Raw genomic sequence first — 72,089 nt, 5'->3', positions numbered from 1 at the left:
TTTAAGGCACCAGACCTTGCCCATGGAGTTACCAAAGCTGAACCCTCTACAGCCTTTGAAGCTGAGGAAGATGAGGAGGTAGATGAGACTGGTGTTGAGCCCAAGGACATCGAATTAGTAATGACACAGGCTGGAGTGTCAAGGGCTAAAGCAGTGGCTGCTCTGAAGTCCACGGATGGAGATATTGTTAGTGCAATTATGGAACTAACAGCTTGAGGAGCATTGTATGCTTTTTGTGGACATTCTGAATTCCCTTTACCGGAAGTGCAACTTTTCTTTTTTACGAGTATTTAGAGTTCTCGAAGAACCGTGCGTGCTTCAAATTACCTACACGGGTTAAACTATGAATAACTGGTCTCCTTGCCCCTCGAAACAAAAATGTTCATGGAGTTTCTCATTCCATTGTTAGCAAAAGTCTTTGTCTACTTGTGAGGTTCTGCATACTAATGTTACATTCCTTGAGAATAAATTCTATTGGAAAGTAGCATGATTCCATGGTTGGTTTCCTTTTTGTGTTCTGAAAGCATAATCAAGTGGCATTTTGGTGAGGCTGTGATAAAACCAAGTTATTCTTGGAACTCTTGGTTGTATTAGCGTGTAGAAGATATGATATCTTGGAAAAATGTGTTGTTCATTCATTCTTTCACATAAGAAGAATGACACGATTTTGTACTGTTGTATGTTTTGAGTGAATGATGAAGTAAAATAATTAGGAATACATGCAACGGTTGAGATATGTGAATTTAAGGACTATAAAGATATAGAGAGAGTAGATTTGAGAAATGATGCAAACGCATATGGAAATGTGAGACAAATCCTCTTTGCATATTCAGGTATGATATTAGCTAGTAACCAGGGGATTTTTATCCACATGCTTGGGACGAGCAAAGTGTTGGTAATACGTATGATGAATGCATACTCAAGTGTGGCAACATGCTTACTAAAATCCCAAAGCTATATTAAACGAACCTTTAGGCTCCCTGTTTTTTCATCTGTCCATTAGTTGTCGATATTTATTCAAGTGTTTTTGACGCATGAGGCACATGATTCGATCGAACAGACTGAAGTTTGCTTTGTAAGTGGCCATTATGCATGTTCAAGGTATGACACGCTTTCGGCCTCACAACTTGCAAAAAAACATGCTCATTGTTCCCTAGCATCAGTGAAGAACACAAAAGTTATAACTCTAAATATTAGCATTGGTGAGGTCTGGACTCTAAAATGTGGAGTTATCCTTATGCTCATTGGCTTTCTGTGGAAACTAGAAGAAAGATTTGCCCAGGAAATAGTTGACACTAAGCACGCAAAGACAGATTCAACTTGCAGATAACTCAGGAAAATACACGTGCTCAGAACTGTAACTTTATTGCAGCACCGAAAGAGTGAACTTGTGAATGAGGATCAGAATCTCTGCTCCACGAGCCCCACGAGAGGCTTAGGTAGGCAGGATAGGCAGGAAACAAACTTAAGAGAAGCAGTGAGGAGGGACTACTGAGTGTGCAAGTGAACAAAGGGGGAGGGATCTATATAGGAGGCCTCGACTGGCCGACTTTTCCAGTCTGTCAGCTGACCAGCCTGGTTGGCTGGCCGACTGGAACAGACTAGGTCTGTGTGACCTGGCTGCTGGCATATAAAAGGCGCTACTGCTGGGCCTTTGCTGGGCTGGCTGGTATTGCTGCATTGGTTGGAGCTTCTGGAGGTGCTGTACTGACTGTGACTGGACAGTGGAGGTGGATCCACTGCTGGAGCAGATGGATCATGGAGCTTCTTCTGCTTCCAGTTTGATTTGCAAATGATGCCCCTTTATATAGGCATAGGGCTTCTATTGGGCCGCCTCAGTCTGTGGCCTGCAGTCTGCCACAGACTTACCCAACTCCACTGTCAGACTGCCAATTTGGCCCGTACCTGGCCACGATCTGGTGATGTGGCAGACTATCAACCTGATTACATGGCAGACTGCACCTGCTGTCCTGCTCTTGCCTGCTCTATGCTTATTGTGCTTGTCTGCAGGCTTCCCTATGGCCTGTACGGCTGCTGTATGGTGACTGTGCACTCCTATTCTGTTATCCTACTGTTGCTGTGGGGTGTAGTCATAGTGGGATGCAGAGCTGCTGCTAAGGCAGCCATGCAATGGGCTGTAGATGCCCACCCTTTTTGGAAGAGAGAGCAAAGCTGGAGATCCCTGTACATGGACTGTTTGTACCTGACACAGGTGGCTAGTGCCGGCTCATTGATATACCGGCTACCAGGTGGGTTAGTTTGGCCACCATCTAAAGCACCTGGGCCTTCTCATTCGAATCTTTAACTGAAATGGTGTGGTCCTAGTTCAGAGAGGCACAATGACACATAAACAGGAAAGTAACTAGGAAGATTTGGTCTTGCAATGAAATCTTGTAAAGCATTTTCATCCTAAGTCACACCATCAGATATCCATGTTTTGGACATTGGACAAGCTGCTACTCTTGCTGCCTTGGAACAACATTTCTTTTGGCCCACTTTGTGCATGATATTTATTGCTTTGTATAAGAATGCATGGTATATCAGACAGTGGAGTTTATATGGGATAAACCTGTCTACTTCAATCACATTTTGCCTCCCATCTGCTTCGTAGTAATCCGTCCCTATGGATTTTTATTTCAGGCAATTCTCAAACTTCATATGGTAATGCTCAGCTATGGGTCATTATGTATCAGTTCAGGAAACAAGGACGCTTCATATTCTGCAAAAAGACTTTTAAAGATCCTGACGCAGGTAGGCTCTTCTTCAAGTATATCTTCCTGAACAAATGGACAGACATAGATATTAAATTTAACACTTGAGATGCTGAAATCTTATGTTAGTGAATAAAAGTTTGTTTGGGAAATGTACTTGTTTTTATTGGAATTTGCTTACAATAATACTATGCATTCAACTATAAGGAAGGCTTCATGAGAGATTATGCACGGTAAGGTGTTGCCCACAGCCATATTTAAAATCAAAGTAAAGAAAGCCTAGAAGTACATCAACAAGTTTGGAAGGAGATCCTTGAAAAACTGGAGCAATACAAGAATGTGAACCACCATTGTTGAGTATTGGTTCCGGAAGAGATTTTGCTTCACTAGTATAAGACCAATTGGCACGAGAATACTGTGTGCCAATATCTATTGGAGCTCCATGGATATAGAGCTAATGATGCCAAGTGGGTCTCTGTAGACTTTTTCCAGGAATATCTTGACGTGTTGGGACTACCTATCAGAGGTAGTGGTGAAGGTTTTCAGGTAATTATTTATTCTTTAAGCTTTCCTTTCAAATATCTAGATGTTGGTCTAGGATGTTGACTTCTACCAAGACTGTCAACTAAGAAGATCAGGTTAACTTAGGATTCCGTCCAATGCCCAGTTACTCATTTAAGTTAGATATTATAATTTTCTGTGGCAGAGTCTGAATGACCTGCAGATACCAGTGGAGAATCACACCTCCACTTATGGGAGCACCTGAAACATAAGAGTCATTATAAATCTGGGATAGCACACCTCTAAGTATGGCCCTTTGTGGAGGTGAGTTTGTCCTTGAGAATCGAGGGACAAGCAACACAACTGTAAGGTGGCAAAAGGGAATAGGGTTGTAGGCCTATGCCGGATGCAAGTGAATTCCTCTTAAGGATGTCTTCACCTGTAGGCACTGCTTGATTGTGTACAATTGCTTGAATGCCTAGGTTGGCTTATAGGGTGATGGAGGAGTTAGGGTCTGGCCAACTCCAGTTTACTCTGTCACTAGATTCCTCTATGTAGTTCAGTTTTTATTCATTTTTCAATAATGTTTGATGTATGCAGTTCACTCCCAACTGACTGGGACATTAACAGATGAAGCCCTTCAGAATCTATCAGGTTATTCATCAGACTTCTGAAGGCCTATATCTAGCTGAAAATTGAGTTTTGGGTCAGCATTCTTATATAGGTAAGATAGATCAAAAGAAGCCTTGGGATCAGTTTGTCAAAAGCTGCAATATTGGCCAGCAATTCTCTTAAATTGCAGAGGTCTTGAATCCATACCAGTTTCGTACCAATGGAATAAGAAAAATACAGATTCATCCAAATTTCAGGTTATTTTTGAAATTGAACTTTCTTGGAGAAAACAGTGGAGCAGAAGGGGAAGCCAATTGAAGACCCATTCAAACTTTTCATGTGTTACGCCCTCAAATTCTGCATGACAGTAGGCAGCTCTTGGCCCCTTCTCTCTCACTGTACAGCCACATGTGCACTGATTATGTACTAGGACAGCCCAGGTGCAGCCACGTCCAGCCCTGCCAGATTGGGATGATGGGCCCATACCCTTCCCTAGGGGTGGGCAGTTGCAAGGGGGGGGGGGGAGCCCTCTATAAATGGGAAGGTTGTGGGCCCTTCATGAGAAGCTGATCTCACCTCTATTAGCCCCTCTCTCTCACATCTGCAGCCGCATTTATCCCCTCTCTGACTCCTGACACTCTCATCTACACATTGCTAAGCTTCCTAAGCAGCCTCAGCCCCTCCGAGGTGTTTCCAGCCTATCTGCTGAAGAACCTCCAAGTTTTGCTTCAGCCTGAAGGAGGAATCTGATTTCCAGCATGTACTTTCAGAAGCAACCTTTTTTCCCTCATGACGCTACCCTCTCTAGAAGATTGTGAGAGGTTGCTCCACGCATAGATACCAGGTTCTACTGAAGTAACATGGATTTTAACTCCATTTTCCTCATCTTCTCTCAGTTTCAGTTCAACTTTTCACATGGAGCTACTATACTTCTGTCTATTGATCAATCCAGCACTCTACTGGCTTTAATTCAGATGTATATGGGACTGTTTGAATTCAGCTCGTTTTCACAGTATCTTATATAAGGAAGCACATAAATGATAGCTGCTCTGTAATAGACGAAGTATTTACATCCTGGACGTGACAAAGCACATAGAAATTTCTGCTGTTCTGATTTGGAATCTCAAGGTTTTCTTTGCAAATAGAAGAAAGTTTAGGAGTTCAAAATATCTTATCAGAATGAAAAGGGAAGATTTTGAAGAAAGTTGCTTTAAAACAAGAAGGGGCCCTTAAGTTAATCGCTCAAATTTCTAAAGAATGGCTCAAATTTCTAAAGAAGATAAACTCTTGGAAAATTCCATAGGAATTTTGTCATATCTTATATGGACAAATGTTCCAATAACTTTGTTTTAATTTGCAAAAAGTTTTATTTAGAATGTCTTTTGAGAGGAGTGACTCATTTGCCAAAACTAACACCCCTTTAGTTTCCCAAAAGGATTTGGTCTCAAAACACCATAGTTTTTGCAAGTCTTCATGGTTTGTTTGCAATCCAAGAATGCCTTTTCTTTGTGTTGCTTGGAAGTTTCTCAAAACTCCAAAAAAGCCAAGATTTAATCCAGTTGCTTGTAAGACTACTTTGACAGATGTCTGTAAATGGCTAAGTTGTTGCTTCAAATCCATGTTGCCTAGTGTCCATGAACTTTAGAGGGACTTATCAAAGGAGGCAGATGTCCGCTTGTATTCAAGGAGTGATTCCTATTGTACGGTCTCATGATGTGCCCTACAAGTTCAACAAAAGGCTCTTGCGGTCCAAGAAATTCGGTCAATTGATTAGGCAGACCTGGAAACATGCCAGGGCAGAGATGGAGGATCCTTGTGCAGGTTGGGACAATGCAGTGAGAGCTGTGATTAGGACTTGTAAAAACTGGGAAAGACATGAGAAGACTGGCAAATGGAAGGTGAATGAGTTAATAAAGGTCCGACAAGGGTTGAGGACAGCAGCTCTCGAGGGGTGTCCGAATGATACTCAGCTATCCACTTTATTGGTAGAATTAGAACAAGAACTGAATGCCAGGGAACTGGAGGAGGCTGACAGAGCGAGAGTCTTTAGTAGACAGACCTGGTTGCAATTAGGGGACTGCCCTACTAAATTGTTCTTCCAAGCAGCAAAAAGAAAATATCAAAGGGAAAAGATTGACAGAGTAATGGGTCTGGATGGTAGAATTGTGTATGAATTCTGGCATATTGCAGAGGTGTTTCTGAGACATCTAAAAGGGCTATTGGGGCAACCAGTTAGGCAGGATGAAGAATGGCATAAAGCAATTGACTTCCTCCTGGAGGGTATCCAACCTGAAGTCTCTGAGGCACAAAGAGTTCTGATTGCCCGTCCCTTTTCACAGGAAGAGTTAAGGGATGCCTTATGGGTCATGAAACAGGACAAGTCCCGGTTCAGATGGACTAACGACCGAATTCTTTGTGGAGTTTTGGGATGTGCTAGGCAGAGATCTAACATTGATGGCGAACGATGCCATGAGGAAAGGTCACCTGTCACAAGATGTGAACACTGGGCTTATCAAATTATTCCCAAAGAAACTGAATCGCCTATGCGTTGGGGATTGGAGACCAATATCAATGCTGAATACATCATACAAGGTGATAGCTAAAGCCCTCTCTTTACGGATTAGGGATATCTGTTCGAAGGTGGTTGATAGAGAGCGGGATATTTTCGATAATATTCTAAATGTATGGACTATGCTGAGAAGTCAAAGCAGAAGTGCCTGTTGGTTGGCCTGGACCTTGACAAAGCATATGACAGAATTTGCTGGGATTACATCCTGAGGGTACTAGACAGGCTCGGGTTTGGGCCAGGATTCTGTGGACTGATTTCATCTCTGTTTGGGAATGCCTCTGCTGCACTCTGTGTGAATGGGGGGGTTGTGGGAGCATTCGAGTTGACTCGATCTATAAGGCAGGGTTGCCCAATTGCCCCACTATTGTTTGCAATTGGATCAGCCCCCCCAATCAGGATGATGAAGAAAAGATTGCTTGAGGGCTCCCTGCATGGGCTGTCACTACCAAATGGTGAAGAGCTTGTTGCTCAATTATTTGCAGATGATCTGATGGCCATATGTCGAAAGGAGATTGGCTCAGTCCAAGTTTTAAAGCAGTCCGTTTCAGCCTTCTGCCAAGCATCAGGCTCTGTGTGCAGTTGGACGAAATCCTTTGGAATGAGAATTGCAGGAGATGCTCCACCTGAGTGGCTAAGCATGATGCCGATCAAATGGATACAGACCGAGGAGGTCGTAAGATACCTGGGGGCGCCTATCGGGATGGGCATCTCGCTGAAACTGCGCTTCCTATGGTTCAAAGACAAAGTTAAGTCTAAATTAAACATTGGCATGGGCTTAGCCTAGGATGGAATGCGAGACTGCTGATTGTGAAACACATTTTATCTGCATCAATCACATACGTAGCTACAGTCTGGAATTTCAAGACAACCCACTGGAAGGAGGTAGAGAAACTTCTACGGGCCTTTCTATGGGCAGAAGTGGAAGGGAAGAGACGGATGTGCTACATAGCTTGGGAAGTCTTAAAGAACTAGAAAAAGGAGGGGGGATATGGGCTACCGGATATTGCCTGCAAGAACATGTCACTGGTGGGGAAATGGCTCCAGTGAATGTTCTCGGAGTCAGCCCCATGGGTGATTTTGGCCAGGTGGTTCATTGAGCAGGGGGTAGGAATGAAGGTGGGAGTATGGAGAGGGCTTCTATGGTATGAAAGATTGTTCTCAGACTTCCCCTTGAGAATAGTGGGGTTGGATATGGTACAAGGGTTAGTTGTGGCATGGAAGGCCTATGTGAATAAACTATCATGGAAGGGTTTGGGAGGCCTGAGGGGCGATGCCAGCCTAAATGACTCGATCTGGTGGAGCAATGTAGTGAAAATAGATGGCCAAGCAACTGCCAAACAGGATCTCCAAAAGACTCGGAGCATATGCAGAAAAGGGTTGAGATACTAGTCACAAATTTGGATCCCATCTAAGGGGGGTTGGATGCCTCTAGGAGAGATCAGCTGCTCCTTCTCTCTTTCTGTCCAAGAGACTGCCCTGATGCACAGGATTCTCAAGGAGATTCCAGAATGCTGGCCATAAAATTGCAGAGCAGAAAAGTCGGAGGCCTTCCCAGTGGTATATGGGTAAAACTTGTGTAAAAAAGCTTGCAGCAAGAGTAATCTACAGAAATCTGCAAACCCAACAACCACTATACCTAGAGTTAAACAGAAAATGGCACCTCCGCCGTACAGCCGGTTGGTGGAAAAAAAGACTCAAAGAGATCTGGAAGGGGTGCAGGCTTGGTAAACTCAGTTTTATGGCATGGAAAGTTCTACACCAATGGGTTCCTGTGCGCGCTACATTGGCCAAAAGGTTTGAAGTTAATTTTGCATGCCCACTATGCAATAGAGCAATAGAATCAGTAGTCCATCTGATGTGGAGATGTACTCTAGTTCGCCGTGTCTGGATACGAATAGAAGCAGCCGTGAGAAAGAGTGGCCTGATGGGGAGGTTTCATTTGGGTCAAAATTGGAGAACGGGTCTTTTGGGTGACCTGACAGGAGTCACATCCACTGTTAGTGTGTGCTGGCCATACATTCAGGCCTCAGTCCTGTTGGGGGTATGGAATTTTCGCAACCAGATTGTCTTTGGGAGGAAAGGGATGGTAGGGTTTAGGGATGATGCCCTGGGGGGATGGGTGAAACAGTTTGTAACAGACACAGCCAAAGTGCTAGAGCTATCAGATCCAGTTGTGAGCCAGGCACTAACAGCTGTGGCGAACAGTTTCTAGGTTCTACCACTGAGTAGGTTCCCATCTGCTTCTTAGCATGGGCCTAGGGCTCCGGCCCAACTAGAGGTTAAGTTTTGTACTACTAGGGTCTGGTTTATTTTCTAGGGATTGATCCTCCCTGCAAAACAAAACACATTTAATATTTATATAAAATAAAAAAACTCTTCCGCTCACTTTACAAAAAAAAAAAAAGGGTGTGATTCCTTTTTTTGAAAAAAAATTAATCCTCTCGAAGCATTTTTTAAAAAAAAGTTTCCTATTCTCCTTCAAACCTATGATTTTACTACGCTTTATATTATATTGAGTTGAAGATATGAAGTATATAATGGTTGAAGTTTTGAAGCTGAGATTTGACAAAGATTGATCCAAAGTGCTAAAAGTTGAGAAAACAACTTTATGTTTTGACTTTGTGGCTAAATAATAAAGATCATGACATTGATTCTAAGAAGAGAAGATACAAAAAGGTCAACTTTATGTTTTGACTTTGTGGCTAAATAATAAAGATCATGACATTGATTCTAAGCTGAGAAGATACAAAAAGGTCTTAAATGTTGAAGGTTTTTACTCTGGGATAGATTTTCATTTGGATAATCTTTAAATCACAATAGGTGATTATTTGTTTCAACAAATTATAGGGATCCCTATGGGCACTAATTGTGTTGTCTTTTTAGCAAACTTTAATCTTTTCACTTACGAATTTGAGTTTATGGAAAATCTTCACTTATGAATTTGAGTTTATGGAACATCTTATTTTTTTCAATACCTATCCTATAATTTTACATAAGCTTGGCCAAGCTAGGGTTTTTATAGATGGTTTATTTGTACCAGATGTTCATGTAGAAGGACGCTTGTGCTTTTGGAAGAAGGAATCCATCCTCGTAATTCTTGTGAACTGAATTGCACTTCAAGAGGGGATTCTTGTGTTTTTTTAAATCTTAGACTTTCTCAATCTACCGCCATAGGATTAGAGGTTGATATATATGAAAAAGGTGAACAACCTGAACATAGTGGTTTACACATTATAAAAATGCTTTACATTGACTCGAACATTTCTAGTTTGGCAAGCTATGGAGTCAAGTGTAAGAGGTTCATAATGTTTTAAATAATTCATTCATTTTGTAAATTCTTTCTTTCATTTTTATATGAGAGAGAGAGAGATAGAGAGAGAGAGAGAGAGAGAGAGAGAGATTCTTGTTTTTTGGTCGATTTGTTTGTTTATTTCTACTTAGTCACCTTCTTTCTTCTTTATTTGATGTTATCTTTCTCTTTTGTTTATTTGATGTATATTAGTAAGCATTGGGTTTGCCCAAGAGACTCCGCGGGTCTTAGAAACCCAGTAGCTACTTATGCGGCATTGATGAAGACATACGTGTTGCTTTGCTTGCTAAGTATAACTACCTTTTTTTTTCTTATTTAGAATAACCAAAAATCTAAATTTGTACGATTGGATATATTCTAGTCTTACAAAGGTGTATATATATATTTTTATATCAAGTTACAAGGAAAGGGTTTTCTCAGATAGATTGAAGGAGGAGCTTTTGGAGCTACAACCTTGGGGATCGGGTATTTGCTGTGTATATGGAGCACGCTCGTCCTTGTTGAGCCAAAATTATGTTTTATTTTGCTAGCTTATGGAGCATGCAAAAGAGAGTTCATCACTCTTTTTATCTCTCTCAGCTATCTATCTATCTATCTATATTATATGGGATCTCATGTGAAGAAGTTATCTTCTATGTATATGGAGCATGCTTACCCTTGTGTTGAGCTAAAGTTATGTTTTATTTGCTTTCATTGCATTGTATTTACCTGTCCATTCAGTGTCGGACTCTCTTTGGAGTAATATTTGGTTTTGCAAAATTCAAATGGTCGGTGTGTTCTCGAGCTTGTTATTTTTGATTGATGCATGGGCTTTTGCTCCTGCTACCTTGTCAAATAGTTTTATCCATGCAACCGGCTATTTTTTTAATGTGCTTGACCCTTTGAAGACCCCATCCACTCCATTTACTATCCCATCCTCGATATCAATATTACCGGAGCAAATTTCAACAATCATGCCCGGTTTTAGCTTCAATTCTTTGTGCAGGCCTTCTGTTTTCCTTGGGTCTTGGGGCATACTGATGCTCTTGTTGCATGTCCTATGCTTATGGGCAACTGCTGTTAGAACGTGTGGTCCTCCTTTGGACGTTTGGAAGATGATGTCATTATGCTTGTCCTTTGCAGCATTTGTGTAAAAAAGATGTGGTGTTCCGTGCTTGTTTGGCGGAGGCCAAACGTAGGCATCGTTGAACGTGTCTAGTTCTTGCTTTGTTTGCATGCCTATGTGTATTTTGTTTAACATTTTCAAAAAGAGAATGTTGTTTTGCTGCATTGGTTGGTGAAGCTCGTAGTATCTGACTGTCGTTGCCCAACAGGATCCTAGTAGCACTGTTGTTGCCGACTGTTGCGAGAACACCCATGAGTCTTTAATGGGGCTTGCCTGGAAAAAGTCTCCATAGAAAAGGAGGTCCACACCGCCGAAAGGCTCGCTGTGTCTCTGCCTTATTTCGTGCATGCGCATGTCTACTGCTACCATGAACGTGTTTGCGTTGACCATTGAAATTTCATCGATGACCACTAGCTCAACATTTTTGTAAAGTGCAGACCGTGTTTGTAGCTTCTCTGTTGATAGAGTTGTGTAGTTGCTTGCTAGAAGTGGTAGGTGCACGGCTGCGTGTATTGTGCTTCCTCTTATACCTCTTGCTGCTTTAATTGTGTAAGCTAGTAGGAGATCTTTGGGCAGGTCCGCGTCTGTTGTTTCATTGTGTGAGTATAGTCGTAGCAGTGCTTGCACAAGCAACATTGCCACAAATGTTTTCCCTGATTGTGCATTCCCAGAAATAAATATTTGGAAACTTTCTTCTAGTCTTAGTCTTTTTTAAAGCAATATGTCATCCACAATGCCACGTTGCTCTATGTTTGTTTGTCGGTACATCTAATAGTACATCATGTTTGTGAGGAGGTTGACAGGAAGGTGTTGCACTGCTTTGGGAGTGGTCATGGTGCCCACGTTTTGCATTTCTTGTCGTAGATCAAACTTGTTGGGTTCGAGTGCGATGCTGGATGCCTCTAACGAGCTTGTTGTAGTATTAGACTTGGATGATACACATATGTCCTTAAAAGTGTCTTGCTTATTGAACCTTCTCTCGTTTTCCATGATTATGTCTTTGCACTCCGAGTGCATGTCATGCCAAGTCAGGTGTATGGGATCCAACGAGTGCTCCACGACTAAATGGAAGGTAGAGGAGGCATTTCTCTCTATAGTGGTCCTCCGGTTTTGTATGCTTATTGTAGTTGTTGAACCGTATTATCTTGTTGCATCTTCTTTTTCGCAAGTGTCGTCCCGTGCTATCATATTCACTTGCAAAAGCCGCCAACCACAAGCTTTGCATTGTGTTTGGCCGCTTCTTGTACTTGTTGATTATGTCATCAAAAAACACTTATGTGCTGTACGGGTCCAGAGTCTCCAATTGCGACCGTCTTTTCAGCAAGAGAGTATGTTCATATGCTGTGCTTGTGTTTATGTAAACAAATTCTCTTGTTGCACTTGTAAGTGGTAATGAAAGGCACATGTAAACAGCTTGTTGAGCGCTGATATGTTGCATGTTGAGTATGGCATTTTCAAATTTTCGTATGCTGCATTTGTTGGAAGATTGTTTTCAATGCTGTGCCTGATTGACTCTTTGACTGCGCTCGTGGTCTCTTTGTCAACCTTTGTTATATAGGATGTACAGTATGAGGCTGCCCCGTGGGGGTTCATCACAAACTGCACGTCTGTGTTAGCCTCCCATAGTGTCGAGATTGTGGGGTTGAAGTTATTTGCGTATATATCTTTTGGTTGCCTTTGTAGAAGTAAGGTGGGTTTTGAAATTGTACTTCATCGTGCCATGATGTATTCACTCTCCGTCATGCTAAAGTTATTTGCGTATATATCTTTTGGTTGCCTTTGTAGAAGTAAGGTGGGTTTTGAAATTGTACTTCATCGTGCCATGATGTATTCACTCTCCGTCATGCTAATTCTTGCCAAAAAACCATTGAAGGTGAGTGCCTATGCCTCTGGGTCTTCAAGTGCCGAAAAAATCTCCTTTGCTTTTCTCCTGTGCTTTTTTTGGCGATTCGCCATTTATGTGGGTATGAGGTTTCGTGTTTCCCTTAGTGGTGGACGGGGAAACCCAAACTAGCACTTTCTTTTATTTTTAGTGCATGTTTTCCTATGCCTATGCATTTGAATATCTTGCAAATGCTGCGGAAGCTGTGCGAAGTCTGTGCAAATGTGATCATCCATGAATTTCTCCACCTCGCTCATGTTTTGGCCATCGTATGTGGGTGCCCCTGCTCCTCATATCAGACTGTGGTCATGTTGGCTACCTCTGTTTTGGAATTCAGTGACGAAAAAAAAATCGGGTATGGGCCCTAATATGTTGATGTCTTGCCTCAGCAAAGTATTTAATACTCAAAATTTATGGGCGTAGTACTGCACTGTAGCAACAGGGTTGACCTCACAATGGTTTGGAGACTACTGACGGTCTCCGTGTTTTCTTTGTTGCTCAAGTTGCCTGCGAGCATGCGCAGGCAAGCGACTCGTGGCTCCCAGTGCTTCTCTGCGGCTGAGAATGTCATAAAGAATGTTGGTGGACCTACTTGCCTGAGCATAGCGAACACGTTTTGTTTTAACCTCCGCTTGTAATTCGCTGAAGTTCACAGGCAAACAAAGTCGCGGAACCCAATTTTTTATTGCAATAGCTATTCTATATTTGTATCTACAAGTGCATCCTGCGCTTTAATCGATATCCCTTGGAGTTGTCCCTTTTGCATTCTAACCCAGCTGGAGGATACAATTTGTTGGACAAGGACTTTCATTGTCTTGAAGAACAAGTTCTCTATGCATAGAGCAAACCTCTGGTCCTTGTGTTTGAGCTCCCACTTGACTATGTCTTCGTATGTTATCGTTCTTGTTGGCTTGTAATTTCTCTTTTGCCCATATAAAAGGCACGAGAATGCCAACTCCTTGCAATGCTTGTCATACAATAGTGCCATCAGGGAAAAGCCCTCGGATGGGGAAATAGTGAGGACTTTGTCTTCGAAGTCAACTACTTGTTGCGCTGTGTAGATGCCATGAACCAAGGTGTCGGCCCCCTCATCCTCATTTGCTTCATCAATGGCATTGTCTGCATTTGTTGGGTCTGGACTGGTTGCATTTTGTTGCACGTTTTGGACTCGTTTTGGATATGGTCTCTCCACAGTTTGTTGACCTGGAAGTTGTTCTCCTTCTACAAGGTTATGAGTTCTAGTAGAGCACACATGGTAATGTGGTGTAGCAACCCGTAGGCATAGTTGTGCTTGTATTGGGGGCAATGTTTAATGGCCACAATGTATGTAGCACTGTCATCGATGAATTGTGGCAAGATTGTATGCACCCTGTTGACATATGTGAAGACATTGATGACACTCCCATGCAGGCCGAGCTGATCCTCGTATGCTAGCTGTCTGATTTGCGCAAAAGGTATCCTCACAGAGACTAGTTGTACCTCGACCTTGTTTAGAGTGGCTACATAGCTTGTTTTGGTTGCGAGCCTTGTATTGAGACAACTAAATTTTAGCATTGTGCCAGTGTTCAAGTGGTTGTAGCAGAGGGAGCATAGGTGTGCCGCCTCCTCTATTGTTTCCATTTGCTCCCAGAGGCTGTGTTGATTCATAAATTCTTTGTGCCTCTCTTGCGCAAGCCTTAGTTTATCTTTGAATGGGAGGCAACCACATCTAGCACACTCGAAGCTCGGTGTGTCTTTGACTTTGGCAAAGTAATTGCTTTGCTTTTTTTAAGATATTGTTTTGCTAACGTTGCATTTCCTCTTGTTACTAGGCCTTCTGTGTTGTGTGTTTCCACGTGTGTTTCCACACTGAAACTCCACTAGCAGGCCATTGAGGCCTATGACGTGCAGGACACCAGCCACCTACCAAATTCAATGAAATATTGTTAGGAATGCTCTACAGTGATGCTTTTTCTCAAGAAAGGTTTGTTCTTACCTTTTTACCGTACCCCAGTTTTGCAATACTTAGCTCATGAAAGTGTCTTGAAATGCCACATGTAAACTTCTTCTAGTACTGCTGCCAAGATAGTGAAGTCAAACACGACCTGAGCATGCCTAGCGCACATGAAGGAAATATTCTTGGCAATGGACATGACGACACCTTCGTCTATGAATTCCTCGACAAGCCATGCTAACATGTGCCTTCTCTCCGCTATAAAAGTTAGCTGCAAGGAACGATGGTGCTTCTCAAGAAATCTTTTTCCACCAAAATGGCGGTGGCCTATGAGCTAATAAGAATAGTACTTATGGTTGCACGGTCTTCAACGTTTGGGCCATCCACAACGATGATTTGGTGATCTGATGGAGGCCCGTCCAAGTCCACCTTCACAATGACGAAAGCTATGGTCGCCATCAACAAAACAAAAGATGTCTTGCTTGATTCGACTTGGTTTGCGGCCCATGGTGCGTACACTCGTATAGGCTTCTCTAGAACAAAGGAAATGTTTCCTTCGAAGGGCTCAGCTTTGATTATTGTTGTTGCATCATCCACACGCAAGGACAAGAATGACATCCCTCCTTCGCCAAAGGCTCTCTTGGCAATCGCAGGGCCCTCTACATGGAAGAAGTCGTCGACCTGGAGAACATCTTTTAATTGTGAAACATACGCATGTGGGATGTGCAAAGTTATGGTCTCGCAGCAATCCACATCTATCATGTCCACACACATGAAAATAGGATACGAAACATCCCGTGCCTTGAAAGTCGCATACTTTGATAAAACCTTGCCCTTAAATGTGAAGCGATATGGCACATACTCTAACAAGGAGTCAATGAGCAAAGTTGGCAAAGGCCTAGCACTAGGCAAAGCTAGCTCCGATGGCACAATTGGTCCTACTTGGTATGCCTCAATAGGTACGGTGAACAACGATCCTGCTTGGTGTGCAGGATTGTTTTTGCAAATCTTTGGGGAAATCCAGCTGCTCGTTGCCAAGGCAAATGATGGCTTTTTATGAGATAATATGAAATGGTGTGATTGTAGTGCATATCTTGCAAAAGTGCCGAAGGTTTAACAAAAATGTAGCGAGTTGCTCGGTCCCGATGAAAGCAAATGTGGGTGTCAAATCTTCACGAATGTTTGCACAATTACGAGTGAACGATAATTAACAACTGTATAAATGCGCACGGGCGTTTTAATGTAAAGATGCACCAGGGTTGAAAATGTCTCAAAACAGTGACTGCAGTTCAAATCTATTTGTTTAATTATTCCAAGGGTGGTGGTTTGGTGAGGTGGAGTGAAAGATTAAGCCTTTTGTTACCTCCAACATTTGTTTAAAAGAGAAGGTAAATGGCAAGGTTCTTTTGTTGTGGGATGCGTGTTTTTTCCCCTACTACCCCAAAGAAATTGCTAGCTAGGGATTAATAGTGGAGCTGGTGTGGCTCGCTATGTCATCTGAATTATTTTTTATTTCTTCAAAGGGTGGCTCGATGTCAAGCTCTATGCTGTAGTGCATCTTCAGTAGGCATCCCTGCTTGCGTACCTCTTTTTTTACTAAGCAATTTAAAACTCCAAGGCTTAGGTTGCCAACCATGTATTTGGTACTCGAAAAATGCTTATGGAAGGTGAGTGGTTACCTTCGGTGTAAGCTTGTTCTGCAGCCACATGGAAGGCCATCTTGAGTGTCTTCTTGTTGACTTTCTTGATGTTGGAATGCTTTAAAAGTGATTGGTCTTTAATAAACTCTTTCGCATCAGTAAACATGATCGGAACATCGATGGTGGGAGATGGCCCTGGTGTTGTTGTTTTAAGTCCACCAAAAATTGAAAGAAAGCCTTGGCTGGCCAAAGCACGTACTTTTTCGTTGGCAACCACTGAAAAACGAACGTAATAGAAAGGTTGAGTCACTAGCAACAATGAAGGCCCAAGAGCACAAGATCGAGGGTACCTATACTCTAGTGTGTAGTATTGAATTTTTACGTAGCTAAGAATTGCAAGTTGAGTGCTGGCATTCAAAGTTCAAACTTGAACGATGCAAATTGTAAAATGTAAAGTTCCAAATTGTATTTAGAGATTAGGAATTTGAGCGCGGATTATAAAGGCATGTCATAAACTTTGCTAAATCGAATGATTGTTGCCACTAGAATGGCCGCTTTTATCAAATTAACTAAAAGTTAATGGAGTTTCTGTGAAAATTTGTACGTAATATGCCCCCGTGAACGACGGCTGTCCATGTCATGGCAGAGATAACGCTGTGATATGATCGATTACTTTTAGCAATGGCAAGGGCTCGCAGGAAAAGTTGAGGGATCGAACCGCGCGATCGGCAACAATGGTGTTGAAAAAACACAAACGAGCGGACAAAGAACGAAGCGTGGAGAGAAACGATGAGGTTCGAAGAGGCGGCTCATAAGCTTAGTGAAACAAGACAAGAAGAGCGAAACACAGGTGTGCAGCAGAAGGGAGCGACAGTGAGCGTGGGCAGAACGGAGCTAGAATGTTGACAGGACCTTCGTGCTTTGGGGCTTCCAGCGCCGTCAACAAATGATCGTGCGTGATCTCTTTTTTTCCATGGGATCCACTTTTCGCCTCTGCTTTGTTCTATAATTTTTTGCCTGTATTAGCAGAACAACACCCGCGAATTTTGAAAGAGTTATCAACGATGGATTTAGAAACAGCGTTGGACCGTGTGTGGGATGGTCAGAGCATCGAGAAGAGGGTGTTTGATTTCGTCGGACGGATCAATTGGAGAGGCATTTCTGGGAAGAAACACCCACCGTACCATCGAAACACGAACACTGTGGAGAATTGCGAACTTGTATTTGGACCTTGGCGCTGCGGGAAGTTGCTTCGTCGAGGCATCCAGGGCGGGGCTCTGCAATGCTCATCATCCCTGCCAGAAAACATCAAGAGTTTATGCAGAGGCACCTTTCTCAAATTCACCGCTGCTGGTGTCCATGGAGTTATCGGATCCAGCCTGCACATCATCGAAGGTAGCCATGGGAAAGAACGAACAAAGTTCGAAATACAGAAACCTACGAGGATAATCTAGCCCGTTCCCAAGAGGAAAATAGAGATGCTGCTCTGGGCGTTGCACGAGTACATGCCCGTACTAAAATTTTGGACGAGTGGAATGGTTGATTGCCAGCGCAACATGAACACGAGGGCAACGATGATCATAATTGAGAGCTTATCGAAGCTCTGCACTACTAACTAATCTAAAGCGACTTTGCAAGCTACGAAAGGTCCAAAAACGCAACAAAACCAGACGAGGGTAAGCAGGCCGAAGAGCGTGGTAAAATTCACGGAGCAGTGGACATCTTCTATCACTACTATGGACTTACTTGTCGTTCTCAGAAGCAGTTTGCGAAGCTCCCCATTGCAACAAACTCGTGTTAGCTTGAGATCGTATACCTCATATCGCAGAAGATTGCTTCGATTTCTGTCGGCTTTATATGACAAGGGCCATAGGCGAAATTAGCCACACGTTCTCTGGAGTTTAATTTTAGAGGCAACGTTGTATGTGAACTCGATGCTAGAGCTTAATTCGAAACTCTCCAGAGGAGACGGAGGCTATGTAGCTGTTGCGCTGGTGGTTCGAGTATGAAACGCAGTATGATTCGAAACAGAAAGCTTCAAAACCCAGTACAGCACGGCAATATTACAAACCTTTGCTGGTTACGATACAGGGAAAGCAAACTTAGCAATAGAGTACAATGTATCTGAGTGGCATTTAGAACGAATAAGCCTCATAGCGGATATAACAATCTTGGAGTTGCACGCGAGCACCAAATTTCGGGGGAATCATCGTCCCCGAGTGTATCTGTTAAGCAGATGGTAAGTCGTCCTTCTTTTGACATCGTTGAATCTCTGCCTCATCTTACCAGAAAGACTATTTGGTTTCAAGAAGGGCTTACGACCTGTTTTAGTTCGTGCTATGTTATACGCCCTTGCATTTTGTAGCTTGTAAAATGTTCGATAGCAAGCAGAATAAAAAGCAGTGCATGGAACGGGTTTCGAAATTATAAAGATGGAAAGACATGAAACCACAGTTGCGACGGCTAGCGTGCAATATTGTTTTGCCTGTGTCAAGAATATACTACCGGTACTGAAATTAGTGAACACATGAACGGCGGGAAAAGACATTATTAAAAATGACGTAAGTGAACTTGAAGCTCGAGGGCCTCCAAAGGCATCGTTTCGATTCAGCCATGTTATGATAATGATATGTGTAGCGTCCTGCTTATCGTGACCGGAGTGCATGCCTTTCAAATGTTTAAGCAGTGGCAGCATTCGATTAAACATGTAGCAATAGAAGGAGACTGATTGAGACAGGGAGGTAGGTGAAGGGAATGAGCTCGTTGGGAACTCGTTGGGAAGTGACTGTAACTTCATCTACATTGTGTTGTTTCTAAAATTTTTGCGAAGTTTGGATCTTCATCCTCGTCGTCTTCAAATGCACAAGCTTCTAGCTTTTCTCTTACTGCATTTACGAAAGGAGTGGTTACTCCAAACATTGTCAATCCGGAGCAATAAGGGATGTTCCTCCACTGCCCCCAAATCCAATGGTGCGAACCAATTGGTACGCTGATGGTGGATACGTCGGATGCTCCCTGTTGGTAAAAGTTTGCGGAAACATCGACGATGAAAACATGTACCTAACGAGCAAAGATTGCATTCAGAATTGAGAACTTAGAGGGTAAATCACGAACTATTTTCTCTGGTTTGTGCAGGGGCCATAATTTCAGCTTTCCGCGCAGGATCCAGCGCTACAGTGTCGAAGGTGGAAGGATGCCGGAAAAGCACCGATTCCCATAGCTGCACGTAGGAGTCGTTCCTGGCGTTACTATACAGAAGCCGCTCCCAATTCTCGAAACGAATCTACTTCACTTACTTGAGAATGTAATGGACGTAAAGGCCTAGAATTCGTGCCTTGTCTTTCTTGTGGATTATGAGCGTATACGTGCGTTTTTCATCAGGCATTGACGTCGGCCAGAAATTGTTGTGCTGCTGCCCATACAAGTCAGAGGCATGATGCTCCTACCATACCTGGACGCCGTCGTAGGTCAAAAGAACGCGCTCCATATTGGGTGCGCTGTAGGTGAAATCGTTCAAGCCAAAACGACGACAGATCTGCACACGCTTAGCTGAGTTGAAGATGGTCGAGCGGGGGTGCAGTTTGATGGCATCATAGAGCTCATTGAGGGAAGAGTCCGGGTACGCAGGGATGTCGATGAAGTCGTAGAGGCAGACAGATTTGTTGAGGCGACAAAAAAGCTGAGGGAGAAGCTCTTGGATGAGGGCAAGGAGAAGGCTGTGAAGCAAGGTTTGGGCGAGGACGAAGAGGCCAAGGAGAGATCCAAGCCAGTTTGCATGGATCGGTGGATATTGCATGTCTACAACACCAGTGGTGGCGGGGACACGTGTTGTCGAACTGGGGCGCAAGGAGAATCAACCAATCGACGTCCGCAAGAACCAGGATTGAGGGCATTTATATAGATTACATTTTTAAAACCCCTACATTTAATTTTCTCTTTGGAACCCCTGCCCTTCACTAACACTAAAACCTCCACAGGCAGGCAAAAAACAAGAGTCTTTACTATACCTTCCCCCGCCCAAAAATGGTTGTAGTAAGGGCTTACATTCAGCAAGGGCACTCATTCCCTCCCTCGGCACGTTCATCAAAGATTCTGTACTATTATCATATGCATATTTGTACTCCTCATCTCCACACTCCCGGGCCATTTTCATTTCTTAACATTACAAGAATACATGTTAGTTTCACCGATTCACATGTTCCATTCCAACATTACATACAAAAAGAGTGAAACAATCTGTACTTACAAAATAGGCGTAAAATCGGGCCTTCTTGCTCGAGCCCAAGTGGGATGGCCCTCTTTACTCTTCCTTTAAGTTACCGCCTTTTATTAATTGTAATTCTACGGATCCTTTAATTCCTTTTCCACAATCTTCCAATCTTCTGGGTGGATTCGTCAGCCTTTGCCATCCTATGGATTTGGTCTTTCTGTGACTTGAGCGATTGTCAAACTCAAGCTCCTCTAGGAACTACTCCTTCAATGTTTGAATGATATAATACTTTTCCTTTTGTGGCTGCTTCTAGAAATCCAGAAAGCCCGTGCATTCAGTTCATAACCCAGGAACCTCTAGAATCCATGTCTATTTCAAACTTCCTATTAACCTCATAAGGGAGAGTGGTGGAAGTTTGGGAGCCAGCTTGACTCTCCCAAGTGGCATTGGATATACCAGATTCAGAGCATCTATGTCGATGCGCACTCTGTCTCTCCCTAGCTCCAGTGGTAGCTTGGGAGATTTCTACGGAGGCCCACCAACCCGAAACTTGCTATATCTCCTCCTCAAACTTGCGCATCAGTCTAGCTCTATTGTTGGTAGATAGCAACGAGAGTAGTTTGCAAGCTGTCTCCATACTATTACCCGAGGTACTAGTATCGGAGGGTCTCTTATGACCCCCTCCACTCGGTCCTCTGCTAGCCATCCTTCATGAAATCAAATGGTACATTACATTTAAATTTTAGAATACATTCTAAATGAAAAAGGAAATACCCTCTGCTTGCCATGAAGGGAAAAAGTACCGTAGAGGTTAAAATATATGGTGAGAAGGGAACTTGAGCGTGCTATTGTTTTTGACAGGATAAAGATTCCAAGGAGCACAAGGGTGAAGTCCCCGGCTACTTTAGCATTGTGTTCCCTGAAAGTTTTTCCCCAGAAAAAATGATCACAAGTTTCCTTCTCATTGTGCTCTAGAGGTCAATGCCTACAATGAGAAGAAATATCGTGCGCGATGTTTTCAGAAGGTTCCAAGGAGCACAATGGTGAATGCTCCATCGCTTCAGCATTGTGTTCACTGGAACATTTCCACCGCCCCAAAAAAAAAATTTACACAAGTTTCCTTCTCATCGTAAACATTGACCTCTAGAGCATATGCATATGCTTCATGCCTATATCCAAAAAATATATGCATAGATCTTTAAAATTTTATGTATATGCATATAATTTTAAAGCTTTGAGCATATTGATAGAGCATGTGCTTATTGGTTTAAAGCTTTAAATATTTATGCATGAAGCTTCATGTACAAGGAAGAAATAATGCATACAACCTACCCCATCTCATTTTAAAATGCTTAAGGCATTGCAAATGGAAGGGGGAAAAGAAAGGGAGGAGAAGGAGAAGAGAACAACTAAAGAGAAGAAATTGGAGAAAAATAGAGAGAAAGGGGAAAGGAGAAAAGAGAAGGGAGAAGGGAAAAGGGAGAAAACAGAAGAGAAAGAGAAGGGAAAGGGAAAGGAACGAAAAGGAAAGAGAAGGGAAAGGGCAGGAAAGGGGAAGGTCTGGAGGTGCTCTGGAGTTATAGAGAAGTTCTTGCAAACTCCGGAGGTGGTTGAAGGTTGCGAAGGGTTGGGAGAGATGAATGAAAGTGATGTGCTTCAAGACTATGGCTTTAGCTCCCACAACATCGATATTAGCATCCAAAAGAGTATCGACATTAGCATCGAAAATCAGATACAATAAAATTTTCAAGTTTTTTTATTTGGGCTCAAAGTTTTAATGCTTATCTCTGTTCTAGTTCTTGATAGAGGTTTTAAAAAAGATGATAACATAAAATGGATTGTGAAGGTTTGAAACCTAGGATCATTGTTTTAGGGTTTGTATCCCGTTTTAATTGCACCGAAACCATGTGAGTCCATGATGTCGATTTTCAATGGCGATGTTCGGCATCCATGGATGAAAAGGGATGAAATATGGTAGGCCTATAATTCATAATGGTACAAATATTATTGCTATGAATTAGTGCATTTGGTGTAGGAAAAAAACAAAATTTCAAGGGTCCGTATCACTTTTTCACCATGCATCACGTACGTGTAGGAAAAAATGCCCTGATGGTCTTCTAGGCATGAAAATTGGACCCAATGGCCATGATACTTTGAAAATGGCTTAAAATCACCTAATTTAAGGAACTTGAAAAGTATCATGCCTATTTGGTACCATCTTTATGGTCAAGAAGGCATATTTCTATCTTTTTGCCCCCATGCATCATGCATGTGTGGGGAAAAAATGCCTCGGTGGTCTTCTAGGCATGCAAATAGAGCTTGATGGCCATGATACTTTGCAAGGGCCTTAAAAGCACCTAAGTTAAGGCCCATCATGCATGGGCATACAAAAACATGACCCGGTGGTCTTCTAGGCATGCAAATGGGACCCAATAGACATGATACTGTGTATGGGCCTTAAAATAACGTATTTTAAGGCCTTTTCAAAGCATCATTCCCATCGGGTACCATTACGATGGTCAAGAAGTCATATTTCCATGTTTTTGCCCATGCATCACTCATGGGAGTTTAAAAAAATGCCTCCGTGGTCTTCTAGGGATGCAAATGGTACCTGATGGCCAGGATGTTTTTTAAAAGCCTTAAAATCACCTAATTTCAGGCCCATACAAAGTATCATGCCCTTTAGGTACCATTTGCATTGTCAAAAAGACATACATCCATGTTTTTAACCATGCATCACGCACTAAGTTGCATTAATTCGTCCGATTTTTTTTCTAATTTGAAAAATCGGATAAAATTGCATTTTTCTCAATTTGAAATGAAGTAGACATTTTATGCTAATTTATTCGTATGAATACTTTTATTCGTATGAATAAACTAGTATTCGTATGAATAATTTTACTAGAAAAATTTGAAGATTTGTCTGTTGTGACTAAAGCCACCTCACTAGCATTAGATGCTTGATCGATTGGTTGAAGGATACTCATGATTAATTAGACATGTGAAAGGTCTGGTATGTGATTAATTCAGCATGAATTTGGTAGAACATCTTAACTAAAAAAGAGCAATTAATGGCAACTCATTATTATTTGAATGAATGCATGAAAGTGTAATTGAAGTTTAATTCCATCAATTGTAATGGTTTACATGGAATCACTTATCACCAAAGTGTTTTTGTGAGTGAATGATGTGACTGGGACATCTATGGCTTTGTCAATATGTCATGGCCCTTAATGGGGATCCCTCACAAACCATATTGACTTTGATTGATTGAAGATCACCCATGATTACTTGGACATTGCTGTACATATATAAAGATGACCATCAGAGGGATTGGTGCAATCACATGTGTGTCAAGTCAAAGACCAGCAAAGCCACATGTGTACCATCATGTCAAAAACTTGTCAAGGTGGAAAATCTTATATTTCTTAAATGATTGGTTCATGAGTGCAACATCCAAATGCACAACATGAAATACCATTGATGACACTTTAGGGTAGATCTAGTAGAATCATGCAAATGGACAAACGATAAGTTAAAAATAATCGATCAAATATTTCATAAATAATTAATTTTTCTAGAGGAGATACTAAAGAACAATTTTGAATTTGCCACAAACCAAAAAATTGGAAAAACATTAATAATGTGCATTGATGTTGATGGAAACAAAAAAAAATTATCAGACCCCATTGGAATTATTACATAAGAAAATTATCTTTATGGCTAAATCCTAACCAGGAACCTTTGTGAACCACTAAGTCTAATTGGACCAAAGTGTTGGTGTCTTGTTTTCTAAACCTCTAAAAAATTTTGTGGATTCTATAAATATCTTCCATCTTATACATTCATATTGGGTCGAGCACGTCATGCTCCATAAACATAAGCTAAACACTATATTAGAGAATTTGGGAAAATCCCAATTCCCACGAAATAAAATATAGTCACTTCAAAAGTAAAATTTGATGTTTTTTATTGAAACATTAGCTCCATTGAGGACCCAAGATTCAATTATGTTGGGGGAGACTAGACCATGCACAATACTTTTCCAATTCCTAGAACCCAAGCAACAAGCTTCCGTATGTTGCTATGGCAAAAGGCCTTAATAGATGTGAACATGGCCCCATGGCCAAAACATTTGTTGATTTGCTAGTGAAAGAAAGATGTTTTTTGTTTCATATGCATCAAAACCACAAACAAAAGCCAATTTATAAATGTTGCGTTAGGAAGATTCATTGGAGTAAATTAAATTACAGTATTGATATATGCAATAGGATTGTTATAGAGCTTTGACATCCATCATATAAATGTGGTGTTCAAAAACAAAATTAAACTTGCAACAACTGTCAATTTTTATTTGGTATATTAAGAAAGGAGAGAACAAGGTGAGCCTACCACTTGATCCCCCATGAAGATGAATTCAATTCTTTCTCATAGTTTTACTTTTTATGCTTAATTTAAAAGGTTTGTTTAGCTGTGCCTTTTAAAGTTTTGGTTTTTTAATAGTTTTAGATTTTTAGGTTTGCTTTTAAAGTAATAGTATGATTTTAAAGTGTAATAACGTGAATCATGAAAAGCATGTACGATTTTTTTGAAAGTAGGATCTCTAGATTTGAATTTCAAAACTTGAAACTTGAAATTTGAATTTTTTATTTTAAAATTTGAAATTTGAATTTTGAACTTTAAAATTTAAAACTTAAATTTAAAATTTTGGATTTTCAATTTTTAAATTTAACGTTTGAAGATTTGACCATGTGGCCAAATCTTCCTAGTGATTTGAAAGAAGCTAGCATCATTTGGCAGCATGGCAAAATCTTCCCAAACCCTGATGCTTTGAAAGATTTGGCCACACGGCCAAATCTCCCAGAACTTGGTGATTTGAAAGAAGCATTCAAGATTTGGTTGCATGGCCAAAACTCTCGATACCCTAGTGCTTTAAAAGAAGCCTACAAGATTTGGCCACACGACCAAATCTCTCCAAGTTTGAAAGAACGCCACAACCAAATCTTCTCAATGCTTTGAAAGAAGTCACCAAGGTCTCGAAAGGATTTGGCTGTGCATCCAAATCTTGCTAGCTTCTTTGAAAGCACCAAGGTCCGAGTAGATTTGGCTGTGTGGCCAAATCTTATTGCTTCTTTCAAAGCACTAGTGTCTTAGGAGATTTGGCCATGTGGCCAAATCTTGTTGGCTCCTTTCAAAGCTCTAGGGTCTGGGAAGATTTAACCATGTGACCAAATCTTGTGGGCTTCTTTCAAAGTACATCACATGATGACATGTGCCAAGGTGTGCCCTTGGGAAAAAACAATGTATCGGTGGCGATCGATATTTTTATGGATGAAAGTGCACTTCTTCCATTTCCTACAATGGATGCATTCTGAGTCTATGAGGCTTTGGGTAGTGTTGTTCATGGGAAAGCATGATCAATGAGTTGTGTGGACAATGTCAATGGAGCTATTGTACCAATGAATGATATAACATCACATACCATTGATGTTGAACCTCTATGTGAATATGATGAGTTTTCCATTCCCGAATCATGGAAGGACAAGAAAGTTTTAATATGGGATGAGCAGAAAACCAAGAGCATTGCTGAGGGTGTTGTTTTGTATGTCTACCCATTTGAACCTATAAATTTTGAGATGCTTGGTGAAGGTAATTTGGGTGTGGGAATTGAAAAGTATCATAGTGATGTATCAGGCATCGATACCATCCACTTAATAAAATGGCCCATTGCACAAATAACCTTTTTAGATGGAACTTCATTAAGAATCGATGACACCATGATTTTTCCAAGTGGTTCTGGGCAAAAGCACATGGAAGATGAGGACCCAAATGAAAACTCCACAAAAAAGAGGTGTTACTACATGATAAAAGGAAAGCTAAAAAACATGGCATGCCATTTGCATCATTTAGACTCACAAGGGATGCAGTCACAAAAGTATTTATGATTGATTGTTGTAAACAAAATTGTTGTCAATTTGTTGATCGTCAAATGATATCCAAATTACTCAGAGAGAATTGGGGCCAAATTTTGGAGGCTCGCACCAATTATGTATATGACACTCTTAGGGTTGCTTGTCGAAACGATGACAATGGGCAATTCAAATATGTCGGTAATTGCAACCCCTCAAAAAATACCATGCATTTGTCGAAACCTCAACATTTGACATTTTATTTATGTTGATGCAAACCATGCACATTTGCAAGATTTGGATCGACTACCAAATCTATGGGAAAAATCAATGAAAAACATTGAATGTTACATAATTACAACCCCTCAAAAATTCCCAAATTATCATGAAATTCCCAAATTCTCTAATATGGTGTTAGCTTCCTAACCATTTATTCACATACTATTTAAACATACAAATTACAAAACGTTCATTCACATAATATTGAAAGAATATAAAATATTCATTCAAAAGAAAGTGTAAGAATGTAGAAATCAAAGAGGAACAGATAGTTCCAGTTCCAGAAACCACACTCAAAAACAACAGTCAGATATAGCGAAAGGACAAGCAGGAATAGGAAGATCCCACACTCTTCTTTCAAGAGCCTTTGGAGTCCGAAGTGCAAATAACATTGGATCAACTTATGAATCTTGTTCTATCCTTTAAGCATCAAATATATCAAAATTTGTAGTTTATAGACAATCCTATGCCCATGAATCAACCACAAAGTGATGATGAAGAGGACCTTGAAATTGATGTAATCAAAATTATTGATCAGTACACATGCTCAAATCAACAAACAGAACCATCTGACCTATATTCAACCATGGTAGAACCGAACACAGATGGAAAATAGTCGGAACCAAATCCTATCAGCACCAACATCCAAAGTGACAATCAGGCCTAGCCAGATGACCCATTACATGAGGATACTTAGAAATCAGCTGCATAGGCCATCCTAGAGGCTGAAGTTCACTTTGAAGAACATATGCAAAAGAGTGCTAGAGTCTGACAAGATGACTTAAAGGAGATGAACCTTGGAGACCCCGACAACCCTAAGACAGTTTTGGTAAGTACAAGTCTTCCCCCACCTTTCAAAATGGCTTTAAAATACTTATTGACAGAGTATAAGGATATCTTTGCTTGGCATTATATTGATATGAAAGGAGTAGACCCCAAGTTCTGTCAGCATAGAATCAACTTAAAGCAAGATGTTGTGCCAGTGATACAGGGAAGATACAAAATGAATCCCAACTATGCCAAACAAGTTAGAGAGGAAATTGATAAGCTATTGAGAGTTGGTTTTATATATCCTCTCACACATGTTACATGGCTTTCACCTATTGTTATTATGCCTAAAAAGAATGAAAAAATCAAAATATGTGTGGACTACATAATGCTCAATGCTACCACCATTACGGATCCTTTCCCTCTACCATTTTGTGATTCTTTACTAGATGTTGTAGCAAGTCATGAAATCTATAGTTTTCTTGATGGTTTCAATGGGTACAACCAGATAAGAATGGCACTTGAAGATAAAGATAAGATAGTATTTGTCACTGGATGGGGAGTATTTGCTTCAAATGTTATGACATTTGGTCTTAAGAATGCTCCTCCAACATTTCAAAAATACATTCAGGAGGTATTTGCGAAATATCTTACAGCTTTTGTGAAAGTTTTCCTTGATGATTTTTCAGTATTTGGGAAAAAAGAGGAGCATCTACAACACTTGATCTTATGCTTTACCAAGTGTAGAAAGGCTGGTCTAAGCTTAAACCCATCCAAATGTGCATTTGCTATAAGTAGAGGAATTCTAATAGGGCACATCATCTCCCAAGATGGAATGGAAATAGATCCAAACAAAGTTTCAACCATTCAACATGCTAAACCACCCAAAAATATCAAGCAGCTTCAAAGATTTATAGGGCAAATTAAATGGCACTACAGATTTCTCAGATACCTTGCTAACATATGCTATCCTCTGACCAAACTAACATGGGAAATAGAGTCATATATTTGGGGTGATGCATAGCAATATGCTTTTAATGTGATGATGATACCTCCTATTCTACAACCACCTGACTGGACTCTTCCTTTAGAAGTTTTTGTTGATGCTTCTGATGCAATAGTAGGTGCAGTACTTATACAGCAAAGAATACCAAAGTGGTTCAAACCAATTTACTATGCCAGTAGAATCTTAACAAAGCATGAGAGAAACTATGCATTCATAGAAAGAGAAGCACTTGGAATGATCTATGCATTGCACAAATTCAAACATTATTTATTGGGCAACAAGGTACATTTTCATGTGGATCATCAAGCTCTCATTTATTTAGTGAACAAACTACAATTAACAGGAAGATTGGCTAGATTGATTATTTTGTTGTAGAAATTTGACTATAGCATTGTGCATAGGCCTAGAAAACAACATGCCATTGTTGCTAATTACTTGAGTGGGTTGTCATTAGGAGAAACTCCAACTGGCATACCAGATGAACTTCCTAATGCAGGCATTTTTATGGTAAGAATCGAAGAGCCACCTAATTGGTATGATAAAATGCTATTCTTTCTCACTGATGGTTTAATCCTTGAAACATTATCTAGGGATCAGAGAAAGAAATTTGTTTTACAGAGTAAACCTTTCCTAGTCATTGCTGGTGTTTTGTACAGAAGAGGAATTGACCAAGTAATCAGAAGATGTGTCCAAGATCATGAGTAGAAAGTTGTCCTAGCTGAAGCCCACGGAGGACCAACAGGAGGACACTTTTATGGAGACATTAGGTAAGAAGATTTTGCAAGTTGGTTTATGTGGCCTACAGTTTTGAAAGATGCTCATAATTGGACCAAAGCATGTTTGCCATGTTAGAGCGATGATAGACTACTTGATAGTGATAGGATGCCCCATCGACCAATCCTCCCCTTGGGACCTTTTTAGAAATGGGGACTAGATTTCATTGGACCCATCAAGCCTCCATCAAAATTTTCAAGAAATCAATATATTTTGGGTGCCACTAACTATTGTACAAAATGGGTTGAAGCTGTAGCACTCAAAACATGCAAAGCTAGAACTGTAGCACATTTCCTTTACCACAATATTATGACCATGGTGTTCCTATTGAAATAGTGTCAGAAAGAGGAACACATTTCCTCAACAAAACTATAAGGAAGATGACTAAAATGCACATGGTGTTGCATAAAAAGTCTACAGCCTATTATCCACAAGCCAATGGGCAAGCTAAGAGCTCCAATAAATTGATGAAAAAGGTCTGCAAAAGAACAGTTGTTGATCATCCTAAGGATTGGGATCATACTTGGATTCAATGCTATGGGCACTTAGAATAGCACACAAGGTTGTGACTAGGTTAACACCTTTTAAGTTGGTATATGGCTGTGAAGCAGTAGTACCTATGGAATTTCTAGCAGGTAGCCTGAGAGTGGCAATAGATAATAAATTATCTCCAGAAGATTCAATCAATGCATTAGAGAAACTTCTGCAATTGGATGAAGATAGGATCACAAGTTCTCATATTGCTGATATAATTCAAAAAAGGAGTGCAACATGGATAAACAGAAACATCAAGTTCAAATTGTTCAAAAAAGGTGATTTAGTGTTAATGTTTAACACAAAGTTGGGGAAATTTCTGGAAAGTTCAAGCTCAGATATGATGGTCCCTTCAAGGTACTTGAGGTTTTTGAGCAAGGTACCTTCAAAATGGCTGACCTACATGGGAATGTATTTGACAAACCAGTCAATGGTTTCAGGCTCAAACCTTATATTGGACCTAACCCCACTCAAGGAAAAATCAACACAATCTCTCTGCAACTTTGCAAAGACCTCCATCACAATCCTATATATGTTTTCAGCTATTCAGATTGACAAATCTATCTTTAAGAGGCTCTGACTGCAGTCCTGACTGCAGTCCGATGGGCACACATGAAACAAGTTGTGTCATCGATAGAGAAATTCTAACAGCCCTCCGACCATGCTCCACCAACAAGGAAATATGTCTCATGCATACCCAATCCTCTATACTAATAGGATAGCCAACAAACGTACACGGGATGAATCGAAAGATTATCGAGACAAGCTGCTTCACTTGCATGAGGGTCACACCTCCACATTAGCTATTTTTCACCCACCTCTCCCCGACGAAATTCATCATCACAAATACATCCCACAATGCTAAATGCCAACTAATGAGCAGTCACTCACACATGCTGAAACTCACTGGCAGTTCATCGCATGTGCCACTGATGAACCGTCCCTTGAAACATAAGATCTATAGAAGCTTTTCCCATGCACCCCTCTACATATGGCACCCAAACGTGGCCATCGCCTCACATTTCCTAGCACATTGAAAGAGCTTGAGCCCAACCTTCACCTCTTGAGCACAATAGCACACTTGGATGCAGGCATGGCCCCGTAATGCGTGCTCGCAAAAGTTCGCACCAACTCCCAGCTACAGAGAAGATTGTCAACATACTGATCCGAAGGAGAATGAATCCAATGACGAGATGCCTCTCCCACCCTAGAAAAAACCAATGCTCATAGCAAGCTTTGCCAAATTTAAGGTGTCCCTGGACTTGTCAAAGCATCAAAAGTGGCTGAAAAAGATTGGATTATTACAATGTGCAAGTCTTCCCTATGCATCCTGGAAAGCTTCCCCACAGTCTGTCACAAAGTACAAAATTTTCCAATGGAGTGGAGGTATGCTCGCTGGCAATCTCATGCTTTCCCCGAAGATTATTGCATAGGTTTTCAGCTCCCAATTATAAATGAGGTGGTCTACAAAAAAGACATGGACTCTGACATGTAGAAGGAGTTTGCCCCCCTAGAAATGTAGAAAAACTACTTCTTCATCAACGTCCAAGATTTGAGGAGACGCCAACAATTTGTGTGGTATCTTGAGTGGATGCAGCTACTTGTCAAGACCAACATGATGAGCAAAGACTCCTACGCCACCCTTAGTGAGCTGGGAAGGGAACCGAAATTTCATGGGCTCATCTCCTACACTTTGGACTGATGAGTGAAATCGCCAAGAAAGACTTAAGTACCTCAAATGCACATTCAAAGATTAGGCCTTTCATTGCAACCCTATTCGAATTTGCTAGTCAAATAGATGCAAAGGGCTCGAAGATAGTTCAACAATCCAGTGCAGAGTACACCAAAGCAAAGCAAGCTCAAACACCCCAAGAGGACAAGGGAAAGAAAGACATGATGAAAGCCCTACAAGATGCCCAATACTCATCAGAGGAAGCATCTATGGTGGTCTATGGCCAATCCCTGGCAGAGCGACTGTGGCATACACCCCTTGTAGGGGAAGAGTTTCTAGCCTCACCATCTGAGCAGAAATCTTCAAAGAAAATCAAGCTAAATCTTCAATCTAAGTCTGTACTTCCAAAGCTCGAGAGCTGGAGCAAACCGAAGGACAACATTGCTAGCATTCTACTAACAACACCTCCCAAGAGCTGTTTCAAACAATTCTCCCCTATTCATAGCATGGCCGACCTACCGACATCACCAACACAAAAGCAGAAGGTTTCGCCTACAAAAGGAGTATAGGACAGCAGAGACCCAGAACATGCACTAAAAGTTTTACAGCACTATGTTCATGAATAGAGGACAATTCAACGTGGCAGCTGAGACAATGAGTACAAGATTTAATTGAAGACAAGAGGGTTGGCCATGAGCACATGCTCAAGCAGGCCGACCTACAAAAGAAGTTACATGCTACACAGTTAGAGCTCAAGGAGGTCAAGAGAGAATATGCATAGTATAGAACCCCTATAAAACCATGCAGGAGAAAAATGTCTCCAAGCTCACTGCACAGGTGTGAGTCCAGAAAGAATGCTTACCTACTGTCACAAATTGGTTGGAGGGTTGGCCATGAGCACATGCTCAAGCAGGCCGACCTACAAAAGAAGTTACATGCTACACAGCTAGAGCTCAAGGAGGTCAAGAGAGAATATGCATAGTATAGAACCCCTATAGAACCATGCAGGAGAAAAATGTCTCCAAGCTCACTACACAGGTGTGAGTCCAGAAAGAATGCTTACCTATTGTCACGAATTGGTTGGAGGAAATGAACGTAGAGTTTTTCCTACAGTTGGATCGAATGGGTGCTACCCACTCTGATTTAAACATTGAAAATCTGTTACTCAAATAACGGATTCATGCTTTAGAAGGAGTTGACCAGAAACTCAAGGAAATGGCAGAGGAGGTCGATGATATATTCTTAAGTTCCTCTGATCTCATAGAAATGAAGACGTAGCTAGTCAAAGCATCTCAGGACCTATGGGCGAATCTGAAGAACCACTTGTTTGTTATTGCATAGCGACCATATGAGGCATTTGCCTCTGTTGCTTATGCCTAAAAGATTATGGCACATGAGTTGGAATCCCTTAAAGATGCAACTCAGAATGCTAAACAAAATCAGATGCCATTGGATGGTGATACAAAAATTTTAGAGCTACCAACAGAGCCTAGGAAATGAGATGAAACAGAGCAAGGCCACTCTACACAATTCTCTGCTGAACATGCTCCTTTGAAAGATGACAAATATCAGGATACATCTTTTTTTGCTCTACCCAACCAAGCCTTAGCCCCTACTACAAATTTTGAAGAGGCATAGACCAAAATGCAAGAGGAACGAGAGCTACATGACACCTACAAGGAAGACACAGAGGAAGTAGATCCCATTGCTGCCAAGGCAGCAGTCATTGATCTAAGGTCAACACATAATATCAAGGTCCATGTGATGGACTATTTCCAGTAAGGGTTCGTGTCTTCCACTTTTTGGCAAAAGTTTTACCACCAGGAGTGCCAGGTGTTGAGGGTGACCTCTCCACCCATGTGAGCTTCATCCAAGGATGGTTAGTACACCCCTAGTAAAGGGAAGTTAATTAGGGAGTAGTGGATGATTTTGTAAATGTAGGGACAGTTATAACTGTCCCTTATGGCTAGTAGTAGTAGCCTTATCCCCACCACATCATGTTTTGAACTATTTTCTATTTCCGACTGTTACCCAACTGAACTCAGATGATGTTATAAGCTCATCTTCACCTCTTGTATGAGGGTTGTTGTTGTGATTTGCTAGAATACAAACTACTAGTAACATTTCTACTGTATACACAGCAATCTCAGCTCTTTTGATGTTTTGAGTTATCTTTGTATCTTTCAGACGTAAGTGTGACCCTAGCACTACCATTCCCAGGTGTAGATATGTGTAGGTGTTTTCCAGCTTTTTGGAGACACCATTAACAAGGGATCATGAGAGACGAGGGAGGCATCACGACAGTTAGGGGAGGGCTCATAAGAGTTTGGGGAGGGCTCATGAGAGTTGGAGGATGGCTCACGAGAGATTGATGAGGTGCCACCATACCTAGATAGGTTCGTGTGTGCAGAGGCCATGGAGGTGGTGGAGCTAGAGGAGGAAGAGTGGAGGTGGCATCTTGTGGGTCTAGTAGTATTATTCACTCGTGCCATTGAATAATGAGAGTTAGGGTTTTTAAAAACGTTTTATATGGGCCCATCATCTTTTAACACCCTTTTTAATTATGTTTAGGGTTTCATTGTGTCCCTCGCCCGCACCCTAACCCCTCCCACCCCCCCAACCTTGTCCCCCTCCCCCTTATTGCCCTCCCCCCTACTTGCCCCCCCCACACCCATCGCCCTCCCCCATACCCCCCATCTTGCCCCTCCCCCCACCCTTGCTACCACTCCACCCCCCCTTGTCCCGCCCCGCACCCCTCCCTCCTCTTCCCCCTTCTTCATCCTATCCCCACCTCCCCCAACCTTGTTACCTCACATAGACCTTGGATTCCAAGAGTGAGTACACCGTATTGTGGTCAAAATAAGCAATATATTCAAGAGTGAGTACACAAATTGTGGTCAAAATAAGCAAGATATTCATTACATGTCTATATGCAATTACATCATAGCTTCTGTTGGCTGGTTTGACCCATCTGCTCCCTTCTCTCACTCTAGCTTGCAACCAATATGCGACTCCTCAACTCCCTATGGATGCTTTCCAAGCACTATGCCTTCTTTTCTTTGATACAATTTGAACTGCTTTTGCAAATTCTGATGCCTTTGCCTTTTCAGACTTCAAAGTCCTTCCTAGCAGACATTTAAAAAACCAGTCAAACATCTCATGCAATGTATTGCTACGAGTGACACCACCACCATGCCTTGAGTTCTTGAAGTAGGCTGCCTTAGCTCTATAGTGCAACTTCTCCATGCCTTGTGTGTTCGAAATGGACAAAGGGTCCCAATTTTGTACAAACCATGGTCCGTGTGCATAGAGAATATGCTGCAAACATGATGAGAATCATTTCAGCAACAACAAAAACTTTTTATAAAGCAAGTGCTAAATATTACGATGGTGCCAAGATTACCATGTAATGCATAATGTGTGACTCCCCCCATGCTTTCACCATTAATTGCATAAACGCTTTCATAGCCATCTTGAACCTTTCATAATACATCTCATCGATTTAAACCTCGCAAAGCAATTTTATCAATGCATCTACCTTTGTCCATACTTTAGCTCTCAAAGTTTCTACTTGAGGATGAGAAGCCTTATTGGTCATTCACACAATGGTTTCTAGTATTCCCAACCCAAACTGCTTTGAGACAATGTATGTTTGTCTTTGTTGAGATTGTGGTTCGATAGGAATCTCCTTGCCTTCCCTCCACCCATGGATACTTTTGTAGGAAGATTTTGTGTTTCCCCAGACATTTTCTTATACTCCTTAAGTTTGACATGTCCTCCATGGAATCCCATCTTTGACAACAACTTCTCAACTTCTACAATGCACCATGCAGATACTTCTTGCGGAACTAAAGTCCAAGCATAAATGAGATGCAAATACAACAACTTATCAAAAGTCCGTGCAATTCTACGTGTAAAGTACATATGTGTACTCTCTCAAGTGGGATGGGCAAGATGGGATCCCACTTTGGATCCTTCTTGTCGCGATTGGGAGCTTGTGTTTGGCTGCAAGATAGAATGCCATTCTCCCATTGTAAGCCATCCTTTTGCTTACGTTGAGAACACATGCAATAAAGGCATGTGTTCATTGCTTTTCCTCCTATATCACAACCATGCAAGCACTTGAGGGTTTTCAAATCACCAGCAAGATGCCATTCAACTCAAAATGTTCCATGGCCGTTGACTGTCAGTGTTTTCCCTTCCTCTTGTCTTCGGATCATCAATGGGATTCCTGTTCTATCTAGAACCCACTTCAATGTCTCATGGCACTCTTTTGGAGTCTCAAATGCTACAAGCCACCATAAGTAATACGCTTGCAACATTCAAAACAATCATGTCCTAGCTTCCAGCAATAATTATAGCGTTTGCAATTTTTCTTCATTACATCATATAGGGCAATAGTAGAGATGAGTGTCCAATAGTAGATGAGCCTCCAGAAAGCTTTAGTTTGCTATAATTTTACCCGCTCTTTCCCTTATTTTGATGATTACTAACAAAAGCCTGATTCACTGTTTGAGAGGCAACATGATTTGTGTGACTTTGCTCCTCCTATAGGAGAAGGGAAACAAGCTAGTCAAAAGTATAAGTGTTGGGATCGCCCATGGTAGCCAACCTCAATGTAATAGGAAACCCCTGGTGGTAGGACTCACAAAGTCGATTGAGTGTCATGGACACTACTTGAGCATCTAGAATAATAGTGAGGAGAAGGTTAAGAGATGTGCATACTCTAAGCTACAATGTACACCCTATTAAAAAATGTAATGAAAACACACTTGCTCCCATGTGAGTCCCTCTGGCCAAACCAATGATCACCACCAAGATTTGTTTTTCAGAAGGGCACTAACATTGTGCTACCAAAAAGGAAAAGAGGGGGGGGGGAGGAAAAGGAAAAAGAGGAGGCCAGAGAGGGTTGAGGCCCTCACAAAACCCCCCAAAAGCTAGCTGTAAATAAATAGCAGGAAAAGAGAGCTCTCATCAAAGAAAAGAAGGCTCAGCCTTTAGAGACTGCTGCCAAGAGCAAAAAACATCTTACAACCAGGCGAGAAAGAAAGCTATTTTTGGGGCTACTCCCAGCTACAAGTACAATACAAGGAACAACTCAAAAAAGACCTTCAAAGACTATTGCCAAGAGGACAAAACATCCTACAACCAGCCAAGAAAGAAAGCTATCTTTGGGGCTACTCCTAGTTGCAAGTACAATACAAGGAACAACTCAAAAAAGACTGCCAGAGACACCTTAGGACTCCCCCAAAGAAAGTGACCTAAGGCGAAAGCACAGCCACCAATAGCTATTCCCACACCCAAAAATAGCTCAAAAACTGGGCCAGAGACCAACCACTTGTCAATCAAGGAACTACAAGTAGCAAGGGATGCTGCCAAAGACTAAGGTAGCAACTCCAAATTCCTCCAATACAGTTCTCACGTTTGCACTCAAACCTCCAAGGAACACTAAAAACTCATTTTTTAATTGACAAATCTTCTAATGTAAAGCTTGATAGCTTGATCATCATAGTAGACACTCTTTTTTATCATCCCGATATGGAATTATTTCAAGGTGACAAGTACGCAAATCCAAAATCAACATGTATAAGGGATTTAGTGGCAATACCTCTTAAAACATCCACCATGGGATTCCTATTATCTCCCCTTCAACCTGGACTAATTGATAGTATACCCCCAGGAAGTTATAGCTTTTTTCAAAAAAGGATACTCCTAGCAATATACGAATCCTTCAAAGTAAATAATAGTCATTATTAAGATGCCATAGAAAGCAAAGCTTGTATCCAATACCACTTGTAGTTTGTCTCTTATTCTCTCGAACACCTACTTATGGCCTTTAGAGTTTCCTACTTCCAAAATATGTTGGGTTTCTCCCTTGCTTTACTTTTTCTCTTGGAAAATACCTTTATCACCAAAAACTTTAGAGTATAGAGCTTTGCTTAGGAGGAGCTAGCACAAAGTCACAACTATTGCATTTTCGTAGTGTTAGCTCTTCCTTGCTTTCTTTTTTTGTGAAATGCCCCCCCCCCTCTTCCCCCTGGCATGCCCTTTGTTTTGTCGTTTGTTATGCTTTGGCAAACTTTGTCTCTCCCTCCTGCTCTTGCATGGTTTTAAACTCTCTATGTTGTGATCTTCTATCTATCTGTTGCATGCATAAAAGGCTTCTTTCTTTTGCAAGAACGTGAGCCTTTCATGCTACAGATCGATGAATCCTTGCTCTGATACCACTGCAATGGGAAACGCTTGTAGAACCTACAAATCCTTAGCAAACACAATAAATACTATACAAAAATGTGCAGAAACTTTCAAAACTCACAAACAAAAGAGACAAACCAAGCATGATGGGTTCAATCTCATCAGGAGTACCATGAATAGAAAGAGATCACAATACTTGGTAAATTTTAAAGTATCTTACTCAGGAATAGAAAGAGATCACAATACTTGGTAAATTTTAAAGTATCTTACTGAAGATGGTCAATGATTTGATGAAGAGAACTTGAAGGATTACCCTGCACTTGTTAAAGACTATTTCAAGGGAACACAGATGAACTCATCTGCTTCCTAATCTAGAAGGCATCAATGATGACATGATTTTTGTATTAGATAATAGTGGATCATTCGAGGGAATCTATTGATTACCCTAGGTCATTCTAGGAATCTAGAAATTACCCATGATTTTAATATTGTAATTGGCCAATCTGATATAATAATATGTGCACATATGCATTAGGTCCTAGGATGGGTAGGAAAGAGTAGTACTAGCATAGGTGTTGCATTAATCAATGTAGGCATAAAAGAGTCATAGGCTTAGGGGGCATGACAGGTTGTACCTTCTCACATCATTCATGATATGTTGTGTGAGCATTTGCATGCATATGTTTTGTGACTTGGAATGAGCAAGTAGGAAGAGTCTATCAAAAACATTACACTCATGTGGGCACTCCTTCTACCCCATTTTGGAGGGCCAATCCATCTAAATTTTTGCATCATATTTTGCACATGAGCATCTCGCATCTATGGTTGTGATAAATGTACACCATCTTCTTGATCCCTAACGAACATGTGCAATGCTAAAGAATGTGGCTTCATGTCCATAAGGACTATTCACACTCCAGATTTGTCCTAATTGTTTTCATGTTGTGACTGGTTTCTACGGGTATGCTCACTAGAATAGCATCCAACATTTTTTACTACTCTATTATGGAGCCAATATACCTTGTTTGACTTAAAAACATACCATATTACCTTGTTAAATCCCAACGTACACGACGTAATGCAAGAATCCCAAGCCATGCATCCTAAATTCTTTTGCATAGATTGACCTCACACTCCTTAACCATCTTGTTGTTGATGCTTACAATAATGAGTCAAACCATAGAGAGTGAGAACATAGTCACTGGTTTCCACCAATCAAGGGATGGGATTTATGTGAAGGATGTTGGAGTTCATGAAGAGTAGCATCAAGAAACATAGAATCAAGCCACATGAGCAAGAAACATACAATCAAGCCACATGAGTAAGAAAACCTTTGGAACACAATGACATTCCATGAGAGATACACCATTGATGGGAGTTAGCAAATACTTTCACTTTTAAAAAGGATCTAGAGAAGATATTTTGGTCTACTTTGAAGTGGTTCTTGAATCACTAGAAAAATTCAAGAATTCAAAATGATGGTTGAAGCTTAGTTTCATTGTAGATCAAATGTCTTCAATTTGATAATTGAGGAGAATATCCCTCAAGAGCGTCCATTGAGTTACATGAGCGGTCAAGACTTTTGTAAGAAGTTTCTTTGCCAAAGCATCAGCATCAAATTTAGTAATGCAACATAGTTGAGAGTGATATAGACTAGGTAAAAACAGGGCTTCGGGTTAGTTCAAACTCAAGGGCATTTAGCTGCCTATCGCTCCATAACCTACCACCCCCTCGGCATCATCATTTTGTTCAATAGGGTGCTACAAGCTCTCCAAGACTCACTTGAGTCCTTGGTGAGAAATTTTGAAACAATTCATGTAGCATACCACGAAGATGTCACCAAGAAGGAGGGGTAGGAAGCCATCTCCGTATTTAATGCCACCGCTCCCTCGCACATATTCCTCACCCAGATCCCACACACCCTACATATCCCACCCACCCCCCTCAGCAACCCACCAATCCCGTTCCGCCTCCTCTTCTCCACACAAACCTACCCGAATACGCCTTTAACAACTCCAGCACTAGACCACGAACACAGGACCTCCCAATCCATATCCTCCAATACTCATGTTGACCTCGCAGATGAAGCACTCAATACATTGCTATGGTCGACAATTCTAGTCCACAAGCAGATCGACCTTTCGCTCACAGAGAATGCAGAGGTGGACCCCATGCCAAATGTGGATGATGATATTCCTCCAACGGCCCCCTCCTCATTACCAGAAGATGTCCAATGGTGGCCCGACCTTCAATCCTTCTAGGACTTACCCGACAATGCCCTAATGCATCATTGGAAGACACAACTCAAAGGCTCCTGCCTTCATTTGTACGAAATAATGAAGGTTTGCCCCCTCACTACATCTATGATGGCCATCCATCCACTATCTGCCATGCTAGTAGCAGCCACTACTAGTCCATGTCGGACGTGATCCTCAGTCAACATGTTCCATGTGTGAACCCCACCTCCATCCTCAAAATCATAACCAGTAGGTAAGTCCAAAAGAATGAAATTAATGGACCACCATTCCTTCTTACCCATCTACATGTAGGCTCTCTTAGTGCTTGCACAACTAACCAAAAAAAATCATGGATCTGTGAGTACTAGTCATTCCTCTTCGCCATAGCAAAATCAACCCCCCATAGAGGTGTAATCTCTCACTAGGCATCCATACAATGGTAAGGATACTATTGTGTCATCTTCGACATGACTTACGTGTCATGGGGATCTTGGAGGAACGATGGAGGAATGCATTTTTATGTAAAGAAGCCACCACAAGGTTTGTATTATTTCAAGCAAGGCCCACAAGCTTGGTAGAGCAAAATTAGGAGTTGTTTTAGGCTGTAAAGTACCAAGGGATTACAAGGAGTGAACCAAACCATTGAGTATATGTAAAGATAGCTAGCTGTACATGCTCTCACAATCTGCTTTTCAAGCAACTACATGTGCCATAAGTTAGGATAATTATATAATATCAAGCAAATGATATGCTGACCTAGAGGTGCTATTCAATATTATGTCATTCCTCATGTGATTCTCAATATCCCATTCCTCATGTCATGCTTATCAAACAAGTCCTTGTTCCTATCATCAAAGCGTAATCTAATCTACTAATTGGCACTCTTACTCATCAGAGCTCTCATTACTAAACCACATACAAACAACACATCAAATATTGATTGGTCTACCCATTATGCACTTGTCAAGATGTCATTGCTTTTCTTGATTAGTGGTGGATGGTCATCACATAGATGGACATCTAATGTACAATTACTAGAGTAACAATTTTGAACCATCTAGACATGCCTCTGATCAAGATGTCACATAGATGGACATCTAATGTACAATTACTAGAGTAACAATTTTGAACCATCTAGACATGCCTCTAATCAAGATGTTGTGTGAGACCATTGCACTCTACACATTGCCTCGTATCTAATCTTTCATTCTTAGACTTTTGTTAATTTTAGTCTAGCGTAAGGGTTGTGCCCTTTGATGGTTGCCTGGACCCTTGCTAATTGCTTAAGTCGACTGCCATTTCGTGCTTTTGTTTGCAGATTGAAGGCTATTCTAAGCACGGTGTAAATCAACAATACAATTGTTTGAAAAAGAAAGTATTCAGTCAAAGGGAGATGAAACACTATTATGTGTAGATCTCATGCATTTCAGCTACGTAGCATGCTTCTAGTTGTATTTTGTTGTTTTAAAAGCAAACAATAAAAGAAAGAAAGCAATGAGGTTATGGAAAGCAATTACGTTCTTGGGCTCTTACCACTTTTGCCACCTTTAGATGAGTAGCATCGTTACTACTATGGTTTCTTCAAACCACCATTGAGGTTGGCCACCTACTTTTGGTGTCACAAGCCTTATTCCAAGCTAACTCTTGTAAACTTGGCCAATATACTTACACAAGCCCTTGAGTGTATGTGATTTCTAGGAACTTGTATTGCTCGAGTGCTCAACTCACACAAAGTCAACAAAGTTGTAATATACATGCATACTACATAGCTATGTCTTATGTGCATACATCCCCCCCCTTCTCCCCCTCTCACCTTCTAAAACAACATTGTGTCACTAATCTATGTTTTCCTCGCTTTGATCAGCTATAGGCACCCAGAGTCAATTGATGTAAGAAATGAAGGGAAATTTTGTTGGAGGGTAGGCATGCACTTGTAGGTACACAAATGGAATAAGATCACTCCAAGTCTAGTCCTCCCATAAAGCCCATAATTTGCTGATAAATAACTGCATCAATCTTTAAGGACTGCATTCACTGAATGTGTTTGAAGTTTTTGTTGCTCTATCAAAATAACAGTACACTAGTATAGGATCCACTGTAACCCAGGAACACATTAAAAGCTACAAAGCTGTTCAATCCCCATATGATACCATTTCTGTTCACCATGGAGTAACCAAATCAATTATATAGCTGATAAGACAGCCAGCTTAAAAACTTTGGGACATCTTCAAATTCATCTACTATTTTGGTGCATGCCTCATTTGATGATACAAATTTACAAAATATGGTATGATAAACAAGATCTTTACGAGTCGAGAATACCATAAATCTTTAGTCTTACAATTCGGTCCATGCAATTCAGTTTACAGATTCTCTATATGCCTGATTGGACACATAACTCGAAGTATGAAGGAAGCCCCATACCTGAAAACAGCATAGATCAAATTACAATCATCTTTAAGGAGAAAAAACGCTTTTCCAGTTGAATATCATATAGATACTTTACCTCTACATTTGCAACAGAAAATTCCATGGAGCTTGCCAAGCACTGATTCCCAAATGTATCACAAGATCCACTTGACCCATTCAACCTGTATCACACAGACAGAGTCAACTCTCTCTAGTTTTGTATGAATGTAAGAGCAACAATCTATTATCTATTTCATGGTGGTATCCAGTCCCATAGATCCTGAAGGGTCTCAAGCGGACTTTAAGACAGTCATATCATATCATCTCCCTCCCCCCCCCAACTCTCTCTCTCTCTCTCTCTCTCTCGTGAAGTTTCAAGACACTCAATCCTGCCTCAAAGTGCTTAACCACAAGCATCAGTTGAAGGGACACTCCATCTGGATTAATGAGGACCATACCGGAGTCAATATGCCCAAAAGCTCAAGGATTTGGAAAAAAATCAGAAAAGCAAAAAGAAGGTAAGCATGCATACATGAAAGATGGAAAGTCTGTAATTACAGAAAAAAGAAAGGGGGGAGGGAAACAAGCATAGGGACTCCAGACCATCAGGATCAAAACTTAGGAGGCTGAACCGTGGACAAAGTTTCCCACTGGAAGAGGAAATAGCTGAGACAGACATACTCACAATTTTGGAGACATGGAAACACGAGGGGAACACCTCCCCAGAGATTCTTCAATCTGGAATACAAAAACACACATAGGGGGACGAGGGTTTGGTGGGATAGCATGCTACATAAGAATGACATAGGAAAAAACAGCGAAAGTTGTAAAAGAGGACCCACACAAACACTACATATGGCTGGATATCATAGCAAAGCAGGGGAATATCAAAATGGCAGCACGTTATTTTGCACCCCCACAATCACCCATCTACAAAAACAACAGCAACATATCCTGCTTCAGGATTTAGAGAACACAATTATTCTAGCAGGAGACTCAATGCACGTACAGGATCAACGCAAGGCATCATAACAAGGGAGGGGGACAAACCCCATATGGGATGGACGAAGTGGAAGAAATAATGAAGAAAGAAGAAGATGGAAAAGGACATTAAATGATGTAGGGGAAATCACTCATATGGGAATGCAATACCTCACATTGTGTGGATGGTTTGGGCTATAAATATGCAATGGCACAAGAAACTTTCAAAACACAGGAGGGTACACATGCAAGACAGCCCAAGGGTCAAGTGTAGTCCATTATGTGGTCACAAACTCACATGCAAAGCACATGATTGATTACATCAAGATCGAGGAGTTGTCTCTTGAGTTAGACCATAGAGCAATGTCTAAAGGCATAATAGGGACAAGCAATGCTGGGAAAAACAGAACATTTATGCACACCTCAAGCTAAGAATGGACTACAAAAAAACATGTATGTATGAGAAGGAGATAGAGGCAGCAATGGCACAAGGGCAAATGCCTTCAACATGTCAAGAAATGAGTTAAGTCCGTAACAAATATGCTGCTGTCAACAGCTCAAATATGTTTCACTAAAAGCAAGGGAAGGAGTGCGGGAATGCCATGCAATCATTCGTACGACCAGGATTGCAAGGATGCAAAGAGCCTGGAAAGCAGCAAATCCAACAGAGGAGGATCACAAAGCTCGAATATATAGAAAGGTAGAAAAGCACAAATAAAGTATATATCTCAAAAGCAAGCAGCTTGAGAGCTTTGAGGAGCTGAAACAAGTTTTTCCAGAAACTACTATGCAACAAACCCCAAGAAAGGAAGGCGCAATTGGAAGACATAATACAGTTTGTCAAAAGCCTTTGTGAAAGAGATGGAGAAGAAAAGATCAACCACAACTATACTATCAAAGCAACAAATGGAATCATAATAGAGAAAGACATGGAAAACAGCCTGAAAAGGCTAGCCAATTGGAAAGCTCCAGACACACAAGGGCTAGTAGTAGAGATGTTAACTTAGGGAGGTGAGAAAACCAAGAAAATTCTTACAAAGCTTATGAATATGGCTGTAGAGGAGGGGTTTCTGTCAGATTGGCAGATAAGCAGGATTGTACCAATTCATAAGGGGGGAGATATCGGACAATCATGGTAAGTAGTCTAATGGCAAAGTTATATGGCACTATACTTGAGCAGAAAATCAGCAAATGGGTGGAGGAACAAGGAGTAAGGGCACCATCCCAGGCAAGGTTTTGCCCCAAACACTCGACGGTTGATCATCTGGTGCCATAATAGCTGCAACTGAAGGAGCCAAAGGCAAGAAAGAGGCTATATACTGCTGTTTTGTAGATTTCAAGAAAGCCTTTGACACAGTGCCGCATAAGAGGCTATGGGAAAGACTTGAAAAGCTCAAAGTTCCTCAAGAACTCAGCAAAGCCACATACAGATCAATATCTATAAGACAAAGGTACTGGTCATCAAGCCACCCTACCCTATCCTACTGGCTGAAACAGGTATGACACCTCTAGAAGGGGAAGAATTATGTCAATTCATGGCTTAGATCAACAAAGTTGAGAAGATGGACGCCAATAGGATACCACACAAGGCATGGAAGCTACATAGACAATGGGCTGGCACAGAGAGGAGATGAAGTCAATGGAGCCATCGGGTATAACAGTCATTGATATACCCAAAGATGCATGGGAAATAAGGGAGATTGTGACACAGAAAATGCTGCATAAACTCTGGCAAAACCCCGGAACAAAAAAGTAGTATTATAAGCAGGAACTCAATGGACAGCTATGGAATGCAGAAATACCTCAGGGAAGACATTTCAACATATAAAAGACATCTAATTTGCAAAATCAGAACTGTTCACATTATCTTGAGGTAAAGAGGGATAGATGGGCAAGACCTAGGATCCCCAGAGAGGAAAGAACCTGCAAAATGTGCCCCACAGAGGAGGTAGAAAATGAACAGCATGTACTCCTGAGATGTAGAGCCTACACACACATCAGAGAAGGCCATGGGGGCAGCAGAGATCTTAAAAATCTGCTGGAGCAGCCAGCCAAAAGCTAGGAAGCTACTTGAAGGAATTACCAGAGTGTCACAACAAAGTACTCGATCTAGCACACAAGCTAGCCCAACAAGTACTCAATACAGGACAAGTTTATAATGCTCTCTCTGACTGGATGTAAGGGATAACTATTAGTTGATAGTGATCGCCAGTCCCATAGATCCAGAAGGGTCTCACGTGGACTTTAATACAATCAAATCTTATCATCTCTCTCTCTCTCTCTCTCTCTCTCTCTCTCTCTCTCTCTCTCTCAATAACACACACAAACACGCGCGCGAGTCATTCCTCCAATCCGGCTGGATGACGGACAAGGAGATGCTTCCCATCAATGGGAAGAAAACATCTTAATGACAGACCCAGCAATGTCACAGACGATTTCCTATAGAGTTGTCTCCTCCACACATAGGAGCACATTGAGCATTGCACGAAATTCCTCTGTTACTCCCATCAAATCTGCCACTTTTCTAGAGTGCCTTCATGGCCGCTAGGGGGAGATGCTAACAGCCCTACCTCCTCGAGCTAGTACCGCAGTCAGCTCAGTGGACAGCCGCTGCCATCAGCACTGTATCCCATAGACTGCGCAGTGAGCTGGCACACTATACCCCCCTCAGCTGCTGACTGCACCTGCATATGCTGCAATGCCAGATCCGTTGAGGATGAGCACCCCATGCTACTCACCTGCACTGCCCACGAGGACATTACAGCCAGATTCCCACAGCTCTTCTCTGACTGCGCTGCAGCTGCACTTCAGCTGCAGCTTTCCACTCAACAAGGTTCTAGACACACCGGACCAGCTTGTTAGCAATAGGACGGACACTGCATCTCACATCCATGATCACACCCTTGCATGGGTAACCCCACATGTACAGCACGCTCACACTCTAGTTAAATCTCACAGATTGTGATTTTTTTGTATCCCTGCTGTTTCAGTCCCATAGGCCATATTTGGCCTCCATGGACGTTAATACCATCCTCATCATCATCGTTGTGTGTAACGCATAGGAGGTAAAGACAAAGAAGCATCTTTTGATGCAATGCTATGAGATCAGGGGAATGTATCACTATCTTTTCACCTATGGTTATAAAAATATGAGCAGTCATTGACTACCCCAATCAGAGACGTGCCACAATTGATTTGTGTATCAAGTAGTTTGTCCTACACCTGCTGCTCCCAACTCCTCCGCTTTGCTTTTGTTTTTCTTTTTCTCCACCTCCTACCCTGTCCAGCCTTCTTCCTTCCTACCCTTTCCCTCCCCTCCTGGTGTGCTCAATCCATGAGCAGCCTCGTGGGTTGTGAGCTTTCCACTCAGACATTCCTCTCTTCCCCATCTGCCCCACCGTTGGCCTCCTGCTTGCCGTTGCTCCCGGTCCAGCTATTGTAGGGGCCTGTGGAGGAGCCGCTGATGTTGCTCCTGCCCTCATGCCACCTGTGGTGTCCATCGCCCCCTCCACGGGCTGCACTGCTCCACCCACGATCTGCAAGGCAACAGGAGCAGTTCTCCTTCCTCTGGCTTCTCACAATGTCACTCCCGTTGGGCGCAGTAAAGGTGCCCTAGAACCAGTATCTTACCTGGTTTGGGCTCTATGCTGGGCCACTTCCCATCTTCATTTCTCCCCCTCCATCCATCACATCCTGTCCTTTCTACCTTTCACACCTTTTCCCCCCCCAGGTCCTGTCCCTTTTAAATAATAGTAATAATAATAAATGATTTAACCGTCCATCCTTTCCACCTTTTGCTCTTATGTCCTTTCCCACCTTCCTCTCTTCCATTCCCCCCTCCATCCTTTCCCACCTTTTGCTCATATGTCCTTTCCCACCTTCCTCTCTTCCATTCCCCTTCTTGTCCTCCATTCCCTACCTCCTTTCCCATCTTCCTTTCCTCCATTCCCTCCCACCTTTCTTTCCTCGATCCCCTCCCTACTTCACTCTCCCTTCTTCCCCTCCTTTCATTCCCTCCTTTCCCTTTTCTCTCTCTCTCTCTCCCTAGAGTCCTTCCTTTCCCCACACTTCATTCCTACCCCATCTTTTTCTGTCTCCTCCTCCGCCCTTCCTTCCCCTTCCCCTCTTTGTGGAGCAGCTTGTCTCTCATTAGCATCGTAGGTAAGGTGACATCTGTGTATCTGGCCAGAGGAGCTCAAATGGCAACATCCATGATTTCCACCACTTATCAAATCACGCTCTCACAAGAAGACAGTGCTCCTAAATCTAAATCTCACTAGAGTGTTCCATGTGATTAATGGCACTGCTGCCATTCACACTATAGTCCTATGGTGTTCGAGCCAATGGCATTAGTGCCTTCCACAACCATGATCCATGACAACCTTGACAATTGGAGAGTGGCACCATAACCATTCTAGCTAAGGTTTTCTCTATATGGCCAATCTCTCTCTCTCTCTCTCTTCCCTAATGTGTGCATAAACGGAGGGCTTTAGCCTCACTTCGCACCCGATCACACCAGCTGCAAATAGAAACAGGGGGATGGAAAAAGATGCCAAGGGAGAGTAGAATATGCCAACTATGTGATCAAGGTATGGTTGAAACAGAAGAACACATGGTAATGATATGCCCTCACTATGCACACATTAGGGAAGAGTTCAATCACCTCCTTGAGGGACATAACAAACTGGCTGATTTGCTGCATAAAGGGTCACCTTCAGCTTTAGGAACATTTGTGTATAAGCTCTTCAAGCATAGGAATCCACCTGAATCCTAGAAGGTGGTTTCTCTTTCCACCCTCCCATCTTCGGGAGGAGCTTTCATGTACTTGTGATATTGTATTGCTCAGGTCCCATAGGCCGGTTTTGGTCTTCAGAGGACGATAATATATTCTTCTTCTTCTTCTTCTTCTCTCTCTCTCTCTCTCTCTCTCTGTGCATATGGAACCCTTGACATATAGCCAATGTCCTAATATGCCTTGGGACACATATCCTTGCATAATCTAACATGATTAGCCAAAAGTGTAGAAACAAGTTTTGCATTTTGCATTTCAAACCTTTCCAATACCTTTTCAATGCACTCACTTTGAGACAATGTCATTTTCAATCTGAAGCGCTTGTGCTCCAACAGGTGAAGTTTGCAAGGCTCCTAGGATAGTGTCATGGTTGGTCATCTGGCCAAGGCCTACCCAAAGTTTGCTCGCCATCACGAGACAAGGGAGGGTGGTGAGTCGAGGCCACAACAACATGACCCCACCCAACATCCTTCTCCCTTACCACCACCATCACCACTACCACCATTTCCATGTTCCTCCAAGTATGTCCTGGATCTCAATCCAAAACTGGAGAAAGAGACGTTATGCAAAGAAGAGCTAAAGATGGAAGTAAGCATGGGAGCATATGGGGATACCTATGGAAACGAACCCCTCCCCTCCTCCGCAGGCTCTAAGTAGGGGACAGGGTGAGGAGATCCCCTTGGAGAACACCACCCAACCTTCAAGGAAACCATAGATATAGGACTGTAAGTAAAAAGATGCTTTGCTTTTGGAATTTCTTGCTATGAATTTGCAGGACCTTGCTTGACTTGGTTGGAACGTTATGTTCGGGTGCAAGGCTTGGAGATGGCAATAAGTGTTATTACTCATGACAAGATACAATATGGGTTTACTACAGAACATGGAGAGCATATGCCTATGACTACGAAATGTGTAATATCCATCGTCCTTAGCTTTTAAATCTATTTCTTGTCTTGAATGTAGATGCATTCCTCCATATTGATTTTCGTGCATACGATGAACAAGAGGCCTATGTTTTTCTTCTCGATGAGCAAGCCTTTGTTTCAAAAGCTAGCTACATGGCTAGAGAAAGACATGTGGACACACTATGTTCCAGAAGTAGAGAGGACAATGTTCTCTTTGTCTTCTCGTTTGGGATGCACAGATGCTCATACTTTGCTTCTTGCATCTTAACTTTGTTGTGTGCCCCAGGAGGGTTGTCGTTGGAGATGGGATGTGGTACTACGCCTCTAATGTGAGCATGCTAGGTTTTTGATCGCTCTTGCTTTTCTCTTGATGTTGATGATAGTGTGGTTAAAGGTATTATGGACCCGTTGCTACATGCACAAAGTAGGAGATATGCTACGCTGGAGCATGAGCATGCAGCTATTGGTGGAAATATTTATGCCATTAACCCTATCAATAATCCTTTTGATACTAGTGAGATAGTTACTTTGGACACACACACACACACACACGGGCGGGCGTGTGCACGCACACGTACACACACACACCATAAAGCTCTCATATCATTGTATCAATTGAACTTCCGCATAGTCTTTAAAACATCATCAGTTTTTCTTTTATCAAAGTTAGAATTGTGTTGCAAGTTTGCTTCTTTAACTCATTGTGCTTTGAATTCGATGGCTTAATATAGTGTTTTACCAGGCTCACAATTGTGATTGCCCTCTCCAAGAAGACAAGGTCACATCAAGAAAATGCTAAAGGTAGCCTCAGACCTTATTAGTATGGCCATTTCTCTCTAGAATTAAACAACCTCAAATACACCTAGCAAATGAATGTGTTAGTTTATTGCACCTATCTCCCTTGTCTATGCAAAAACTATATGAGCATTCATCTATTAAGGATATCCATTTCTACTACAAGCAGAATAGCACAGAATAAGCCTTCAATTTCCACAAAAAGGACCAATTCATCTTAACCCTTAGATACAAAGTTCACGTTAAGTGTTGTTCCTAAACATCCTCGAAAAGTGAATAGCAATTTTCAAGGATACTTTGTGTCATTCAAAACATGCATTGCAATGCCATATTCCACTCACAAATCCTCATCGAGATGAAGGGCGAAATGGCTGCCTCCTCCAAATGATATTGCATCATTCATGCACAAAAAGTAATACCTGTTTGCACCTGGACCCCACAGTTTGGTTTTTAAAAATAGGCTTTTTTGTTATAAAACAAAGCATGTAAAGAGACACTTCAAAGGTTAGGAATCCTCCCTCTGAAAGTATGCATTGAACAAAAAACATTCCTTCATGGCTTACAAGAGATTTCCTACAGATTGACCACCTTAAATCAATTGACTACAAGGAAACCAACCTCCCAGGATTCCACCCTCTTTACATTTGGCTTTGATACTATACAAAAGCTGTGTGCTTACAAGGGACACACCTTGTTACACCGTTTATCTCCAACATGTTTGTTCCGTGAAGCTACCCACTTGACCCTCAGTAAGGTTCAATTATTCTTCGCTTAGATGCCCACACAAGCACCACATCATACAGCTTATCGCACACAAATAATGTTGTCTAGTCTACGTTAACTCAACTCCCTTCATGTCAAGATTGGGGGAATCCACTCCTGAACTAAATATCATTCTCCTTTGGCCTAGCCCTTCCCATATTGGCTTTCCTTTCTTTTATTCGTAAATCAATACCATGTGGGGGGGCAATGCAATAATGCAAAGCTACATCACCAAATACAAACACCTGTAGAGATCTGGTGCTTAAGTCATCGTAAGTGGGCAACACCATGCATCTACTCTAACCTGTAATTAAGACCGTTACCAAGTTCAATTACCAAAAACTTGAACAATATTTTCCTTGTAATTCCTGGCTTATAGCTTGACACACTCAAGCAACAATACAACAATACTAAGAGCAGAGAACCACATATATACAAGCCACCATAGTTTAAAACCAAGGGATGCATAAAATATTGGGCAATGTCCTCTGTGAGACTTTTCAGCTGCAATCAAAACTGAGAGCAGAGAACCGTATATGTGGAAGACACTGTAATTAACACCCTAGAGATGCACAAAATATTTTACATGTCTTTTCATATATTCTTCAACTCCAATGATTGTTTAGCCCTAACAGACCTTTGCCAAAAATATCTGCCACAACACTAAGAACATGTTCTAGTCTAAATATGGATTATCAAAAACTTGCAATCTTCACACAAATAACTATCTAGCTCAATCAACACAAATAGCTGCAAGATAGAAGTTAAGACTTCGTTAAAGAGAACGTGAAATACATGCCCGAAAATACCTGTAGCCCTGAAAATTTGTGGTTTTCCATGAACATTTGTGAAAACAAACATATCATTTGTTCCCTGATGTAGCAGAGAAAACCCATGTTAGCATGTAAAGTATGCCGGTCTGCTTCACACTCCACCATATAATACTACGGTTTTAGATGTTAAACCTGAAACTTTCGTTTGGCTGTGGGCTTCAAAGGTGCTGTTACAAGGCCACCAAATGTAGCTCCGTGAAAATCCCCAGCAACCTAAAACAATCCTCAACAATGGAATAAATGGTGGCTGGTTACATCTCTATGAAAAAAGTCAGCATGCATACCACCTTTGTATAAAGACAGTGTACAAAAGCATTAAGAAGATAAGACAAACATGCCCTAGGAAACAAAACAAAAACCAAGTTTATTCGAAAGGACTCATTCTCCATCCAGCAACAAACAAAAAAGCTTGCTAACAACTACTTGAGATACTTATCAACCCTGTAGAATGCCTTGCCTAAAAGTTCAGTAATAAGGTAACACTTTCGCAAAGATGTGAAGAAAAACATTGCAAATTTTATATACCTTGTTAAGAATGTATCCAAATCCAGATTTTGCCCACAGACATTACAGATGGCAGGTTACCAACAGAGGCTTATGTTGAGGAGATCATTCTGAACAGTGCCAAGGAGATGGTTCATTTGATTCAGATGACGTCCAAGATTTTTATGCCATCCAACCAGTGAGGATGCTGCTCAGCCCACTGAAGGCCAGCATAACGATCAGGAAGGCTTATACGGATGCCTGCTGCTCATCTCTTTTGGAATACCCCTACAGATCTGTTCTCTACTTTTGTCCGATGTGAGAGGTAAACGTTTATTGTAATGCTCTCCAAAGAGTCATTGTTGGGAGAAGCCCTTTATATCTGATGTACATGCTCTTATGATTTAATACAAACCATCTATCTGTTGGAATGGTCACCTTCCCATCTGTGAGCCCCCATATGAGGAGAGCATGGGGGAGATAGACCTAGGGATGTATAGACTGCCACATGGGCAGAGAATGGGGGTGCCACATGGGCAGCACATGAGCTGTCATGTGGGCAGCGCAGCAGCCTGGCAGAGGCGCTTCAAGGGCTGTCTGTACGGGCTGGAACAGGCCTCGAATAGAGGCAAACAGGTGGCACTGACATCAGCAAGGGTGTGCAGACCCAGGACAGGTGGCACAACTGTACGGAGCAGGGCACGAGGCTGTACGGGGCTGGATGAGGCCTGTTGGAGCAGCAAAGAAGGCTGCCATTGTTGGATAAATTGATGTTTAGGGTACACTTATGGGCATGGTCATGTGGTGTGTGTGCCAGTGTGCTAGTGCTTGTGTAGGACATGGTGTGAGTGCTAAGTGAGCACCATGGTAGGTGTGTCAGGTGACTCATCAGTTATGTGTCACCCATCTAGGTGTGATTGAGATAAGTTAGGGACTTGGTGGCCAGTTTGATGGAGGACTTGTGGGTGTAACTGATGGAGACAATCAGGGAGATAATCAGGGATCTAGAGCCACCTACTCAGGGGCATTACACTATATGTAACTCTACTCATGAATGAAATCAACTTGTCAATGCTCTCATTTGCTCACTTGCTCATGCTCCATTTCTAACACAATTTCCCTTCATTTGCTTTTCATTCCATTACTCCTTGCCATGTCCCGTCATGTGGTATCAGAGCCATGGAAGCCACCCTCAGCCTGTGTGCCTTGAGCTCTTCTCCTCCATCCTTCCTTCTCCTTGGAAGGAACTCGTAGTTTGAGCTGCCTACCTGCAGCAGCCCGCTCTCTTTCTTCAGCCCGCCATCTTTGTGGAGGAAGTCCTCAGCCTGCGACATTCCTTCCAGCAACCTCTTCATGCTTCCGCTCCTACTGCTGGTCGCCATTCCACCCTGATTCCTCATCCTTGTGAGGCAGCATACATCCAAGAACAGCCCTGTTTCAGCTCCGCAGAGGTTCCAGCACCCATTACCACACGGTATCACGTTTTGCCTGGAGACAGCATCACCCATATTCAGCAAGCAGTAAACGATGTGAGTATTATGGACACGCTTGTACTTGCTTCTATGGAGCATATCCAATGGCGCGGTGAAACAACAATAGCTACGCACAGAGCTTTAGTTGCTTCAAGGATGGCAAAGACCCTAATAGAGAAACAAACACCAGGCTTTCCAAAAAAATCAAGATCCTAACAAATTCCGCAAACCATACTTAGGCTAACAGCAAAAGCATGCTATGATCATGCTTTTCTTTGCTTGAGTCAACCTCAGCATAGCAAGGACTCACCCCAATATTCCAAAGACACAATTACCAGATCAACCAAGAATAATGGATCTTCTTCCAAAGGGGTTTTTGCATCATGTACTCTTAAATTCAGTAGCGGGAGATAGACTATCCTCACTCTCTCTCCTGCTCAATACTAACTGCGACTACAAGATGATGCACTCAATACACAAGGTGATGCTGTGGATGTGAGTGAGAGAAACACAGGGAGAGAATGTAGCGGACCTCCGAAGAGGAAATAGATACAACTGAATAATGAATACCCAAAGGGCTGAATACAACTGTATAAAGGGGCTGAAACCCCCCCTGCAAAACTAGAAGACTAGACTACCTAGAGGAGGTGAATCCTCACTAGATCCTTGAAGAGGCTGAAGCTACCTTGCTGGTCTTGTTAAGCCAGGCAATCTCCAAACGCAGAAGCCAGGGCCAAACAAGTGGCCAGAAAGGCCAAAAATGGCCAACCATTACTGGCCGACCAGAACTGGCCGACCTGGAACTGGCCGACCAGCTGGCCGACCTCCTGGGTCAGGCCTCTAAAAGGCAGTAGCCCCCTGGCTACCAAATTACTTTTGGAACAGGCTGCTGCACACCTGCGCTCCAGCATCTCTACGTCCTTTGCCTCTACTCCTGCATCCTCTCCAGCTTCTCTGCCTCCTCTGCCTCTGCTCCTGCATCCTCTCCAGCTTCTCTACCTCCTCTGCCTCCGCTTCAGCATCTCCTCTGCCTCCGCTCCAGCAACTTCTCTGCCTCCTCTGCTTCCGCTCCATCATCCTCTCCTGCAGCTGCTCCAGATCAGCATCGACGTACTCCTCTATTGTTGCTGCCCTTCTTTGCAGATCTGCAGCAAACCTTTGCTCTTCTGGCAATAGGTTGCTGACCCAGATCTGGTTCAGTTCCAACTTGTGGAGCTAGTGCAGAGCCCACTTCAATTGACTGCTCTGGAGGACTGCTGTTCGCTCCCTCCACAGTTTCTTTTGCAGATATCTCTTCTCTTGTATTGAGTTCCTTAGGTGATATATATTTCTTCTTCAGCTATCTTTCGTCTTCAGTATTGTCTTATTTATCTCCAAGAACTTTCTTTATATGGTATCAGAGCAAGGTGTGCTTGCCGACACCTGAGCCTTGACCTGGAAAGCTTGGAAGATAGATCATCAACTGAAGATGTCTTCTCCTTCTTCCCCGAAGCGATCTCAGCCCGAATCAACCTCTATTCAACCACCACCCTCGTCATATGTCGAGAGAGAGTCTGCAAGGATCGAAGGTGATGAATACCTCTCCAAACTCTTGAAAGAATTTGCTGAATTTCAGAAATGGAAGGAACTGGAAGCAGGTACCCGCACACCCCAAGCTTCTTCTTCTCCACGGCTTTCTCCGATACGTCAACAAGGACCTCTATTCAACTCGGAAGAAGCGGAGCAACATTTCAAGTTTGGTGCCAACGAAGAACAAGTATACCCTGACGAAGAGGACAGGCCGGCATGAGGACAATGGGTTATTCGACAATGCCTATCCCACAAGAATCAGTGCAAGGTAGGTTGCCCTATCCCTTTGGTGCAAATTCGTCTGTTATGCAAGGCATAGGAATGAGTAATCACGAGGACACAGATCCATACATGCATGTGAACACTCGTAGACAAGAAAGGAGAAATTCGTCGGGTAATGAGTTTGCTTTCGGTTCTCATTCTTCCTTCCCTCCCATCCCTCTCATATCTTCCGCTGCCATCTTCCCTCCAGTGGCTTTTCATCCTCCATCTTCTCCCATGCCACTGGGCTCCTATAGCCTTTTTCCCTCTATCTCTCCTGCTGCCCCTTTTTCCCCTCTCATGTCGTATCCCGCCTCCCATGTTTATCCCTCCCCCTCAGGGCCTTCTCCGAATCCTTTTGTTCCTCCGATGGTGCCGCCTCTCCCACCTTCTCACTCCGCTCCTGTCTTGAGTCCTCTCATGCATCCACCGGTTGCTTCTCCCTATCATTCCCTTTCTTCCTCTCACCCGGTCTCTGCAACAGCCAAACATGCTTTTACTGATATGACTCGTTTTAACGGTTCTAATTATACCACTTGGTCAAATCTCATGCGCCATGTGCTTGATTCTCAAGACTTATGGGAACTCGTTCAAGGTACTGAACCGCAACCTGATCCTCATGTTTATCCTTATCAGGTAGTTCGCTCGTGGTGGCATCGTAATGCCACTGCCATTGTCGAAATCATGCAAGGGCTTTTGCCTGAATTTCACTCTCAATTGCAGCATTTTGACCTTGCCTTTGAGCGATGGGCACATCTCACTAACCGCTATGCGGCCCGAGATCGTACTCGTCGCATCAATCTTGACCACGATCTCCAACAATTCCAGATCACTGCTGATGATGATCTCAAGGTAAAGCTGGCAGACTACCGGCAGTTAATTGCTGAATTTGCCACAACTGGTCCTCCCAAATCCGAGGATGACCAAGTTACTTTCTTTTTTAACAAACTCCCACCTAAGTACTTTAGTTTTATGCAGCAAATCATTTCTCAACCCTCCCTTCCTACCTTTTATGAGTTCGAATGTCAACTCTTGCATTATGCTCGTCTCTACTCTCAGGTTCACCAAAAACATAGTGTTCCTACTTCAGAGGGGGCTCTTCTCTTTGGGATTCAAAAAGATCAACTCAGCTCCGGGAAGCCCTCTCCCACTCCTGACTCCAATAATTCCTCTGGTATTAAACCCGCCTGGCACAACCTTCCCAAAAAGAACCGGTTTTGTCAGTATTGCCAAAAAGTTGGGCATGTTGATGACGAATGTCGCTCCAGAGCCAAAGGCATTCTCCCACAGCCCCCCAACAGGAGACCACAGGGCCATGTCACTAAGCAATTCACCCCATCCCCTCCCTTCATCACTCCCAAAGGCCTGTCTAACTGGTCCACTGGAGATTCTCTAGACTTCACTTCCCAGGCCTTGATCCATATCACCGAGCTTGACTCCTCCCCATCCATATCTGGATCAGCATTTCATACTCTACCATGTGGCCATAAAGCCCCTTGGATTGTGGATAGTGGAGCCACTCATCATATGACCCCTCATCGTGATCTCTTCATTTCTCGCCAACCGGCAACAGGGGGAGTCCGCTGTGGCAATAACTCTGTCGCTCCTATTCGTGGCGTTGGTTCAATCAAATTTGATACCGACAAAGACCCCAATCTTGCTCAGTTGGATCAAGTGTTTTATGTCCCCCAATTAGGGGTCAATCTTCCTTCCGTCCATCAACTTTGCCTTCTTGGCCACGCGGTGCTATTTACAAAGACGCATGTCGAAATCATAGATGAGACATCGGGACTCCTTTTAGCTCAGGGCGAAGCCCAACCTCATGGTCTGTACCTCATGACACAATTTCTTGATGTGAGGGAAAGAGTGGGGGAGTGGAACGATGAAGACAGAGAGAGAGAGGGAGACACAAGAAGTGTGGGTGTGTAAAGTGTTGAGCCACACCACAAACTCATAGAGTTTTATTAGGATTAGGGATTCACCCTATGACTGTCTTAAGACAGTCATAGGTGTCATAACTTTAAAAGGGTGGCAATGTGCCTTTACCCCAACAACCTCCCACCTAAAGGCCAATGTGCCTAAAGGGGAGAAAAGAATCAAAATTACAGCAATATACAGTTACTGTATACCAGACCATAAAATAAGAATGGTCTCATCCTAATCCCATGATGTGGCGGCAATGTGCAAACTGCTCTGTAGGCAAGCTCTTAGTGAGCAAATCTGCAGGATTATCATCAGTATGCAACTTCACAAGCTCAAGTCGCTTGTCTTCCAGTACCTCCCTGATGAAATGGTATTTCACACCTATGTGCTTGGTCTTCTGATGAAAGACCGGATTCTTTGCCAACATGATAGCACTCTGACTATCACAATGCAAAACTGGCATATCTCCTGTAATGCCCAAATCTCCCACCAGCCGAGTAAGCCATATTGCTTCCTTGCAAGCCTCAGTGGCTGCAACATATTCAGCTTCAGTGGTTGACAGTGCAACGCATTTCTGCAACCGAGACACCCATGATATAGCACCTCCTGCAAATGTGAAAATATAACCGGTAGTAGACTTCCGGTTATCTGCATTCCCTGCATAGTCTGAATCTGTAAAACCATGCACCAATGCATCCTGCCTTCCATAGCATATGCACAAGTCTTTGGTACCCTTGAGATACCTCAAGACGCCTTTCACTGCTTCCCTAGATTTGCCATATACCTGCTGATGACTCCCACCGCAAAAGCAATATCCGGACGAGTGGCAACCATGGCATACATCAAAGAACCAACTGCAGATGCATACGGAACCTTGGCCATTTCAGCCTTATCATCATCTGATCTGGGGCTGTCCTTACTGCTGAGTTTTAAATGTGGAGGCAACAGGGTACTAATAGACTTCCCCCCCTCCATTTTAAACCTCTGCAGTACTTTGTCAATGTACTCCTTCTGTGACAGAAACAAAAGTCCCTTGGACCTGTCACGAATAATCCGCATACCAAGAATATGATTTGCATCACCCAAGTCTTTCATGTCAAAAGACTTATGCAATTGCTTCTTCAAAGCACTAATCTCCTGCTGAGATTTGCTGGCAATCAGCATGTCATCCACATATAGAATGAGTAGCATCAAACTGCCATCCTTTGCCCGTTTGGTGTACAAGCAGTGATCGGTCTCACACCTATGATACCCTTGGGACTGCATGAAGGCATCAAACTTCTTGTACCATTCTCTTGGCGCCTGCTTGAGTCCATACAAGCTCCTCTTGAGCTTACACACGAGCTGCTCTTTCCCTTTAACAGCATATCCCTCTGGCTGACTCATGTAGATCTCATCATGGAGATCTCCGTGAAGAAAAGCAGTCTTCACATCCATCTGACATAAATCCATGTCCTCATGAGCAACAAGAGCTAACACTGCTCTCAAAGTAGTCATCTTGACTACAGGGGAAAAGATCTCATCAAAGTCAATGCCCTTCTCCTGCTTAAATCCCTTGGCAACCAATCTGGCCTTATACCTCGGTAAAGCATTTGAATCCACTTTGACTTTGAAAACCCACTTGCATGGCAAAACCTTTCTGCCTGCAAGTAGCTGCACCAAGTCCCATGTATCATTTTGAAGTAGGGAGTCCATTTCTGACTGCATGGCTTTCTCCCACTTCCTTTTCTCTGTTCTTCCCATAGCTTCCTTGAAGCTGGAAGGCTCACCACAATCTGTCAGCATGATAAAATCAGCCACATTATTGGCTCCTGGAACAAACCTGTCAAGAGGTCGTTGTACACGGGTGCTCCTCCTAACAAAATGTTCCGGATTAGGCTGCTGTCTAGCCTGTTCGTCATGCATGACGGGTGGCTGTACCACCATATTTGGCTGTTCTACAGCCCCATTTGCTGGCATATCCAGTGGTGCATCATTGGCAAAATTGTCTGGCTGATTTTCAGCCTGTATACCCTCTTGAACAGGGTTATCTACAGCAGCCTGCTGCTGCATATTAATGGGCATTCTTTGCTGTCCGACATCATCATAAACAACCCTCCTGTATTCCACAGGTTGCACGGGTTCTTTGTGTTACACTATCCTCTTTAAAGATGACATCATTGCTGCGTATAATCTTCCGTTTGATGGGATCCCATAACCTGTACCCCATTTCACCTTCGTCACCGTAACCCATGAAGATGCATCTGAAAGACTTTGGCTCCAGTTTGGTGCACAGTTCTTTGCATATATGAGCAAAGCACTCGCAGCCAAACACACGTAAGTGCTTATATGAAGGTGGCTTGCCAGACCACACCTCCTCTGGCACTTTCAGCTCCAAAGCCTTGTTCGGCGACCTGTTAATTAGGTGAACTGCTATTTGCACGGCTTCTGCCCAAAAGCCATGGGGCAATGCAGCATAAGACAACATACATCGAACCTTCTCCTGAATAGTTCGATTCATCCGCTCACTCACACCATTTTGAGATGCATTATGAGGGGCTGTGAGTTCCTGTTTAATGCCCTTAGCTTCGCAAAACTGTACAAAAGCATGTGACACATACTCACCCCCATTATCGGATCTGAGGCATTTCAGCCTACGTCCTGTCCGATTCTCAACCTGAGCGACAAACTTCTTGAAAGCATCTAAGGCATCGCTCTTATGCTTCAAGAAATAGACCCACACTTTGCGTGTGGCATCATCAATAAAAGTAATGAAATACTTTGCACCCCCTAGTGATAGCTGTGGCATCTCACACAAATTAGTGTGCACTAGATCAAGCGGTGCTCTATTTTGGGGAGTTCTCCTCTTATGAGGAGTCATAGAATGCTTGCCAAATATGCAATGATCACAAGTAGGCAAATTTGAAAATGAAAGAGACGGCAGATAACCCAAACGTGACAGTTCTTGCATTCCTTTAACGGACATGTGTCCCCACCGGCTATGCCACAATGAAACCTTTGGCAGCTCGGTTATGGCAACAACATGATTACCTACACTGGAAACATAAAGAGGGTACAAGGTATCACTCTTATAACCCTCAGCCACTACACCCTGGCCATCAGTAATCACCCATTTGGAATCCCCAAATGTGGTGTGGTAACCACTGTCATCCAACAAGCCAGTGCTAATCAGATTTTTCTTGATTTGCGGCACATGGCGAACACCATCAAGCATAAATATGCGTCCATCAGGGAATACTATCTGTATACTGCCAATCCTTGCAATCTGACATGCATAGTTGTTCCCAAGGTGAACAACTCCATGAGTACCTGTGTAGGAAGTAAACCACTCCCTATGAGGAGTAACATGAAAAGAAGCACCTGAATCCAAGAGCCAGGTGTGCATGTCATGGCCATCAATAACCAATGTATGTGCAATTACAGCAGAAGAGCATAAAACATCATGTCTGTCACTTTCACTGTCCTCTGCTGCAACATTCACTGCATCCAAGTCATCTGCCTTGGCCTTGCCTTTGCCTTTGCTTCCACTGCATGCGTCCTTTGTCTCAGCCTTCTTGGCTTTCTGATCCCGTATAAACTTGAAGCACTTAGACTTCACATGTCCCTTCTTGCCACAGTAAAAGCGTTCAATATCCTTTTTGCCACGGGACTGATTGCGGGATTTGGACTTTCCAGCAGATCTCCCCTTCTGCTGAGTCCTACCTCTTTCCTGTACCTGCAAAGCATTGGAAGACTTGCTGCCCATATTATTCTTCCTGCTCATCTCCTCCATAAGGAGAGAGCTCTCCACATCAGCATACATAAGAGTGGCATTTGAATTAGACAGGGTGGTCTTGAAAGTGTCCCAACTCTCAGGGAGGGTACACAACAAGAAAGTAGCCTTGAACTCCTCATTAAGGTTCAATCCCTGTGCAATAAGCTGTGTAAAGATGGCATTGAACTCCATAGCTGTACCTTCCTTCATGCGAAGGTCTACAAGCTTTTTCAACCAATAAACCTTACTAGCTGAACTCTTTTGGGCATACAACTCTTCTAGCCTCTGCCATAGGCCATAAGAGGTCTTTTCAACCTGAACATTGAACACAAGAGAATCACTGAGAGTAAGCATGATAGCAGCCCTAGCGGACAAATCAAGCTCCTCCCACTCATCATCTGACATCCCAGATGGCTTGACACCCTTCACCCTTATGGGCTTAGAAATCTTCTTTAGCAGAAGTACATTCAAACACTGTTCTGCCCATAATGCATAATTGTGTGCCCCTTCCAATTTCTTTATGTTCAGAATTGAAGATTCACTTCCCCCTGATGCCATATCAGATAAGGAAAGTACCTGACTCCCTGTAAGTCAAAAAATGACTAAATAAAATTCTGATTTCTCAGAAAACCTGCTCTATCAAGAGCCAGGAGCACTCACAATAGTGCTGTTTTTACTGTCAAAAAATCTGCAGCAAAACAGAAAATTTTCCCTCCAGTCACTGTACCTTCTGACACACTGTACCGTGCTCAAATAGGCATAAAACAGTAACTTCAGAATGCTGCAGCTGTTCCACAAGTGTTTTATCAGTGCATCATCATCTGACGAAGCACAAAACACTGCTGTCCTGGACACTTCTCCCACCTCAGATGAGGTATTGCACTGATTTTATATGCATAAACCAGTTGTCATCATACACTGTTTTGTCCACTGAAAAAAAAAAAGGCTCCAAACACCTCAGCCTATCACAAAACCGGCAACAAAGTATGGGACAAATCCCAAACAATCACCCTTCTGCCAAGGGGATAAAAGGCATCTGGAGGTCTCAAACAGTAACTCAAGTGCTCACAAGCAGAATCTAGGCAAAAGCCCCTTGATTTGACACCTGTACCAAGTGAAAAACACCCTCAACACTGAGATAGCATACAAAATACAGCGCTCTCCTAGCACTTTCACCTGACAATGTAATGCATAAACGGCCCTGTGTACACAGTAACAACACAGATCCCAACGTACAAACACTGAAGAGAAAATCTTTAGAGCACTGTCAACGATGGACAGTTAGGGACCGAGTAAACTCGATGCGCCCTGGCCAAGCGTGGCTCAACTGAGATTTTCAAAGTGTCGTACACAGAATGTGACCTGCAAGAAATGTCACTGAATACACTGCGGAAACAAGACCAATGTGGGCACCCTGGCTCCACACTGCCTCAAGGCATACACTGCATACACTTCCAGGCAAAAGCCCTTTGAAATTGTCACCCGAAAGCTGAGATTTGCACTCAGCAAAAGCATAAAAGCCCTCTGCAAAATCAAGGCATTTGACCTTCCCGAAACAAAATAACTGTGCAACCACCACACACTGTGGCACTAGTCACCTCAAGCACGAGGGACACGAGGGTACTTGCTGTACCTCAAACACAGTTTTGAGAATTGAACAAGTTCCGGGAATGAAGAGCAGAGTGCTCTCTCTTTTCCTTCTTCCCCAAAAAAAAATATGTGCCTCCTGTACCTGCTGTACCTGCGCAGGGTACCTACTGTACCCTGTACCTGCGAGGGCACAAATCCCAAAAAAAAATTTCTGACCTGTACCTCCTGTCGCAGCGTCCGTACGACGGCGTCCGTACGGTACGGCTGCCTTGCTGGTCACGCGACCGTACAGCCGGTACGACGGCCTGTACGGATTTCGTACAACCGGTACGGCTGGCTGTACAGGTCGCTCCGGTACGGCTACCCGTGTGCAGCCTGGGTGCGCGCCGGTGCTGCGCGCTGGCTGCGCCCGCTTGGTAGCTAGCAACAGCTAGCTGCTGCTGTTGCGGCTGCTCGCGCGCGACCTGCGCGCGGCTGCTGCGCCCGCTCGCACGCGCTGCCTGCTCCTGCTGCCGCTGTCCGCTGCTGTAGGGTGCGATGCCCGAGGGGAGAGGAAGGGGTAGAGGGAGGGGTAGACCGGAGTGGAGAGGGAGAGGTAGAAGCTCTGATACCAGTTGTGAGGGAAAGAGTGGGGGAGTGGAATGATGAAGACAGAGAGAGAGGGAGACACAAGAAGTGTGGCTGTGTAAAGTGTTGAGCCACACCACAAACTCATAGAGTTTTATTAGGATTAGGGATTCACCCTATGACTGTCTTAAGACAGTCATAGTTGTCATAACTTTAAAAGGGTGGCAATGTGCCTTTACCCCAACACTTGAGACTCCCTCCAATACCGGCTCTCAGTTTCATCGACTTCATGGTCTTGCTACCCTGAAAGATCCGACTGACACAGAACGGTTGTGGCGTTATCGTCTGGGACATTTGTCCTATGACTCTTTATATGAAATGTCTCAGGATCATTTGGTTAATGGCCTACCTCAATTATCGCGAGCCAAAGATATTTGCCATCCATGCCAATTAGGCAAACAAAGCAGACTCCTTTTCCTTCTCATTCCACTTCTCGAGCCAGTGAGATATTGCGTCTAATCCACCTTGACATTAGTGGCAAATCTCTTGTTCCTTCATTAAATGGCTCACAATATTTCTTCTTAATTGTGGATGATTACTCTCGATATCAATGGGTGTTCTTCATGAAAGAGAAATCTGACACTTTTTCCTTCTTTGCTACTTGGGCTCGATTGGTCATGAATCAAACAGGGAAGCCTATTGGGATTGCTCGTAGTGATAATGGTGGTGAATTCATTTCCCATGAATTCACTCACTTCCTTCACGAGCATGGTATCCAACGCCATCTCACATCTCCCAATTCACTTGCCCAAAATGCTCGTGTCGAAAGGAGACAGCGCACAGTCATGAACATGGCACGCTCCATGCTTTTTGCAGCCGAGTTGCCCGAACGTCTCTAGCCGAAAGCCATGAACACTTCTGTCTATCTCCTTAATCGTTGCCCTACTGAGCGCATCCCGAACATGACGCCTTTTGAGGCTTTCTATGGCTACCGACCCTCTATTTGTCATATCCGCATCTTTGGATGCCGCGCGTACATTCATACTCCCAATGATACTCGCGGTAAACTGGAACCTCGTGCTGAACTTCTACTTCTCGTTGGCTACTCGGCTGAAGCCAAAGCTTATCGCTTATTTGATCCTCGCACAAACAAAGTTTTGGTTCGCCGTGATGTGGTCTTCGATGAAAGAGATGTTCTAAAAAATTTCTCTATTCTCCCTACTGATGACGCACCTATTCCCGTTCCCCCCGAAACCTCTTTCTCTCCCCCCGAAACTTCTTTCTCCCCACCCATTGCTTCTCTAGTTCCCCGATCCTCTTCTCAGGACCCGCTGCCACGCTGGTATCGACAAACTATGAAAGATTCCGGGATTGTTCCCCTAGAACTTCCTCCTCCCGGTCCTCGTCGCTCTGCGCGAACAGCTTCTTCCCCTACCACTGCCTCCTTTTTTACCACAGCCTATATCGTACATTCTGAACCCGCCACTTAGCAGGAAGCAGTTCAACATCCTGAGTGGCATCGTGCCATGGAACAGGAGCTTGAGAGCATTGATCGCAATGAGACCTGGACTTTGGTCGATCGACCCAGTCACAAAAAGGTCATAGAAACAAAGTGGATCTTCCGAACAAAACTCAAAGCAGATGGAACCCTGGACAAGTACAAAGCTCGATTAGTAGTACAAGGATTTTGCCAAAAACAAGGTATCGATTATGAGGAAACTTTTGCACCTACTACTCGGTTGACATCCTTTCTCCTCCTCCTCGCTCTAGCCGCTCATCACAGCTGGTCTATCTATCAGATGGATGTCAAGAGTGCCTTTCTCAATGGCTACCTCGATCAGAAGGTCTATGTGGCTCCCCCACCAGGTTTTTCTCCTCCTGGCCATGAAAATAAGGTATTCCATCTCCGCAAAGCTCTTTATGGGCTTAAACAAGCACCTCGGTCCTGGTTCCACCGAATAGACACCTTCCTCAAAACTAATGGGTTTCATTCCACTCCTTTTGATCCGAATTTATATATACATCAATCTTCAGAGGGGGTCTGCTTTATCTTACTTTATGTAGATGATCTTTTGCTTTTGGGCTCTACCACCACCACGCTTCAATCCATTAAAACACAACTCAGCACCACATTCGAGATGACCGATCTCGGTCTTCTCTCCTATTTCTTGGGCATGAAAGTTATCCAGCATTCTGGTGGTATCTTTGTTTCTCAACAGAAATATGCTCTTCAACTCCTTGATCACATCATCCCCCACGAGCCTAAGCCAACTGCCACTCCCTTGGATCCCACAGTCAAGCTCTCAAAGGACTTGGAGTCTCCTCCCTTTGATGAACATCTCTATCGTCAGGTTGTTGGCAAGCTACTCTGGCTCATTCACACTCGTCCGGATCTACACTCATTGGCATGCATGTATTCGTATCTTACAGTTCATACGTGGTACTTACTCTTATGGTTTACATTTCAGACCAGGACTAACACTACACGGATACACTGATTCCGACTGGGTTGGCGCCTCGGACAATCACCGTTCTCATGGCGGCTACATTTTCTCATTCGGCTTGGCACCTGTTTCTTGGTCTAGCCATAAACAAGAAACTGTTGCTGGATCTTCTATTGAGGCTCAATACCGGGCCTTCTATGATTGTACCACAAAGGCCATATATCTCCGGCAGTTTCTGGCAGAGCTACACTTTCCTTGTATTGAACCAACGGTCCTCTACGTCGACAACAAAAGTGCCATCGCTCTCGCCGACAATCCCATTTTCTCCAACCGCACCAAACATGTTGGCGTACACTTTCATTTTACTCGCGAGCAAGTGGAACTGGGTACTATTCGATTGATATATGTTCCAGCTGCCGATAATCATGCTAACATTCTTACCAAGCCGGTTAACCGACCTATTCTTGAGCATCTTAGCTCACGGCTTGGGATTGGTGTACTGTCTCCTTCTCCTTAGCAGTATTTTTTTTTGTATACTATTGCTTAAAGGAAGTGAACAAATCCCCTGCGAGGGCACTCCTTAAGCACCTCTCTTTCTATACTCTATGATTGTACCATCACTAGTGGGCATTTAGCGAAGATGAAAACCTACTTTGCAGGGATCTCCATCTAAATGAAAACCCTAGATTACCACTAGAACCATTCTACCTTGGACATTGAGAGGGGGTGTTAAGCCAGGCAATCTCCAAGTGCAGAAGCCAGGGCCAAACAAGTGGCCAGAAAGGCCAAAACTGGCCAACCATTACTGGCCGACCAGAACTGGCCGACCAGAACTGGCCGACCTGGAACTGGCCGACCTCCTAGGTCAGGCCTATAGAAGGCAGTAGCCCCCTAGCTACCAAATTACTTTTGGAACAGGCTGCTGCACACCTGCGCTCCAGCATATCTACCTCCTCTGCCTCTGCTCCTGCATCCTCTCCAGCTTCTCTGCCTCCTCTGCCTCCGCTTTAGCATCTCCTCTGCCTCCACTCCAGCAACTTCTCTGCCTCCTCTGCTGCCGCTCCATCATCCTCTCCTGCAGCTGCTCCAGATCAGCATCGACTTACTCCTCTATTGTTGCTGCCCTTCTTTGCAGATCTGCAGCAAACGTTTGCTCTTCTGGCAATAGGTTGCTGACCCAGATCTGGTTCAGTTCCAACTTGTGGAGCTAGTGCAGAGCCCACTTCAGTTGACTGCTCTGGAGGACTGCTATTCGCTCCTCTACAGTTTCTTTCACAAATATCTCCTCTTGTATTGAGTTCCTTTGGTGATATATATTTCTTCTTCAGCTATCTTTCGTCTTCAGTATTGTCTTATTTATCTCCAAGAACTTTCTTTACAGGTCTGCTGCGGGGAGGCCTAGGCTCTGCTGCTTTGAAGGCTTGAAGTGGATGAATAAAGGCTGTCCTTTTATAGGTGTTAGGTCAGCCTCGCTGACTTGGTCAACTCTAATGTATTTCATGTCTTCATTACTTACTAAAGACACGTGTGAGCCTTGATGTAGAGGGTCTTCACATAGTTGCACCCATGGACAAGAAGGGCCCCTCAGCAAACATGGGTTCCCAGGTAGGGTCACTCGCTTTGATATCCTCTGAATCCCTCATCAAATCAGGGCTACTAGCCCATGCAGCCAGAGATCATTACATAACAGCACCCAACCATTTGCTAGCTGATCTCCGGCTTATTTTATAAAGGGTGGACTGCATTTGCTTCAGCCTGACAGCTTCTGTTGGACAGCCATCACTTGTAAGTTGAGAGTTATTATGGTTGGAATTGTTGCACTTACAGGAGGCTCAAACTAACTAAGTCATAACAGGTTCGAGGTAGGATATGTCTAGTAGCATTACATTTTGACATGATCTTGTATGTTATGTGCCCTTTAAGACCATGTTTAGATTGCATACAGATCTGGTGCATCATTCACCATATCCTGCAGAAAATAACTCCGGCGTTTCCAAATAGGTCTTGGGGTTGTAGGATCCTTTCAAGCCAATGATACTCCTTTGGCAACATGAAGGAATCTAAATTGACATCACTCGTTCATAAATGTCAACTTTCTTCTAACCATTTGCAAAGGAAGCAGGTCTTGGTCAAATTTAAGTGCGTGCAAAGGAGTGTACCACATCCACAAGGCACAAATTCCCCTTACCGTGGCAGTTCAGTACACTCAGTCAACCTCTATTTAAAGGTACTCACACAGAGATAAACATGTGTCTGAACTATGTCCTCTGCTTCCTGAGTAAGCAATAGACTAAACTCCCCGGACCACCTTGTACTAACCATGGATCCAGGGATCAACACCTGCATGCTTTGCTAAATGGACAGCGTGGTCTGTGTGTTTGTAAAGACAACTGTTATTTTTACAAGCTTAACCCATCTAAAGAAACACATGAGCTCTGCTTGACGCACCAGTAAGAAGGGTGCAGGAAGGGCAGCACTCTTGCGGTAAAGTGTTCGCAACGAGATGCCATGTTTCGCTGTGCTGCCCTTCACATACAAGACAAGACATCAATACTAACATAAAATGAAGATGACAAGAAATCAAAAATAATAGGCGTCATCAAAATACAGGTATTGGATACCCACCTATATAACAGGATCCAATGCCGATCTTTCACAAGAGTTGGGAGCACCGCATATATACAAGCCCGAAAACTTTCAGAAAGAAGCAAAGAATTCTCTGAGAGTGTTGGAATCTTAATTGGACTATTTACTGATTTCTGTGGTGAATGGGATTGACATCTAGGTGAATTATGACTTGATGTAATACTCAAATTCTGATCTTCTAAATGCTGCTCGGAAATGTGGTAGTTTTCACCAGCGATTCCTTCACAATGTATGTCCCCAGGCTGCTCTCCTTCACTGCTAAGTTCCCATGTGCCTGACGTAGAAGCACCCACATGTATATGCGATATTTCCTCTGACGTTTGAAGGTTGTCAGTAGGCCTTGAATGACTCGTGTCAGAGCTAGATAGTAACGACAAAAGAAACGCAGTTAAAGAAGACGTATCAGGTCCAAACTCATCCTTGGCATCTGCTGCTCTTTCCAGTTCTGCATTTCTATGTTGTTGAAGTGCTTGATTTTGATTTTGGCTGGCGCCCTGTGTTTAAACACATGAAATGAGATATTAGTACGATGTATGGCATTTCCACCAAAAAAAATCAAAAACCGTTTAAGCCATTGCACTTTTTGTAAAGGAAGGACAGCAGTCCCCCTCACACTCTACGTCCAAACAGGCCCTATGGGACGCAAACCATCAAAAGAAACATGCAGAACGACACTTTAATAAGTGCCTACAAGTGATAGTCACGTGGAGAAAGGAGTAACAGGTGAATGTGGTAACATCTAAGTGGAGACAGGCATTATAATAAAATCAAACTCATCCTCAAGCTACCACCCGCCACTAATGCAAAGGGTGTACAAAGATTTATTGGGCATACGGGCTTACGGGCTACTATCATAGATTTATCTTTTATGCCAAGATTTCCCGCCCTTTTATCATTTTCTCTTGGACAAAGGAGTGCCAAATCTCCTATGAGACCCTCAAACTCGTTCTTGTTTCAGCCCCGAATCTTAGAAAACAAAAAGATAACTTGCGGTCAATGCCCCAAGAAAATGAATAGAGGTTGCTGATCGTTTACCCTCGCAGCAGCAAAGCCATAAAGCTGTTTGAGAGGAACCTCCAATGACTCGGAGAAGAGATTCCCCAGTTTGCCGACTACCTTGCCCTTCCATCCCATGTCCGAGGACAACAACCTGATCGACAAACCAGATCAAACTACAAATGGATACCAAAGGGCCATAGCTATAATTGAGACGAGTTTAATTAATTCATCCAGTCTGACGGTTCGATTGCCGGCCAAGTCCTGTACATTGAACCGACTCCCAAAAACGAATCGTTCTCATGCCGTCTGGAGCTCCAGTTACACCATACTTCAGCTGCAAGGCCCGACTTGTCTAGATCGATTCCTTATATTCGTGAGAAGATGAGATTTGGCTTGCTTTACACTCAGAACTCCAGATTTTTGGCTTGCTTTTTTCTCAGACCTCCATCACGGCACAATTGCAAGAGTTTGCGTCAAGCTGGAGCATACTACAGCTGTAAGGCCCGACTTGTCAAGATCGATTGCTTAAATTTGTGATATGTGGCTTGCTCTATGCTCAAAACTCCAGATTTTTGGCTTGCTCTTTTCTGAGACCGGCATCAGGCACAAATTCCAAGAGTTTGATCGCGCGGGATGATGAGAGGACACAGGATCACGGTGTACAGCAGAATTTGACGGGGAAAACTCAAGCTGGGGAAAATCCAACTAGGTATCATGTCTTGGAAGAGCTGAAACTGGAGTGATCACGAGGCATGGAGGGACTTTCGTCAAGGCTGAAGTGCTTGATCAATGCATTGATCGTAGCATTGATGGTAGCTTGAGAAATTCCTTCACCTTGATAACAATATGAAGAAGAAGAAGATGATGATGATGATGATGATGATATCAAGAGAGGAAAATGAACATTGAAGAAGAAATACACCTCCCATGAGAATCTTGCACCCCCCTTCCCTTATTTAATGGACTTGTCAACAACTATTATGACATGGACCCTTGACCCCTCCTCCTTGTCCTACCCAACCATTCACAAGGTGTATGATAGTGCACGAAAAAGGGGCGAATTGAAAGCTGAGAGAGAGAGAGAGAAGAAGGGGAGAGAGAGAGAGAGAGAGAGAGAGAGAGAGAGAGAGATGGGAGGATTTCAAGGGATACATATAGCAATTGCAAAGAGATGGTGCAGGGAAAATGGGGTTGAGAAAGAGAGAGAACAAGCACAAGAAGAAGGAGATAGAGAGAGAGAAAGTTTGGAAGGAAAGCACCGAGGGAAGCCTACAGGCGACCAGCGATAGCCGGGAGTTTGTCAGGCTGACCAAGGTGCTTTCCAATCTGTCAAGGTCGGCCGCGTGCTAGGGGTCTTTTTCGATGTTGACAGGGAGCCCGTTCTTCCGATAGTGAATGTGAGCAAAAAGCCAATCTCTGGTAGCACTGGCTAGTGGTGACCTTGACGACGGAGGGGAGAAAAAGACGGGGGATTTCAAGGGATACAAAATAGCAAGTGCAACTTAGGCTGGTTACACATCGACGCTTGCCCATTGTAAAGCAGGGGCGAACGCCACGTGTGACACAAGTGGCCAAAAGCGATTTGATGCACAAAAGGAGGGACGTCCATCGTGATGGGTAGCCAAGTGCCCCAAAAATAGTTTTGCGATTGGCTACACTCGATCATGCATGGGCCCTCTTGCAAGATATGTCCCCAATAATTAGAATCTAGGAGCACAAATTTCAATAGGAAAAATGAGACAATCTATACACAGTCCATGAACCTTAACCTCTCTCTTCCCTGTCATGCTTCCCCTCTGAGCACACCATACCCAAGATTAAAATATTCTCTTTCCAAAAGAGAGGAAGGCGGCTAGGAGAGAGGGTTTTCTAAGAAAGGAAGGGGACTAGGGTGAAGGATCTACTAGAGAGACACTCAAAAATCAAGATTTTTGAAACAAACTAAGGGGATATGATATCTCTCTCCTCTGGGAGCTCTTCACACTTCAAAATCCTAAATTATCCATAAAACTAAAATGTTGGAGCTGGTATCTTTTCCCTCTTGTCAATTACTTGAAACAAACTAAGGGGATATGATATCTCTCTCCTTTGGGAGATCTTCACACTTAAAAATCCTAAAATATCCATGAAACTAAAATGTTGGAGGGTATCCTTTCCCTCTTGTCAATTACTTGAAGTTGTCAAACATATTAGAAATGAAATGTGGCATAGCCACCAAAAGATTGAATGCAAAATCTACCTCCTTTGCTTCACTCTCACATGGAATGGGGGGTCACACAAACTAGCCTTTAGATCCACCCAACTTATACCATGTTGAAATGGGAGCACAGAGCTCATGCAAGCACAGGAGGAGAAGGCACAATATTGATGGCTATAGAGAATACATGCTTCTACTCACATAACAATAAAACATGATAAATTTTCACATTTTGGATCTACAAGCTCCATATAGATGGTCTAGTAGAAGTTTGAGATCCTTTTTTTAGCAACGAGGTCTATTATATCATTAGGGGAGCTTTGTTTGTGTGTATGATTTCCTTCCAATTTCTTTGCATGCTGCTTCCAAAAGGAGATATAGTGCTAGAGTCAATGTAGGTTTTAAAGGCATTAGAGATGGAGTATGACTCTATACTCTAAGAGGGGTGCACATGACCATGCAATTCTATATCCTAACTATGGATTAACTTTCTCTTGTGCTTCATTAGCTCAACTTATAGAGTGGCATGCTCAAAATTGCCAGATATAGAGCAAGCGGCTAGAGTTTAAAGATACTCACCATTTATGTCTTAAATTGCTATGGATGGTCTAAAATATATTTATCTATTAATCCACATATTGGTTTATTGGCCAGTGGTCCTTGTGAGCTATCATATTCCTCCATGGATGACTATAAAGAAGGGACACCTCATCTTGGCACTCATAGTACAGGACAAATATAAGGACGTAACTTAAACCATTGGTGGATGAGCTTCAAAATTTATGGCATGGCACTAAATTGTATGATTCTTACTTCTTTTTGGATGGATATCATTAGAGGATATTACTAAATCATTGATT

General features: G+C 42.8%; 2 protein-coding genes across 2 annotated transcripts in view; one reads left to right on the top strand and one right to left on the bottom strand.

Annotated features, from left to right (window-relative positions):
- Positions 1 to 400, top strand: part of LOC147881879 (nascent polypeptide-associated complex subunit alpha-like protein 1) — a 1,335-nt gene extending 935 nt beyond the window's left edge. The window contains exon 4 of the mRNA XM_087401418.1: positions 1 to 400. This exon is cut by the window's left edge and continues 123 nt beyond it. Coding sequence (XP_087257544.1) covers positions 1 to 216 — 216 coding nt within the window. The 3' untranslated portion in view covers positions 217 to 400.
- Positions 401 to 41,826: 41,426 nt separating this feature from the next.
- Positions 41,827 to 69,947, bottom strand: LOC147881878 (uncharacterized). Its single transcript, XM_087401716.1, has 8 exons — positions 69,069 to 69,947; positions 68,013 to 68,527; positions 67,836 to 67,908; positions 51,457 to 51,537; positions 51,301 to 51,364; positions 50,071 to 50,158; positions 42,354 to 42,438; positions 41,827 to 42,271 (listed from the first exon to the last, which is right to left on the bottom strand). Exons 1-8 carry the CDS (start codon positions 69,165 to 69,167, stop codon positions 42,206 to 42,208), a joined length of 1,071 nt encoding a protein of 356 aa, XP_087257842.1. The 5' UTR covers positions 69,168 to 69,947; the 3' UTR covers positions 41,827 to 42,205.
- Positions 69,948 to 72,089: the final 2,142 nt, after the last annotated feature.

Source organism: Dipteris shenzhenensis, chromosome 30 (genome assembly GCF_047967505.1).
Source record: "Dipteris shenzhenensis isolate YYH24624 ecotype China chromosome 30, Dip_SZ_1.0, whole genome shotgun sequence".
Taxonomy (NCBI): Eukaryota; Viridiplantae; Streptophyta; class Polypodiopsida; order Gleicheniales; family Dipteridaceae; genus Dipteris; species Dipteris shenzhenensis.
This window is presented reverse-complemented; position numbering and strand designations above follow the sequence as displayed.

Coding starts and splice junctions, on each gene's coding strand:
- LOC147881878 (XM_087401716.1), bottom strand. CDS start 69,167: ATGGGATGGAAGGGCAAGGTAGTCGGCAAACTGGGGAATCTCTTCTCC. Junction 67,909..68,012: donor CATTGGATCCTGTTATATAG/GTGGGTATCCAA, acceptor TGTGAAGGGCAG/CACAGCGAAACATGGCATCT. Junction 51,538..67,835: donor TTCCTGCACCCTTCTTACTG/GTGCGTCAAGCA, acceptor GGATTGTTTTAG/GTTGCTGGGGATTTTCACGG.